This window comes from Microcaecilia unicolor, chromosome 14 (assembly GCF_901765095.1).
Source record: "Microcaecilia unicolor chromosome 14, aMicUni1.1, whole genome shotgun sequence".
In the NCBI taxonomy this organism is placed as follows: Eukaryota; Metazoa; Chordata; class Amphibia; order Gymnophiona; family Siphonopidae; genus Microcaecilia; species Microcaecilia unicolor.
Window position 1 is genome coordinate 21585413 of NC_044044.1, and position 71409 is coordinate 21656821.

Consider the following 71409-nt stretch of genomic DNA (forward strand, 5'->3'; position numbering starts at 1 on the left):
TCGGTGATCACCCCACCCCTGAAGGGTGGCCCCGCATTTGAGTACCGGCACCTTTTTTGGTAGAAAGAGCACACTGTCTATACCTCCTTCCTGCTGAATAAACTTATTTCGGGCGGTTGCCGGCCTCCGCATATGATGAGTTTCACGCATGTGTAAAAGCTGAGCATGCACAGGGTGGAGGGGGAGAGAGGGTGGTCTGCGGGGACGCGGCTGGCAGTCACCTAAAATGCACGTTTGTTCAACGGGGAGGAGGCCTTTGGCTAGCGGGGCTTGGGGATCCTCGCCAGCCTTATTAAGGGAGAAGACATTTTGGGTGGTCCTGAGCCGGAAGTGAAAGTGGGCCCTGGCCCACTCGGACCCAGGCATCGCTACGCCACTGGTACAAGGGTCAGACAGAGTCAGCGATGATCAGGTCAGGGTCAGACATAGGCCAATTTCCTTTGAGCATCGATCGCTGTTCCACGTTTGATAAGTCCAGTGGTGTTTACACATGTATGTAGAATGCTAATAAAAGTCTATTATAAAAAGTAGACCGATACACATATATAAAAACAAAGAAATAATTTATTCAAACCAAGATCAAAGCAGTACCTGACGTGGCCGCGTTTCGCCCTCAGGCTGCGTCAGGGGTAAAACTAAAAATCAGGGGTGATCAACATACCCCTTCAAAAAAAGCTGTGCTTGTCAACAGACACTGCTCTGGATCTGTTGCACTTTGATCCAGAGCAGTGTCTGTTGACAAGCACAGCTTTTTTTGAAGGGGTATGTTGATCACCCCTGATTTTTAGTTTTACCCCTGACGCAGCCTGAGGGCGAAACGCGGCCACGTCAGGTACTGCTTTGATCTTGGTTTGTGGAATGCTAATGGCAACTTCTGAGCATCAGCCCCTCATCACGCTATTGCACACGGAGATGGAACACAGCAAGGATAACTGGAGTGACCTCAGGAAGTAGGATTTTAAATGTATTACCATTAACCAAAAAGAGAGAGAGAGAGAGAGAGAAAGCGACTGCTACTTCAGCTAGGGAGAAGGACCAAAGTGCAGGGAGCAGAGGTCAGCCAGCTGCTGCAAAGTTTTCAGCACCAAAGAGCGACAGAGGGACTATCTTACATCGTACTGCGTGGGGGTACGTCTCTGTCTGATTTGGGGTATCTGTCTCCCTCTTGCTAGTGGATATCTGCTTTCTGTGGGTCCTGGGTGCTTCTCTTTGGCTTCTTTGAGTCCATGTGTGTCTGTGTGTCCTCTCGTCTCTGCGCTATCCCTATGCCTCTTGCCTGCTGTGGCTGTTTGTCTGTCTAGCTCTGATTTCAAGAATCAGTGTTACAGGATACAGGAAGTGATTAGTGTGTGAATATTTTGCCTTCAATCCACATTTTCTTTGAGCCTTGGTTTGTGATCTGAATGTGTGTGATCAGTTGAAATATTTCCCCTTCCCTCCTCTGTGCAGGTCCCCTCACCCCGTGTCCCTCCACCCGAATAAATGAAGTCCTCTATGAAGAAGTACATTGAAGCTATCTCTGTCTTGCAATATGTGTTGACCTTCCTGTTCATGGGTGAGTAACCTACCGGGACACGATGGGTAAACATGGAAGTAGGGCCGCTTAGGTGGTATTATTACCAGTTACCATGACTTTTATAGAACACTAGTAAAACAGGCCCGTTTCTGACACAAATGAAACGGGTGCTAGCAAGGTTGTCCTCGGAGTGTGTATGTTTTATAGAGTGTGTGTGAGACTGACTGTGTGAGAGAGAGAAGGTGAATGTGCGAGTGTGTGACAGAGAGAGAGTGAGACTGGGTGCGAGTGTGTCTGTGAGAAAGAGATTGTGTTTGTGAGAATGAGAGTGTGTGCCATGGGCCCCCCTCCCTCCCTCCCTCCCTCCCTCCGAGTTCCAGGGTCATTACATAAGTAATGCCACACTGGGAAAAGACCAAGGGCCCATCGAGCCCAGCATCCTGTCCGCGACAGCGGCCAATCCAGGCCAAGGGCACCTGGCAAGCTTCCCAAACGTACAAACATTCTATAAATGTTATTCCTGGAATTGTGGATTTTTCCCAAGTCCATTTAGTAGCAGTTTATGGACTTGTCCTTTAGGAAACCGTCTAACCCCTTTTTAAACTCTGCTAAGCTAACCGCCTTCACCACGTTCTCCGGCAACGAATTCCAGAGTTCAATTATGCGTTGGGTGAAGAAAACTTTTCTCCGATTTTTTTTACATTTCTCTTGAACTTTCGCTTAGGGCAGGGGTACTCCTAGGGGAGCTAATGAAGATGGCAAATAATAAAGTTTTTGTATTAGGGGAAGCCCATTCTCGGGCTGTTGAAGAACTTCTTCTAAGAATTTATGAAATAAGTCCCTCAAGGAGCTATATCAACTTTAAAATAATCAAATTATTTTAGTTCTCACATATATTACCTGATTAATATTAACCTATCACACCGACCCATTCACACCATTCATACTCTACTGCCATTAACCCTGATGCTGGTTGGAAGTTCGCTTGGGAAGAGCAGCCAAGTCGAAGTCAAAACCCCTGATGACGCATCTAGCGAAACGCAGGTTTGTGTAGGGTTTGACGGCGGTTTCAAGGAGCAGATGTTTCTGTGATTTCGGTGAAGAACTGAACTGAACTGGGAGTAAAGCGGATTGGCGCGCGCAGTATTAAGAACACTGTAGTCGGCGAGATGTTTTACAAGATTTGAATATCCACAATAAGGATTTTGGAGATAAATGGACCTTGAAATGAGATGGATGTGTTTTGGTGTCATCATTAAGAATTGACTAATACAGCGATATATGCGAGAACTAAAATAATTTGAGTATTTTAAAGTTGACAATTTTCAATAAAGAACTATACTAATTTTCTCTACACAGTGAAATGGTTATTTGATTTTGATAAAATAAGCTATCGCTAGATAGAAATAGAGATACTCAAACAGTATTTGTAACAAATATGCATGAGAGAGATTTGCAAGTCTGTCACCTCCATTATATGGGAATCTCTCTCATGCTAATTCATTAGGGATATCCTGAACTCAACTAGCCTGTACACCTGTTTGAATGCCACTGGCCTAGGGGCGTAGCCAGACTTCCCGGTGGGAGGGGGCCAAAGCCCGAGATGGGGAGGGGCACATTTTGTTCTGCTGCCGCCGCCTCCCTCCCCCCCATCGCCCTGCCGCTCCGCACCCACTGCAGGCTCCTTTTAGTGAAATTGAGCATACTCGGTTTCACTAAAAGGAGCGTGCTGGACGTGAGGGGAAGTCAGAGCAGGGCAGGCAATTCGGCGGTGCCAGAGACTGGCATTGGACAATGCTTCAGCTGGTAGGGATTGGGGACCCCCGCCAGCAAAACCAGGGACCCAGAGGAAATTTTGGGGGGGGGGGGCCCAGGCCCCCATGGCCCCATATAACTACTCCACTGGGGTATCCTGTGGATAGATGCAGAGGGACCTTAGTGGCAGAAAGCACAGACCCAGTAGGACCTATGATAGCACAGTAGGCAGCTAATGATGGGTCCATTGGGTAACCCATGTGGTCCTAAACTGATACGTAACTGTATATAATATATAAATGGTATGTTCTCCCCCCACAGGTATCTTCTTCCTGGCTCTGCTTCTCTATTTGATGTTTACCTCGTTCTGGATTGTCACCGTCCTTTACTCCCTGTGGTATTTCTTTGACTATGGAACGTCAGAACGAGGTAGAAAATCCATGACTTTATCACTTGTATAGGAAAGTAGGTGTACACCTTATATCCAGCCCTCGTCTTATAGGGGACTGGATGCATCTGCTCTACCGTGTGTACTTTTAACAGAGGGGAAAGCTCTTACAGGACAGAGGATGTAGGGTGGATTCTATAGTGATGCGCCTATATAAAATGGGAGGTATATGATGAATTTTATAGGTGATAATAAGTAAACAGGAAATTCATATATGAAAGCTAATCAAGAAATGTATTAAGTTATGTCCAATAAAAAAGGTATCATCTTATTTTCTTTTCCATGTTTTATTTTGTTTGATTTCTATAGATTCTACATGGAATGTTGCTATTCCACTAGCAACATTCCATGTAGAAGTCGGACCTTGTAGATCAGCAATGTGGCCGCGCAGGCTTCTGCTTCTGTGAGTCTGACGTCCTGCACGTACGTGCAGGACGTCAGACTCACAGAAACAGAAGCCTGTGCAGCCTTCTACATGGAATGTTGCTAGTGGAATAGCAACATTCCATGTAGAATCTCCAATAGTAGCAACATTCCATGTAGAATCTCCAATGGTATCTATTTTACTGTCATAGTAATGCTTGAATGTTTTCACTTATATACACTGTCAGCTAGCACATTTGCTTATTTCCGATCTGACGAAGAAGGGCAACCTTCGAAAGCTAATCAAGAAATGTATTAAGTTATGTCCAATAAAAAAGGTATCATCTTATTTTCTTTTCCATGTTTTATTTTGTTTGATTTCTATTGATAACCTTAAGAGTGGACTAACACGGCTACCACACTCCTCTACTATATGAAACATGAAACCTGCTTCACTCACTCTCTCCCTCGTTATAGGTGGTCGGCGGTCAGCATGGGTCCGGAGATGGACAGTGTGGAAGCACTACAAAGATTATTTTCCCCTCAAGGTAAAGCAAGGGTTAATTATATTTTACGTGTTTCCTTATGGTTTATCCATCTGCTTTGTCTCTGTGTTCAGCTTGTGTGTGTCCGTGTACACGCTCAGCACTCGTACCTCTTCCCTCCCGACAATGAAACCCTCCTCCCTCTCCCCCCTATCCACCCAATGCAGACCTCTTTCTTTCATTCTGATAGCAATACATCTTCTCCCCAGAGCTGCCAAGTTCCCTAGTTCCAAGAGGCAGAGGTCGAGCCAATCCTGGTTTTCCGACAAACCTATCACGAAGCATTGTGGGACCTCTAGTGCTGATTTCAAATAGAATCAGGGACTATAAATCCCACATCACTCTGATGTATAAATTCAAAACCAGGATTAGGGGGAAAAAACTGGAACTGGGTAACTTCACAGCTCTTCCTCCCGCTTTCCCCTGACCCCGACTCCCCTAACTTCTCTTCCTCCTCCCCCTTCACAGATGATAAAGACAGCTGAACTCAGACCAGACAGGAATTACATCTTTGGCTGCCACCCCCATGGCATCATGTGCTTCGGCCCCTCCTGCAACTTCTGCACAGATGCAAATAACTTTCTAGAGATCTTTCCCGGCATCCAGCCCACCCTGGCCATCCTGAGTGGGCTCTTCCGCTTTCCCGTGTACCGCGACTATCTGATGAGCTTAGGTAAGTGGGACGGAGCTGAAGGCCAGTGACACGATTTCTCCAGGGAGAATCTGGCTCAGCCCAGCCTTTTGAGTTTACATCTCAATGCATTGTGGTACATGTAGTCCAACTGGGGGGGGGGGGAGGCGTGGTAGGGAGCAATCTTCATTGGATGCCAAGTTAACCAGTTCCAGGCTGGAGATTTTGGGACAGCCCTAGTTTTGAACATACATCCCAAAGCAGTGCGGGATTTGTAGTGCTTGATCCCAGTGCCGCAGCAAGGGCGGCTGCCACTCGGAGCAGTTCGCCGCTGTGCACCCCCCCCCAGGTGCAGCACAACACCCCCTCCCTCGGCGCATTGACACCCCCCTCCTCGGTGCACTTTCTTACCTCGTGGCGTAGGAAGGGAAGGGTGGGAGGGCCGATCCGCCCCGAGTGCATGCCGCTGGGAGCTGCGTCGGCTCCGCTGGTTCCCTGCTCTCTCTGCCCCGGAACAGGAAGTAACCTGTTCTGGGGCAGAGGGAGCAGGGAACCAGCGGAGCCAACACTCCCCCAGCGGCGTGCACCCATGGCGGACCGCCCCTCCCGCCCCTCCTTCCTACGCCACTGCTTGATCCTGCTCATTGAAATGCAAGTCCCATAATGCAACATGATGGGGTGGTCAGAAATCCAGGACTGCCCAAAATCTCCAGCCTGTAATCAGGTAACTTGGCATCTCTGACTATGGGTCTTAGAATATACCGGGAGGGGTGAGGGGGAAAAAGACCTGAATTCGTCCAGGAACTGGGTCAGTGCCAGCCTTCCATTCTTTGTAAGATAGGTAGATCCAGTCCAGATTTTGCCCAATTGCAAGCTGGGACTTATAGTTTGGCTTTAAGACAAGCACAGGTACTCTTTCTCTGCATGCACCGGGGCAAAACCAGGCATGGCTCAAACTGACCTGAAAAACACTAAGATGCTGTCAGTCCCTCTAAAGGTTACAAGATACTGTGGGCCAGAAACACTAAGCTTTCCGAGCCAGCAACGTGGGTTTTAAACTGGTTCTAGCCAGTTTAACGTGCAAGTAGTAAACCAGGACATGCATAAAAGGGCATTGTCCTGTCACGGTAAGTCTGGCCGCGGCGGCTCTTCCCGACTCCGTGGCCAATGGTTGCGGGCAGCGGGGGAGGAGGGGAGAAGGCTCCATTTGTTCCATATTTGAATCATAGTCGGAGTCGGAGCGAAAGAGAATCTTGCAGGGTGATCACCGGCTGTACCGGCGGCTGCAGCTTGCGCTCCAGCCCGCGGCTCTGACAAGTGCTCGTCAGGGACGTCCTTTTTTGGACGCCTTTAGCATGCGCAGAGCAGCCAGCATAACGCTTGGCTGCTCTGCGCATGCTCAGCTGGCCGACTGGCTTGGAAGGAAATCCCATGCACATGAGCTAGCAGCGACCAGCTCATTTGCAAGTGATTTCCTTGATACATGCCCATTTCTTACCGAATTGGTAAGGGAAGGGCTTTAAGGATTGTTTTAGTGCATCTGGCCCCAAGTGTCACCACATTGCTTCCGGAAGCATCAGCCAAAGCCTGGTGCAATACTGCCACCTGCTGTCTATTCAGTACCATAGCAGTAATGGGGCAGAAGGCAGTTTGCTGGTAGCAGAGTAGCACAGTGGAAGCTTGCTGGGTCTAAAACCCCCAAGTCCATGGTTCAAAGCCCATCCTCTGCTAAGGTTTATTTTTACATAAACAGCATCATTCCCTTTGGTTAAGGTAATCACTGTGTGAAACATGACTTAGAGAAACTAAGGACCGGGGTAGCTTTTATTTTGATATTGTGATTTAAAATATATATATTTATAATTGGATATAGGTGTATATTTCAACAGCTGTCAGAAATCTGTCTCTCTGGTTCTCAGAGTTTCCCTCCTGCCTCCGGGACAGTGCCTAGTTAGTAAGCTGAGCCCGGGTTACCTTCTCTTTCTGGAGAGTCTCTCTGGTTCTCCTGCTCCCAAGGATCTGTCCAGTATGGTGAACTGGATTACTTCCTCTCACTGGGAGGGGGTGAGTCTAGGTTTCTCAGGGTCTCTCTTTCTCTCTTCCCACAGGGAAGTGTCAGTAAGGTGAGCCTGGTTTACCTCCTCTTTCTGGAGGTCTCTCTGGTTCTCATGGGTTCTCCCTGGTTTTCAGGGTTTCTTTCCGTGTGCCTCTCTGGTTGTCAGGGTCTCTCTCCTGCCCCCAGGGCTGTGCCCAGTCAGTAAAGTGAGGCTGTATTACTTCCTTTCTGGGGTCCTCTCTGGTTCTCAGGGTCTCTTTCTGAGTGTCTCTCTAGTTCTCAGGATCTCTCTCCTACCCCCAGGGCTGTGCCTGGTCAGTAAAGTGAGCCTGGATTACCTCTTGTCTCTGGCGGTCTCTCTGGTTCTCAGGGCCTCTTTCTAGGTGTCTCTGTGGTTCTCAGGGTCTCTTTTAGGCTTTCTGAGTGTCTCTCTCCTGCCCCCCAGGGATGTGCCCAGTCAGTAAGATGAGCCTGGATTACCGCCTCTCTCTGGATGTCTCTCTGGTTCTCAGAGCCTCTTTCTGAGTGTCTCTCTAGTTCTCAGGGTCTCTCTCCTACCCCCAGGGCTGTGCCTGGTCAGTAAGGTGAGCCTGGATTACCTCTTGTCTCTGGCGGTCTCTCTGGTTCTCAGGGCCTCTTTCTGGGTGTCTCTCTGGTTCTCAGGGTCTCTCTCCTGCCCCCAGGGATCTGCCCGGTCAGTAAGGTGAGCCTGGATTACCTTCTGTCACAGATGGGAACAGGTAATGCCGTGATGATTGTTATTGGAGGGGCAGCAGAGTCCCTGTGGTGTGCCCCTGGAGAGCATGTGCTGACCCTGCGTGGACGGAAGGGCTTTGTGAGGCTTGCTCTGGAGCATGGGTGAGTGGCCAGATTCCTGTTTCACTTTCCAGCAACTGTGCTTACTGGTTGTGTCTGTCAAAAAACATCCTCAGACTTATCATCAAAATTCCCTCCAAGTCCACCTCTCCAGTTCCTATTACTGGGGAGCCTGCAGCAATACCGGGGTTTTGAGGTCTGCAGGGACCAGGGCTAGTGTAAGGTGGCCTCAGTGAATATTCACTATTGTGCTCCCTCCCCCCCCCCCATTAGCTTCAAAGCCCCTAGGCACCCCCTTGAGATTTCAATAAACTCAACCATCACGATCACCTCATACTGTAAAAATGCATAATTGGATATAATACATCTAAATAAACTTTATTTAGTACCTAATGAAGGCAATTTACAAATCCCATTTACCAGGGTAAATAGGCTGCTTGGAAATTCCACTCCCCTAGGCCCAGATGCTCAAAACCTAAGGCTGGTGCAGAACCTATCCAGGGGAGGGAGAAAAGAGAGATGAGAGAGAGACAGACACAAAGCCCATATACTGAAATTATTTCAAGAAATGTATTTTCCCTGATTCACTTAATTTTTAATGTGTACAAATTCACCTTTGAATGCATTTGGTTATCCATGTTTAATGTATCCAATCCATACTGCTTTCTTACTTTGTGTAGACATGAGAATTCATTTACATATTGTTAGTTATTTATATGTACATCATTTTTATACAAGCACACCATTTTTTGTCTTTACATATTTTTAAATATGGAAGGTTTTATTTTATTTTTTTATGAATTTAAATGTTTTATTTTCTTAAAAATTTAATCATCCATTTAAATTCATATTCATTCTTAAATGCATCTAATTTGTTATTATTATACATACTTTTTTTTATATAATAACATTTAAAATTATAAAATTAATTTTAAATATTTAAACGTATATATATGTTGTCTACTTTTATATTGTTTTTATAATTTATGTATTCAAAATTTGATTATAGACTCCTGATGCAGGCCTAACGGCCGAAACACGACGTTGTGTCGAGTCTTTATACCTCAATAAACATCTTTATTATTATATATCCTTTCAGTCTTTGGAATCCTTGGTTGCCCTCCCACTTTTATTTCATTTCTTGTTGTTGTCCCTGGGGCGACTAGAGTTCTCCGCCTTTTGGCGGATATTTTTTCTCAATCTCTCGTATATCTCATTCACTCCCTTTTCCCCCCTCCCCATATGTATGTGGTGTTTGTGTAGGGGTGTATGTGCATATCTTTGTGTGTGCAACGGTGAATGTATGTGTGAAGGGGTAAGCAAGTGATATGTGTCCTTGGTGAATGAGTGTGCATGTACAGTGGTGGAAATAAGTATTTGATCCCTTGCTGATTTTGTAAGTTTGCCCACTGACAAAGACATGAGCAGCCCATAATTGAAGGGTAGGTTATTGGTAACAGTGAGAGATAGCACATCACAAATTAAATCCGGAAAATCACATTGTGGAAAGTATATGAATTTATTTGCATTCTGCAGAGGGAAATAAGTATTTAATCCCTCTGGCAAACAAGACCTAATACTTGGTGGCAAAACCCTTGTTGGCAAGCACAGCGGTCAGACGTCTTCTGTAGTTGATGATGAGGTTTGCACACATGTCAGGAGGAATTTTGGTCCACTCCTCTTTGCAGATCATCTCTAAATCATTAAGAGTTCTGGGCTGTCGCTTGGCAACTCGCAGCTTCAGCTCCCTCCATAAGTTTTCAATGGGATTAAGGTCTGGTGACTGGCTAGGCCACTCCATGACCCTAATGTGCTTCTTCCTGAGCCACTCCTTTGTTGCCTTGGCTGTATGTTTTGGGTCATTGTCGTGCTGGAAGACCCAGCCACGACCCATTTTAAGGCCCTGGCGGAGGGAAGGAGGTTGTCACTCAGAATTGTACGGTACATGGCCCCATCCATTCTCCCATTGATGCGGTGAAGTAGTCCTGTGCCCTTAGCAGAGAAACACCCCCAAAACATAACATTTCCACCTCCATGCTTGACAGTGGGGACGGTGTTCTTTGGGTCATAGGCAGCATTTCTCTTCCTCCAAACACGGCGAGTTGAGTTCATGCCAAAGAGCTCAATTTTTGTCTCATCTGACCACAGCACCTTCTCCCAATCACTCTCAGCATCATCCAGGTGTTCACTGGCAAACTTCAGACGGGCCGTCACATGTGCCTTCCGGAGCAGGGGGACCTTGCGGGCACTGCAGGATTGCAATCCGTTATGTCGTAATGTGTTACCAATGGTTTTCGTGGTGACAGTGGTCCCAGCTGCCTTGAGATCATTGACAAGTTCCCCCCTTGTAGTTGTAGGCTGATTTCTAACCTTCCTCATGATCAAGGATACCCCACGAGGTGAGATTTTGCGTGGAGCCCCAGATCTTTGTCGATTGACAGTCATTTTGTACTTCTTCCATTTTCTTACTATGGCACCAACAGTTGTCTCCTTCTCGCCCAGCGTCTTACTGATGGTTTTGTAGCCCATTCCAGCCTTGTGCAGGTGTATGATCTTGTCCCTGACATCCTTAGACAGCTCCTTGCTCTTGGCCATTTTGTAGAGGTTAGAGTCTGACTGATTCACTGAGTCTGTGGACAGGTGTCTTTCATACAGGTGACCATTGCCGACAGCTGTCTGTCATGCAGGTAACGAGTTGATTTGGAGCATCTACCTGGTCTGTAGGGGCCAGATCTCTTACTGGTTGGTGGGGGATCAAATACTTATTTCCCTCTGCAGAATGCAAATAAATTCATATACTTTCCACAATGTGATTTTCCGGATTTAATTTGTGATGTGCTATCTCTCACTGTTACCAATAACCTACCCTTCAATTATGGGCTGCTCATGTCTTTGTCAGTGGGCAAACTTACAAAATCAGCAAGGGATCAAATACTTATTTCCACCACTGTATGCTTGTGTATTTGGTGAGTGTTTGTTTATCCTTTATCGTTTATTTATTTACTAGGCCGTCAGTTATTACAAAGGTAAATCAGAACGGTTTACAATATAAAATAACATTAAAATAGCATTAAAACAATAAGAAGACATACTCTGAAATCCATTTATGATAGAAAAGCACTGCAAAAAGTCAACACACATACAGATTTCACAAGCTATAGTCATAAAAACATTGATAAAAATCGAAAAACTAAAATTTTTTTCCCCTTTATTTCTATTTTAAGCGGTTTTTTTCAAATGTGTGTGTATGCTTGTGTTTTTGGTGAATGGCAGAGAGTGTTTGTGTATATGGTGAGTATATTTGGTGAGTAGAGCGAGTATATGTTTGTGTATTTAGTGAGTGTGGGTGTGTCCTGTGAGTTGTGCGAGTTGTGTGTGTGTGTATGTTTGTATATTTGGTGAGTGAAGGTGCTTGTGCATTGTATGTGCATGTTTGTGTATTTGGTGATGACTATATGTACCTGTGAGTTGTATGTATATGTTTGCATGTTTGAGTGGATGTATCTGGTGAGTTGTGTGTCTATAGTGAGTGTTGTGTACGTATGCTTGTGTATTTGGTGAGTGGGTGTGCTTGTGAATTGTGTGTGTATATATTTGGTGAGTGGGTGTCTCTGGTGAGTTGTGTCAGTAGTGAATGTTGTGTACATATGCTTGTGGGTGTGTCTGGTGTGCTGTGTGTGTATTTTTGTGTGTTTGGTGAATGTACGTGCTTGTAAATTGTGTGTGTTTGGTGAGTGGGTGTGTCTGGTGTGTTGTGTGTGTATTTTCATGTGTTTGGTAAGTGTGTGTGCTTATAAATTGTGTGTGTGTGTGTGATGAGTAGGTATGTCTGATGAGTTGTATTTGTATAGTGAACGTTGTGTGTGTATGTTTGGTGAGTTGGTGTTTCTGCTGAGTTGTGTCTATAGTAAGTGTTGTATATTTGTGTGTTTGGTGAGTATGTATGCTTGTAAATTACGTATTGTTTGAGTGGGTGTGTCTGCTGAGTTGTATTTGTATAGTGAATGTTGTGTGTGTATGTTTGGTGAGTTGGTGTTTCTGCTGAGTTGTGTCTATAGTAAGTGTTGTATATTTGTGTGTTTGGTGAGTATGTATGCTTGTAAATTACGTGTTGTTTGAGTGGGTGTGTCTGGTGAGTTGTATTTGTATAGTGAATGTGTGTGTGTATGTTTGGTGAGTTGGTGTTTCTGCTGAGTTGTGTCTATAGTAAGTGTTGTATATTTGTGTGTTTGGTGAGTATGTATGCTTGTAAATTACGTATTGTTTGAGTGGGTGTGTCTGGTGAGTTGTATTTGTATAGTGAATGTTGTGTGTGTATGTTTGGTGAGTTGGTGTTTCTGCTGAGTTGTGTCTATAGTAAGTGTTGTATATTTGTGTGTTTGGTGAGTATGTATGCTTGTAAATTACGTGTTGTTTGAGTGGGTGTGTCTGGTGAGTTGTATTTGTATAGTGAATGTTGTGTGTGTATGTTTGGTGAGTTGGTGTTTCTGCTGAGTTGTGTCTATAGTAAGTGTTGTATATTTGTGTGTTTGGTGAGTATGTATGCTTGTAAATTACGTGTTGTTTGAGTGGGTGTGTCTGGTGAGTTGTATTTGTATAGTGAATGTTGTGTGTGTATGTTTGGTGAGTTGGTGTTTCTGCTGAGTTGTGTCTATAGTAAGTGTTGTATATTTGTGTGTTTGGTGAGTATGTATGCTTGTAAATTACGTGTTGTTTGAGTGGGTGTGTCTGGTGAGTTGTATTTGTATAGTGAATGTTGTGTGTGTATGTTTGGTGAGTTGGTGTTTCTGCTGAGTTGTGTCTATAGTAAGTGTTGTATATTTGTGTGTTCGGTGAGTATGTATGCTTGTAAATTACGTGTTGTTTGAGTGGGTGTGTCTGGTGAGTTGTATTTGTATAGTGAATGTTGTGTGTGTATGTTTGGTGAGTTGGTGTTTCTGCTGAGTTGTGTCTATAGTAAGTGTTGTATATTTGTGTGTTCGGTGAGTATGTATGCTTGTAAATTACGTGTTGTTTGAGTGGGTGTGTCTGGTGAGTTGTATTTGTATAGTGAGTGTGTGTGTGTATATTTGGTGAGTTGGTGTTTCTAGTGTTTCTGCTGAATTGTGTCTATAGTTGTGCTTGTAAATTGTGTGTGTGGGTATGTCTTGTGAGTTGTGTCTATAGTGAGTGTTGTGTGTAAATATATGTGTGTGTTTGGTACGTTGTGTATGTCAGTATAGTGGATAATATATATGTAATGTGACTATTTATTACATGAGACAAATAGTGAGTGATTCAGCTATAGAGCTGAGCAAAGGCTGTCCACCAGGAGCAGAGTGGCGCAGCGGAAGCGTGCTGGGCCCATAACCCAGAGGTCGATGGATCGAAACCATCCTCTGCTAAAGTTTTATTTCCTCTCTTTCTGTAAGGTGAGCTTAATGGCCTGGTTTCCAAGCAGTGGAGTTGCTATCAGCCTTCTCCACTCTAATACACAACTGAGTGAAAAGAAAAGAATTTACAACCTCCAGAAAGACAGTTCCCAGGTTCTCCTTGTCTGTGGTTTCTGCCTGGTCACAGGATACACCATAGTTTGCTGCTGTTTCTCCTGAGATTGTAGCTGATTATTCTGTGGGAATTCTTTGTTTTTCTCTTCCACCTCTGGGAAATATCCACCCCTGACTATAGTTTTTCTTCTGTTTCTTTTTACTGTTTTCTACTGGCTGTATTTTTTGTCTTTCCTCTGTCTGTGGTTATTTTCTGCTTTGTTTCCGATTTAATATATGTTTGTTTGTTTTTTTAATTATCAGTCTCTGTTCTATGACTGTTAGCTTCTCTTTAATTCTCTCTTTCTTCTGCCTATGGTTTATCACCTGTTTACTGTATTTTTTCCTGGCTGTGGTTTAACACTTGCTTATTCCCACTATCTTTTCTCTGAATATGGTTTATCTCTTTTTTTTTAATTATTATTATTTTACTTTTTATCTGTTATTTTTTTCTTGACATTTTTGCTGTCTTTTTCTGTGGTTTATCCCCTGTTTATTCCCACTGTCTTTCCTCTGACTGTGGTTTATCTCCTGTTTATTCTCACTGTTTTATCTCTGGCTGTGGAGTATTATTTTCACTGTCTTTCCTCAGATTGTTGGTTATCTTTCTCACAGCAGCTAGACTCATATTCGGTAAAACAAAATATGAAAGTGCTAAACCCCTATGAGAAAAGCTACACTGGCTCCCTCTTAAAGAACACATCACATTCAAAATATGTACCCTAGTTCACAAAATCATTCACGGAGAAGCCCCTGCCTACATGTCAGACCTGATAGACTTACCACCCAGGAATGCTAAAAAATCATCCCGCACATTCCTTAATCTTCATTTCCCCAACTGCAAAGGTCTAAAATACAAACTAACCCATGCGTCAACCTTTTCCTACTTGAGCACACAATTCTGGAGTGTGCTGCCGTGCAACTTAAAAACAATCTATGAACTACTACTATTACTACTACTATTTAGCATTTCTATAGCGCTACAATGCATACGCAGCGCTGCACAAACATAGAAGAAAGACAGTCCCTGCTCAAAGAGCTTACAATCTAATAGACAAAAAATAAATAAAGTAAGCAAATCAAATCAATTAATGTGAACGGGAAGGAAGATTGTAAGCTCTTTGAGCAGGGAATGTCCTTCTATGTTTAAATTGTACAGCGCTGCGTAACCCTAGTAGCGCTTTAGAAATGTTAGTTAGTTAGTTAGTTAGTTAGTTAGTTAAGAGAGGAGTGTAGGTGGAGGCGAGTGGTTACAAGTGGTTACGAGTCAAAAGCAATGTTAAAGAGGTGGGCTTTCAGTCTAGATTTAAAGGTGGCCAAGGATGGGGCAAGACGTAGGGGCTCAGGAAGTTTATTCCAGGCGTAGGGTGCAGCGAGACAGAAGGCGCGAAGTCTGGAGTTGGCAGTAGTGGAGAAGGGAACAGATAAGAAGGATTTATCCATGGAGCGGAGTGCACGGGAAGGGGTGTAGGAAAGGACGAGTGTGGAGAGATACTGGGGAGCAGCAGAGTGAATACATTTATAGGTTAGTAGAAGAAGTTTGATGTGAAAACGGATAGGGAGCCAGTGAAGGGTCTTGAGGAGAGGGGTAGTATGAGTAAAGCGGCCCTGGTGGAAAACCAGACGGGCAGCAGAGCTTTGAACCGACTGGAGAGGGGAGAGGTGACTAAGTGGGAGGCCAGCAAGAACCAGATTGCAGTAGTCTAAACGAGAGGTGACAAACTACTGAAGACCCATCTCTTCAACAAGGCATACCACAAAGACCAACAAACGTGAACTCCTCCACATATATCCGGAATTGCCTTATAATATTTGCTTGTTACACTAATATCATTCTTTAGCAGTATCATGTTACCCAAGATCCTTCTGTAATACCAGGGGCGTAGCCAGACAACAGATTTTGGGTGGGCCTAGGCAAGAATTGGGTGGGCACCAAGTGTTCTTCCCCCCTCCAAAAAAAAAAAAAAATCTCAGCTGGTGGGAAAACATTTATTTCCATCTTGGCAGCAGGAATGCACTGAAAACTGAGCATGCGCAGGTGTCGGGGAAAATCTTCCGCTGGCGGAGCTTGGGATTCCCATCAGTTACCACTAAACATGTGCTACTGTTGGGTGGGCCTGAGCCATAAACGGGTGGGCCCTGGCCCACCTAAGCCCACCTGTGGCTACGCCACTGTGTAATACTAAATGTTTATTCTTACATATCTCTACCATTCATGATGTATTGTAAGCCACATTGAGCCTGCAAAGAGGTGGGAAAATGTGGGATACAAATGCAATAAATAAATAAATATTCTCACTCTCTTTTCTCTGACTGTGGTTTTTCTCACTGATGTTTATCTCCTGTTTATTCTCACTGTTTTATCTCTGACTGTGGAGTATTATTTTCACTGTCTTTCCTCAGATTGTTGATGATCTTTCTCACTGTTTTTTTTCTCTGATGTTGGCTTGTCTTTAGTCTCTTTTCTCTGACTGTGGTTTTTCTCACTGGTGTTTATCTCCTGTTTATTCTCACTGTCTTTGACTGTGGTTTGTCCCCTTTTTATTTTCAGTCTTCCCTCCGACTGTTGGTTAGCATCTGTTTATTCTCACAGGAATTTATTCTCACTGCTTTTTCTCTGATGCTAGTTTCTTTTTTTGTTTATTCTCACTCTCTTTTCTCTAACTGTGGTTTTTCTGACTGTTGTTTATCTCCTGTTTACTCTCTCTGTCTTGTGTTTTCCAGAGCAGACCTGGTACCGGTGTACACCTTTGGGGAGATTGACCTGTACCGGCAGGTGAAATTCAAGGATGGCAGCTGGATGAAGACACTGCAGCTTTACTTCAAGAAGATGGTGGGCTTTGCCCCCTGCTTGTTCCTCGGGCGTGGAATTTTCTCCAGTGAGTCCTGGGGGCTGACTCCCTTCAATAAACCAGTCACTACAGTTGGTGAGTGTAACTACATATGCATAAGTACACGAGTATTGCCACACTGGGACAAACCAAAGGTCCATCGAGCCCAGCATCCTGTTTCCAACAGTGGCCAATCCAGGTCACAAATACCTGGCAAGATCCCAAAAAGGTTCAATACATTTTATGCTGCTTAATCCAGAAATAAGCAGTGGATTTCCCCCAAGTTAATTTAATAATGGTCTATGGACTTTTCCTTTAGGAAGCCGTCCAAACCTTTTTAAAACCCCGCTAAGCTAACAGCCTTTACCACAGGCTTTGTATCTGGCAGCTCCGAGGGACCGTAGCCGCAAGTGCCCAGAATCTAATTCCAGGCCCAGAACCTAACACCAGCACTAGGAGCGATTAGCACTGGAACTGCACGCAGGTTAATGTGCGCAGCATGTACAAAATCCTCCAGCACGTGTGCTAATCTGTGCACTGAAGATTAGCACAAATTGTATTTAAGTGCATTGAAATGGATTCAGATCGGGGTGATTATGTATTCACTCCAATGCTCAGAAGACAGCGCAGAAACTAACGCTGGGCTTAAGGCTAAAACATACCGCCAGGTCAGTGATGGCATTCAGGTTTTGAGGGGAGGATGTCTTCTGCATTTTTCACCTTAAAGTGCCGGATTTTGGCTTCTTTTGAAAGAAGAAAGAAGCCCTACAGCCTTTAGCGCTGTTAGTGAGGAACCCCCCCCCCCCCCCCATGTCTGCGAGTCCGAGAAAAGCCTGGAGTGAAGGGGGGCTTTGGCGCCTGTTTTCCTGTACTTTGGTGTGAGCCTCTTAGGGTATTTCAAGTGCAAAAAAAAATTTTTTTTTTGGGGGGGGGGGGGAGTGCTTATATTTCATGGTATGGGGGATGGGTGCCGATGTTGCTCTTGCACTTCCTGTTTTGCCTGGCACATGCGCACAGGAGTTTCCCAGTAAATTCAGCTCTTGTGCACATGCGTCAGTCCTGTTCCTCCCCCTTGCTTTCGCTTCACTAGTTCACATAAAATTTGTATCCCATTTGCTCTGGAGGTTAGCTTTCAGGACTATGGGATGTGCACTCTTGCAGTGGCGTAGCCACAGGTGGGCCTGGGTGGGCTGGGGCCCACCCACCTAAGGCTCAGGCCCACTCAACAGTAGCACACGTTTAGCGGCAGCTGGTGGAGATCCCAAGCTCCGCCTACTGAAGACTTCCCCCCTGATGGTAACAGAAACGCTACTCTCCATGATACTGGCACCTGCACATTCTCAGTTTTTAGCGCTTGCTTGCTACAGAATGCCAAGGTGGAAAGAAGTGTTATCCCACCAGCTGAGATTTTTTTTTTTGGTGGTGGGGGAGGGGGGAGAACACTCGGTGCCCACCCACTTCTTGCCTAGGCCCACCCAAAATCTGTTGTCTGGCTATGCCCCTGCGTCTCTTGCCTCTAATGTCAGAGCATCAGACCTCTGGAGGGGAAGAAGATGAGAATTGGGGGGGGGGGGGGGGGGGGCGCTGCTCAGGATAGGGGAAGAAGGGAGAGACAGACCGACCCCCTGGAAGTTCATTATCTCCCCCTCTGTCTCTAATCCCAGTGGTCACTGACTGTACGTGTGATCTCTAAATGAGTCAACTCCCCCTCCCTCCTGTGCCTCAGTTTTAATCCACAGCTCTGTGGCAGATCTTCTTCTGTGTGTGACCTCCAGGATGAGTCACTTTATCTCCCTGTCCTGCTGGGGGTTGTACTAGGATTTTCTAATCTTCCCAATGTTCTTTGCAGTTGGGAAGCCAATCCAGGTCCCTTGTATCCCTGTGCCGTCCTGCGAGGAGGTGGATAAATATCACCAGCTGTACATTGAGGAGCTGCAGAATCTGTTCGACAGGCACAAAGTCAGTTGTGGACTTTCCGAATCACAGCAGCTCATTATCCTTTAGGGGATGTCCTGCCTGTCTCTGGTTGTATCCGGGTGTCTGTCTTGGAAACTGTGCGAATGGGGTGTAAGGCTGAACGCTTCCTGTGCAATAAATTTGTCACACACTGTCCTCCATGTATTGCTTCTTAAATATGTCAATAAAAGAGGGTGGAAGGGGGATCATAGCTTCACAGGACCTAATTTATTCTATCTCACAGGATGTATTTTGCCCCCTTTTACACATCTTTAGGGGAGGGGCATCTGCTGTCAAGTGGGGTCCACTGGTCACCATCTTTCTTCTGCTGAACTCTGTTGTATAAGAAATATTTAACTTGGTCATCATTAAAGATCAGTCGTGGAGTAAAATAAAAATTCAGCCCTTGTTTTTCTGTGTGGAAGTACCTACTCAATACATTGTTGGTTAGTCTGGGAGTGAATCAATAGAAATCAAACAAAATAAAACATGGAAAAGAAAATAAGATGATACCTTTTTTTATTGGACATAATACATTTCTTGATTAGCTTTCACAGGTTGCCCTTCTTCGTCAGATCAGAAATAAGCAAATGTGGTAGCTGACAGTATATATAAGTGAAACATCCAAGCATTTCATTGACAGTCTAGCAGGGTGGGGGGTGGGTAGGAGGTATGCATGGGGACATCAAAGCATTTCATTGATAGTCTAACAGGATGGGTGTGGGTAGGTGAGAGGAGAGTGATAAACAGAGAAATGCAACTTTATGGTTTATAATGGGCTAGAAAACCCAGATCCTTGTTAAGTCCTGTCTGTTGGGTGTCTGGGAGTGAAGGAAGGCAGAGAGAGAGAGAAACAGAGAGAAGGAGAAACAGAGAGAGAGAGAGAGAGAGAGAGAGAGAGAAGGAGTGAGAGAAAGAGAAACAGAGTGGATGAGAGAGAAAAATAAATTAGATTGTAAGCTCTGTTGAGCAGGGACTGTCTCATGTCCAGTGTACAGTGCTGCATACGTCTAGTAGCGTTATAGAAAGAGAGAGAAGAGAATGAGAGTGAGAAAAACAGAAAGAGAGAGAGAGAGAGAGAGAGAGAGAGAAAACAGAAAAATGGGGAGAGAGAGAAACAGCAGGTGAGAGAGAAAAACGAAGGGAGAGAAAGAGAGTGAGAAAAACAGAAAGAGAGAAAGAGATACACAGAGAGAAGGAGAAATGGGGCCAGAGAGAGAGAGAGAGAAGGAGAGAAAGAGAAGAAAAAAAGGAGTGAAACAGAAAGAGAAGGAAAGAGAAACAGAGTGGAAGAGAGACAGAAGGAGAGAAAGACAGAGAGAGAGAAACAGAGTGAAAGACAAAGAGAAAGAAAAAGAAACAGAGAGGGAGAAGCACGGTGAGAGAAGGAGAAAAATAGAGAAACAGAAAAAGAGATAGCGAGAGAACCAGAAAGAAGGAGAATGAAAGAAACAGAGCGGGCAAGAGAGAAAAACAGAGTGAGCAAAAAAAAAAAAAAATCAGAAAGAGAAACAGAAAGACAAAGAGGAAGAAAGGAAGAGAAAGAAAGAGAGAAAAAGTAAAAGGAGCGAAGGAGAGGAAGAAAAATAGGGAAGGAGAAACAGGGCAAGAGAGGGACAAAATAGACAAACAGAGAGGGAGAGAGAAATGGGGAATGTGTATGACAGAGGAATAGAATTAGTGTCTGCATTATTAAATATGGCCGCCTCCTGTTTGCAGATGCTAAGCCCCTCCCTGCCGCTGTGACCTTGCTTGACCTTCTTTCTGACCTCGTAATTACAATGCTTCTGTCCTTAGTGTCTATAAACTGTAAAGTTAGGGCCCAGTAGTCAAAGGATTTATGCTTCTAACTTGGGGGTCATTTTACTAAATCTTAGCATGAGCTAAGTAGCCCGTGGCCCCACAGGTATAAAATTGGATGCGATAAGCTTTAATGAAAGAGCCCCTGTGAGAGCTGTGCTGCTAAATTGTCCTCTCTGAGAAGCTACTAGGGTTGAGTGCCTACGTTTATATTCAAAATTGTCATTCAATTCCTAAATTTAGGAGCATAAAAGCAGTAGCAGCAGGGAAGGCGAAAACAAGTTATAAGATTAGACCTGATTTTTAACACTAGGCTCATAAATCTAGGTAAATGAATGGCAGGCCTCAATTTAGAAGCAGAACGTTTAAGGTCCTATATTAAGATGAATTTTCAACTAAAAACTTTGAGCCCTGTTTACTAAGTCACGTTATAGACGCGTTGGTGTCTTTAACGCGCGTTAACCATGTACGTGCATTAACTGTGTACACACCTACGATAGGACTAGGGGGCATGCGATGAAGCTACAATGTAGTAAATTTAAAACGAATCGGAGAAAATGTTTCTTCACTCAACGTGTAATTAAACTCTGGAATCCGTTGCCAGAGAAGGTGGTTAGCTTAGCGGAGTTTAAAAAAAGGTTTGGACAGCTTCCTAAATGAAAAGTCCATAGACCATTATTAAATGGACTTGTGGAAAACCCACTGTTTCTTGGATAAGCAGCATAAAATGTTTTGTACATTTTTGGGATCTTGCCAGGTATTTGTGACCTGGATTGGCCACTGTTGGAAACAGGATGCTGGGCTTGATGGAGCTTTGGTCTGTCCCAGTATGGCAATACTTTTGTACTTGGGATTCTGAATGGAATGTTACTACTCTTTGGGGTTCTACATGGAATCTTGTTACTCTTTAGGATTCCGGAATCTCGCTTTTGTTTGCAGTTCTACACGGAATGTTGCTACTCTTTGGGTTTCTGCCAGGTATTTGTGACCTGGATTGGCCACTGTTGGAAACAGGATGCTGGGCTCGATGGACCTTTGGTCTTTCCCAGTATGGCAATACTTATGTACTTATGTACTTATATCCCCACAGGCGCCTGCATACAGAAGCGGAGCCAGGTTGAAGGCGCGGGGGGGGGGGGGAGCGAGAGCGGTGTGACAGTGGACTGGTGCCGGCGCCCGTTTGAAATGCAACACGTTGAATAAAAAAAAAACCAGGCGCCTGCGCAAGTCCGTTTGGGGGAGTGGACGCTTTCCCTGGCGCCCCTAGCCAGGCCACCGCCTACACAGTTAGCGCACATGCTAATTGTAGGCGCGTTAAAAACGTTATCACGACTTAGTAAACAGGGTCCTTTGGCTCCTGAGTTTGGCTGAAAATAGAGCACGAAATTAGGAGCTCTCCTTTTTTTTTTTCGATATTAGGCCCTTAGGTGTTTATGTTGCAGCTAATTTGGGATTCTTTGAGGGTAACATAGTAACATAGTAGATGACGGCAGATAAAGACCTGCACGGTCCATCCAGTCTGCCCAAGACAAACTCATATGTGTATACCTTACCTTGAATTTGTACCTGTCCTTTTCAGGGCACAGACCATATAAGTCTGCCCAGCAGTATTTCCCGCCTCCCAACCACCAGTCCCGCCTCCCATCACCGGCTTTGGTACAGACCGTATAAGTCTGCCCTCCCCTATCCTCGCCTCCCAACCACCACCCCCTCTCCCATCAGCGGCTCTGGTACAGACCGTATAACTCTGCCCTCCCCTATCCTCGCCTCCCAACCACCACCCCCTCTCCCATCAGCGGCTCTGGTACAGACCGTATAAGTCTGCCCTCCCCTATCCTCGCCTCCCAACCACCACCCCCTCTCCCATCAGCGGCTCTGGTACAGACCGTATAACTCTGCCCTCCCCTATCCTCACCTCCCAACCACCACCCCCTCTCCCATCAGCGGCTCTGGTACAGACCGTATAACTCTGCCCTCCCCTATCCTCGCCTCCCAACCACCACCCCCTCTTCCCCCCAACTGGTTTGTGTAGCAGTGTTATTTTTATGGGGGGGGGGGGGGTATGTTATCTGGTTGAATCAAATATATATATATACAAATATATACATTTGTAGAGCTGATGAGGCATCAGCCAAAGGCACAAATCCTACGTAGAAAACCCAAGGCAGGATGAGGGAGGAGTGAGCCTGCTGGGGAAGTGCGGTTCTCCAGTGTTTGCCGGTATTTATCTGCCTAGGCTCTGCTTAGGGTGTCCAGCTAGCTCTTTTTGTTTATTTTGAATTTTACTATACTGCTTTTCTTTTTGTAAATCAAAGTGATGCACAAACAAATAAGGAAAACAGAAAGGAACGCCATTATTAACAGGACAAAAAAATAGGAGAATCAGAGGAGGACGAAAAGACAGGGATAAATGAGCACATCAGATACTCCCTCAAACAGAGCCTTCATACGCTAGAGTGAAGAGATGGGGTTTAAGCAGTGCATATTTCCTAGCAAAAAAAGGTGCCTGTACTCAAATGCTAGGCCATTCTTCAGGGGTGGGCTAATCACTGAGAGACCCATCCCACAATAGCCAAGCCCCCTGCAACCAGTCACAGAAGCTACGACAAGGCAGAATTGGTGTGTAGAGCCTCAGCTCTTTCATTAAAACTTGGGGTTGGGTCAATTTTAGCAGACAACGGAAAAGGTGCGGGTACTCAGTACCCCCAAGTAACCCCTCAAAAAAAGCCCTGGTTTTAAGCCAGTCTTATATTTGGGGTAAGATGAGTGAAGCTGTAATTGAACGGGGAGGGAATTCCATAATGACAGACCCAGAATAAAAGAAACCATCATTTCCTGTTGAATCCAGATGAGCAGTAGAGACCGATGGAATGGCCAACCAGAACCCACAAGAGGAATGAGGGGTTGGTGTATTCTGGATGACCTGTAATTGTTTAATAACATAATTAGGGAGACCCATGGAGATCATTTCATCCAGACATGATATGACAATAGCATAGAGAAGTAGAAGGTGACATGGAGCTTGATGGGGCCTGCAAATCATTTGAAATTGACACAATGCCCAGAAACAATTTCGAACTATAGATTTCACTTGGGGTTCGAAGGAAAGGTGCTAATGAATAACGACCCAAATATCAAAACAATTTTACTGAAGGTAGATTGAACCTAACAGGGAAGGGTGGCAGAGGGTTAGTAATCCAACTGGCAGAAGACTTTAAGGGACTCAGTACAAGACAATTGGAAGTTAACTCACGATGCAACATTGTCAAGACAGGATTGAAACTGAGAGAAATCGGGAGATACAGATTGGAAGGCAGTGACAAGGAGAACATTGTCTACGTGGTAATGCATGGAGATTCCCCGTGGTTGTACAAAGGCAATGAGGGGACCAAAGAAAATATTAGAGAGGAGGGGGAACTGCCAAATGGTTAAACCAGTCCTGCACCTATTTCTTCTGACTAATCAATGCCAATTTGAAAGGGGGGGGGGGGAGAGAAAGTTTAATTCTTGTCATTCTTGTCTACTTCTTACCATCTCACTACACCTGTGCCTTCTTCAGATATTTCTCCATCTCCCACCACCTTTACATGCTTGCATTTCTAGAGAGCAGGGTGAAGGGGAGCTGGAATTACTTCAGCCTATGAGAGCTGGAGGTCCAGAGGTGCTGGCTCCCAGCCAAAATTTGAAAGGGGTCCCAAAGCCTACTGGCAAGCAGAATCTTCTTCAGCTTCAGGAAGGGTTGGAGCCTGCTGTGGCGTTGGAGCCCAGGTCTAGAACCCACCCCACCTCTGCTCCTTCCTACCACTCCCTCTCCTCAGGGACCAGTTCCCACCCAGAGCAGCCTAGTCAAAGGCTGGGATGAGTGGGTGGGATAATGTTACTTGTTTGTGTAGTCAGGACAAGATTTGAATAGCTCTGGGCTTATATTTTTCCGTGCTGGGGTTGGGATAAGGAGTTGCAAAGCACCTTTTCTCCTATTTTGGGCAGGATTTGCATGCTATATTCAGGTGTGAGCTCCCATGGGTCACCCAGAGAGCAAGAGAGGGAGGCAACTGAAAGGACAGGAAAAGAGTGAAGGTGTGAGAGAGAGAGAGAGAGAAAGGTGAAGAGAGTGGGAGATAGAAAAGGAAGGGAGAGAGACAGACAGAGATGAAAAGACAGAGGAGAGGGAGATAGAGAAAGAGGCAGATGAATAGAGAGGGGAATAGGAAAGGAGAAGGAAAAAGAGAGTTGAAAGAACAGGAAGAGAGTGAGAATGAGAGGGAGTAGAAATACAGAGAGATGGGTGATCAGAGAGGGAGACAGAAACAGAAAAGGAATGGAGAGAGCGAGCGGTGAATAAGAAAAGGAAGAGACACGAAGGAAAGAAGAATGGGTGTGAATAGAGAGGGAGGCAGAAACAAAAAAGGAGAGAGAGTGTGTGTGTGTGTTTCTGTCTGCACCTGAACAAGAAGGAAATTTTGGAGGTTTTGGAAACACTCAGGGCAAGAGCTGGTGAAAGGGTAATGAGCTTCCTAGGTGAAACTTCAGTCTTACACCTTTCTTTCCCCCCCCCCACCCTCCCCATTGAACTTTCATACCTCTAGCCTGCAGGTCCCCTCCTCCAAGATTTTGAATTGCTTTGCCTGCAGAAGTATTTTGCTGTCGCTCTAGGTGGTCTTGCCTAATGGTTGGGCCAGCCCTGTATAGGAGGGCACCAGAAAGCTGCCACCCCTTCCCATATGTGCCAAATTATCTTACAATAGGAGTTGCCCAGCAGTGCCCGTCCCCCAGAAAATGCCACCCTAACAACCAGGAGAGTGTAGATGTGAGAAGGAAGCCGGACCCCTGCTGTCCCTGGTGGGGATGTTCGGTGGGAACTCCGTAACTTCCGATGAAGTCAACGCTTATGTGTGCGAGGGGTAGGAATTGAGTGATGAGGGCCAGCTGAAATTCCTAAATATAGAGGTGCTGAAGAGACGGAAGGATGGTTGGGGTTCAGCCCACACAGCTGGTCTTCCCAGTGCCTTTGAATGACTTACTCAACACACCCAGCTGTTAGCCACAAGGCCACGCCTGGGCTGCAATACCATCTAGCCCTCGAGAGTACCGCCTGACCACCTGCCATTCCCCTATCACTACAAAAAAAAAAAAAGTGAAACCAAATATTTCACCCTGAACATGGATTCCTTTCACTGCAACAGGTGTTGGGATTTCTCCAGCAAAACACACTTATTTCTGGCTCTGTATCTTAGAGAGAGTCTGTTCATGGTATGTGTTCGTGTGTGTCTGTGTAACGGTGTAATGTATGTATGTAGGTCTCTGCGTGTTCCTTCTATACATATTGTAGTGTATGTTTATTATTGATGTAGTTAGTTTGTTGCATTTGTAGCCCACATTTTCCCACCAATTTGCAGGCTCAATGTGGCTTACGTTATGCCGTAATGGCGATCGCCATTTCCGGATAGAGAAATACAAGTGATATTGCATTAAGGTGCATAAATGGTAAAGCATTGAAGTTCCTAAATGATAAAGTGAGTTATAGAATAAGTTAGACAGTCAACTACAGAAAGTTCATTTCCGGTATGTGAAATAAAGTGGTAGTGCGTATTGCGTAACTTTCATTAGTAGCACGTAGGTTATCAGTCTAGTGTGGAGATTTCGGTTTTGTCTAGTTCATGTAGAGTCTAGTTGTCCAGTATTTAGGATGGGTCATTATGGTATGCCTTTTTGAACAGGTTGGTTTTCAGTAGTTTTCGGAAGATTGCTAGGTCGTGCATTGTTTTTATGGCCTTCGGTAGTGCGTTCCACAGTTGCGCGCTTATGTAGGAGAAGCTGGATGCATATGTGGATTTATATTTAAGTCCTTTGCAGCTGGGGTAGTGGAGATTCAAGAATGTGCGTGCTGATCTTTTTGTGTTCCTAGTTGGCAGGTCTATGAGGTCTGACATATATACCGGGGCCTCACCGTGAATGATTTTATGGACCAGGGTGCAAACTTTGAACGCAATTCGTTCTTTTAGTGGGAGCCAGTGTAGTTTTTCTCTTAGGGGTTAGGCGCTTTCGTATTTAGTTTTTCCAAATATGAGTCTGGCTGCTGTGTTTTGGGCAGTTTGGAGTTTCTTAACGATTTGTTCTTTGCATCCAGCGAAGATGGCATTGCAATAGTCTAGGTGGCTTAGCACCACTGATTGCACTAGGCTGCGGAATATTTCCCTTGGGAAGAAAGGTTTTATTCTTTTGAGTTTCCACATTGAGTTATTACATTTATAACCCACTTAAGTAGAAATAGGACACACCAGAACAATAACTGACAACAACTCATCTCCATCTTATTGTTTGCATTGAAAATGATTTAGCCGGCCACTGACCAGTTACATCACTTGGTCAGGACTAGCCGCTAATATTAAGTGGCACTTAAGCAGTTTAGCACCACTGAAATTCACGGTTTGGGTCAAACACAAAGCTGACTATGTTGGGAGTGTTCCTAGCCACTTAAGTGGCCAGGGTTAGTGCACACAAGTCTGTCCTATTGTTATGCAGTAACCCATGGCTGCGTAAGTGATGAATATTGACTTAAGTGGCTACGTGTTCACTGGCTTAAAAATAACCGGATATTCAAAGCCGAATTCCGGATACCGCCCACCTTTGAATATCCAGGGATAACACTGTCGGTGGTGAGAAAAACGCTTACCCTCGACAGCTGAACATTGATCCCTGTGTTTCTAGGTTCTTCCGAAATTCTGATACAGAGAACAACGTGTGAAAACTACCAGGTAACTTGTTCCATAGAAGCAGACTTGCCATGGACAAGGTACTGACCAAATTATTAACATAACACACTTTTGCCGGGGAGGATTGCACCAACCGTCAACTTTCTGTTGAGCTCAGTGAACAGACCGGGTTATAGAGTCTTAATACGTGTTTGAAATTTGACTATTTCAAACATGTATTAAGACTCTATAACCAGGTCTGTTCACTGAGGTCAACAGAAAGTTGACAGTTGGTACAAGAGTAATATCATTCAATGTCTTAAACATCAATATTTAATATTGCACTCGAAAATATACAGGAAGTCAATGCCTTCATCGAGGCAGACACAGGATCAGTTCTTTGGAGCCCTGCAATCAATTGATGGGCGCATCTCTGTGGGAAAGTCTCCATCTGCAACTGTGGGAAAGCATCTTTGTGTGTATGTACCTATGTCTTTGTGTATGACTGATATGTGTGTGTGTGTGTGTGTGTGTGTGTGTGTGTGTGTACCTGAGTCTCTGCATGCATGTTTCCATGTGTATGTGTGCATTTGTGTCTTTGTATAAATGTTTCCTTACTTGTGTAAAATAAGAACATAAGGGTTGTCATACTGGGACAGGATAAAGATCCATCAAGCCCAGTATCCTGTCTCCAAAGTGGCCAACCCAGGTCACAAGTACCTGGCAAGATCCCAGAACAGTAAAACAGATTCTATTCTGCTTGTCCTAGAAATAAGCAGTGGATTTTCCCACGTCCATCTTAATAATAGCTTATACACTTTTCTTTTAGGAAATTATCCGAATCTTTTTAAAACCCTGCTAAGATACCTGCTTTTTAACCACATTCTCTTCTCTCAAAAGTAGTTTATCATGTTCTCTGGCAAAGAATTCCAGAATTTTAATTACACGCTGAGTGAAGAAATATTTTCACTGGTTTGTTTTAAATTTACTACTTAGTACCTTCATTGCATGCCCCATAGTCCTAGTATTTTTGGAAAGGGTTACCAAGTGAGTCATCGCCTACTCGTTCCACAGCACTCAGTATTTTATAAGCCTCTATCCTATCACCCCTCAGCCATCTCTTCTCCAAGCTGAAGAGCCCCAGCCGCTTAAGCCTTTCTTAATTCCACTCACATCTTTTTTGAGATGCAGTGACCATTCTACTCTGGGCAAGTGTATTGTGTACATGTGTTTCTGTGTGTGAACCTGTGAGTGTTTGTATGTGCTGTATGCAAGTAAAGTGTGTGCATGCTTTTGCAACACTGTGTACGTGTGGGCCTAAATGCGTGCAACGACAGTGTTCATATACGTGTGTGTGTGAGGATAATTCTGAAAAGCTTGCTGAAATGTGGCAGGATGCTGCATGCCAAGTGTGAATTCTACATGGCAATTATCCCCTGGATTCTATATATGGCACCTAAAATTGGACATGTGTTCAAGCTGAAGGTGCAACTTAATTGAGTAATTTATTTATTTAGATTTTGCTCACACCTTTTTCAGTAGCAGCTCAAGGTGAGTTACATTCAGGTACTCTGGATATTTCTCTGTCCCAGGAGGGCTCATAATCTAAGCTTGTACCTGAGGCAATGGAAGGTTAACTGACTTGCCCAAGCTCACAAGGAGCAGCAGTGGGATTTGAACCGGCCACCTCTGGATTGCAAGACCGGTGCGCTGACCACTAGGCCACTCCTCCACTCCGGAATCTTGCTGTTCTTTGGGGTTCTACATGGAATGTCGCTACTCTCTGAGATTCTGCATGGAATCTTGCCAATTTTTAAGATTCCATAATCTTTATTTATTTATTTAGATTTTGCTCACACCTTTTTCAGTAGCAGCTCAAGGTGAGTTACATTCAGGTACTCTGGCTATTTCTCTGTCCCAGGAGGGCTCACAATCTAAGTTTGTACCTGAGGCAATGGAGGGTTAAGTGACTTGCCCAAGATCACAAGGAGCAGCAGTGGGATTTGAACCGGCCACCTCTGGATTGTAAGAGCGGTGCTCCAACCACTAGGCCACTTATCACACAATTCTAGGCAATAGTCTGGCGCTAACAACCAATTACTACTGTTAATTGGCTCCAGTTAGGATTCACATATCCATCTTGGTAGGCGCTATTCTATGTGTGCTAATTTTATAGCAGGCAAGTGAAAGAGGGCAGGGGCATGGGTGGGTCAGGGCGCTCACTAAAGATGCAGGGGATTTGTGCCTAACCCTATGCCCCAGGACTTACACCAGGTTTCAGTTGGTGTAAATCCTCGTGCCCCAAAGTTTGGTGCAGAAATCGACTCTAGATTGTAAGCTCTATTGAGCAGGGACTGTCTCTCTGTGTCAGGTGTTCAGCGCTGCGTGTGTCTGGTAGCGCTATACAAATGCTAATAATAATAATAATAAGTGCTATTCTATACATGACAACACAAGTAAAAGCTGCATGCTGATTTTTTTCTGTAAAGGATGTGCCCTTTATAGAGTCATGCTTAGGCGAGGGAATTGGTACCAACTTTAGGTGACAGACTTACGCCTGCTAAAACCTGGTGTAAACGTCGGCGCCCAAGTTAAGTGTGCCGAGGCCGTATTCTATGATTATACATGCAACTTTTTTGGAACGCCCCTGATGTGTTTCCAAGTTTAATCAAGGTTTCCTACCCCCCACCCACCGGGAACATGCCTACGGCCACGTCCCCTTTTCGAGTTACGCACTAGTACAGTTCATAGCACGCAGCCAGATGCCCCGTGAAAATTTTAATAAGTGCCCCTTTAACATCGACACTTGGCAGCTGATTTATTGCTGGTTAAAGGCTTGCTACTTGATTAATTTGCACACGGGTCTCAGGCACCTGCATCGTATATAGAATCCAGGGGTAAGCGTGAACATGCACGTGCACAATTATAAAATGAGAGGAAGTGGGCACGACTGTTTGTGTGTGCGCCCCTGAAGATGGAAGAGAGCGGCAAGTTCGAGCACCGTATATAGAATCCAGGGGTAAGCGTGAAAATGCACGTGCACAATTATAAAATGAGAGGAAGTGAGCACCACTGTTTGTGTGTGCGCCCCTGAAGATGGCAGAGAGCGGCAAGTTCGGGCACTGTATATAGAATCCAGGGTTAAGCATGAAAATGCACGTGCACAATTATAAAATGAGATGAAGTGGGCACGACTGTTTGTGTGTGCGCCCCTGAAGATGGCAGAGAGCGGCAAGTTCGGGCACCGTATATAGAATCCAGGGTTAAGCGTGAAAATGCACGTGCACAATTATAAAATGAGATGAAGTGGGCACGACTGTTTGTGTGTGCGCCCCTGAAGATGGCAGAGAGCGGCAAGTTCGGGCACCGTATATAGAATCCAGGGTTAAGCGTGAAAATGCACGTGCACAATTATAAAATGAGATGAAGTGGGCACGACTGTTTGTGTGTGCGCCCCTGAAGATGGCAGAGAGCGGCAAGTTCGGGCACCGTATATAGAATCCAGGGTTAAGCATGAAAATGCACGTGCACAATTATAAAATGAGATGAAGTGGGCACGACTGTTTGTGTGTGCGCCCCTGAAGATGGCAGAGAGCGGCAAGTTCGGGCACCGTATATAGAATCCAGGGTTAAGCGTGAAAATGCACGTGCACAATTATAAAATGAGATGAAGTGGGCACGACTGTTTGTGTGTGCGCCCCTGAAGATGGCAGAGAGCGGCAAGTTCGGGCACCGTATATAGAATCCAGGGTTAAGCGTGAAAATGCACGTGCACAATTATAAATGAGATGAAGTGGGCACGACTGTTTGTGTGTGCGCCCCTGAAGATGGCAGAGAGCGGCAAGTTCGGGCACCGTATATAGAATCCAGGGTTAAGCGTGAAAATGCACGTGCACAATTATAAAATGAGATGAAGTGGGCATGACTGTTTGTGTGTGCGCCCCTGAAGATGGCAGAGAGCGGCAAGTTCGAGCACCGTATATAGAATCCAGGGGTAAGCGTGAAAATGCACGTGCACAATTATAAAATGAGAGGAAGTGAGCACCACTGTTTGTGTGTGCGCCCCTGATGAAGATGGCAGAGAGCGGCAAGTTCGGGCACCATATACAGAATCCAGGGTTAAGCGTGAAAATGCACGTGCACAATTATAAAATGAGAGGAAGTGGGCACGACTGTATGTGTGTGCGCCCCTGATGAAGATGGCAGAGAGCGGCAAGTTCGGGCACCGTATACAGAATCCAGGGTTAAGCGTGAAAATGCACGTGCACAATTATAAAATGAGATGAAGTGGGCACGACTGTTTGTGTGTGCGCCCCTGAAGATGGCAGAGAGCGGCAAGTTCGGGCACCGTATATAGAATCCAGGGTTAAGCGTGAAAATGCACGTGCACAATTATAAAATGAGATGAAGTGGGCATGACTGTTTGTGTGTGCGCCCCTGAAGATGGCAGAGAGCGGCAAGTTCGAGCACCGTATATAGAATCCAGGGGTAAGCGTGAAAATGCACGTGCACAATTATAAAATGAGAGGAAGTGGGCACCACTGTTTGTGTGTGCGCCCCTGAAGATGGCAGAGAGCGGCAAGTTCGGGCACCGTATATAGAATCCAGGGTTAAGCGTGAAAATGCACGTGCACAATTATAAAATGAGAGGAAGTGGGCACGACTGTTTGTGTGTGCGCCCCTGAAGATGGCAGAGAGTGGCAAGTTCGGCACCGTATACAGAATCCAGGGTTAAGCATGAAAATGCACATGCACAATTATAAAATGAGAGGAAGTGGGCACCACTTTGTGTGTGCGCCCCTGATGAAGATGGCAGAGAGTGGCAAGTTCGGGCACCGTATACAGAATCCAGGGTTAAGCGTGAAAATGCACGTGCACAATTATAAAATGAGAGGAAGTGGGCACGACTGTTTGTGTGTGCGCCCCTGATGAAGATGGCAGAGAGCGGCAAGTTCGGGCACCGTATACAGAATCCAGGGTTAAGCGTGAAAATGCACGTGCACAATTATAAAATGAGAGGAAGTGGGCACGACTGTTTGTGTGTGTGCCCCTGATGAAGATGGCAGAGAGCGGCTCGAAGCTTCTCTGAAGGTGGCAAATTAGCCCAGGCTCATGTCAGGAGGAATGGGCTGCCCGGTGTGGGCTGTGCTTGGAAAGGAGGAGCCAGGGCTGCTGGCGCTGGTTTATATTGAGCTGCCGGAGCAGCAATGAGGCAGATCAGTAGCAGCGGCAAGAAGCGGAGCAGGATCTCGTCCGTCCCCGAATAGTGCCAAGCCGAGGTAAGCTGGAGCCAGCCGGGAGCAGCTGCTCACTGCCATCCTCCTCAAAGCTTAGCCCCGGCGCACCTTCCGTCTCTTTTTCATTATCTCTGCTGCTCCTGAGCTTTTTTTTTTTTTTTTCTCTTTGTTTCATTTCATTGCCAGCAGGGCTCAGATCGCCCTCACTTTCTCCTGCTTGTGAAGGACGCTGACGGTTCTGTTGAGCAGCAGAAATGAGGTTTTATGATTGCACCAGGGGCAGCTGGAATTCCTAGGGTGGGGGGTGGTGGGGGTGGTCTGTCTCTCTGCATTAAGATGTCTCTCTCTTTTTTTTTTTCACGGCTGTCTCTTCTCGCAGAGGGGAGGAGAAAGGGGACTTGGAGACATATCTGGCAGTCACCAAGGTCTCCCAAAGTCTGAGGGGGGGGGGCGACCAGCGCCAAAGACAGAGAAACCTCCTCTCTCCCCTCTCCTTTCCCCTCCCTCCCAGCCTATTTTCCTTGTCGCTCTCCCTCCTCTCCTCTGCATCCCTCCTTCCTTATTCTCTTCATCTTCCTCTCTCTGGGCCATTTTTCCTTTTCCCCCTCTCTCTCTCCTTCAATTTCCTTCCCTTAATGTTTCCCTCTTCCCTTCTTCGCCCTGTATCTAAGGCTTTGTATTAAAAGGCAGCAAGTGTCTCTCTCAATCATTAAAATGGGTTCAGGAAAGGAACCAGCAGGTCTGTCCCCTAAATAGGAGTGGAACAATGGACTAAGAAGCGGGGGGGGGGGGGGGGGACCCAGAATTCGAATCTCACCTCCACTCCGTGTGACCTTGGGGCCAGTCACTTAACCTTCCATTGCCTAAAGGTACAAATTTAGACTGTGTAAGCCCCCCTGGGATCAGGAAAATACCCACTGTATCTGAGCGGAACTCACTTAGAGCCACCAAATGAAAAGAGGTGAGGCCAGAGCTAAAAATAATCTGGATTCTGAACGTTACTTTAGTGGCAAGAAAGGAAAATCTTGCCCCTGACTCCTCCTATCCAGCCCCCCCCCCCCCACCCTCCCTTCTGCTCTCTGGAGGGCATCAGCCAGGGATGGGGGGAAGGTATCTGGCATATTTGTAGCATCAGGAGACTGAGTGTGAACACGACCAAGGAAATCCAGCCATCCCTGGGGAGCAGAGCCGGGATCCATCACCTGCAGCCTCCTCCAGGGATCTCTCTCATCAGCCTCAGGTATGGAGGGAGAGAGGAGGCCTGTGTGCCTAGGCAGATGGGTGGGGGGTGGGGGAGAAAGCGGCTTTGACAGCTGAAGTGACAGGGGCTGACTGATGGAAATCTGTGCCCAAGTACAGGCTGCTTCCTTTTATCTCCCCTCCTCTCTCTCTCTCTCTCTCTCTGCCATCTTTCTGCTTTTCATCTATTTCCCTATCTCCCTTCTCCTTGCTTTTTTTTTTTTTTCTGTCTCTCCCCCCTTCCCATCTCTCTCTCTCTTTTCTTCTGGTGCACATGCAGCCCTCCTCCCAGGGTTTGCTATATTTAGAGCTCAGGCTGTTTTTCTGTCTCATCTCTCTCCTGACTTACAATCTGGGGCCTCCTTTGTGTGCTTTGCTTTTCCGCAGCAGCTTGAGATAAAAAAGCCTCACTGGAGCCTGTGAATCCAGCCATGCCCTTGCCCACGCTGGCACTTCGCCAGGACAGATCGGGTATGGGGGGGGGGGGGGAGAACAGGCATCAGTTAGGGGCTGTGCAGTCTTAATTTTCCATCCTCACTTCTGCAGCCTTTTGCTTTTGTTTCTGAGGCTTGGAAGGGGGGGGGTGGGGAGGTGAAGTGACACTGCACAGATCCCCCTTCTGAGTTATGCCCCCCCCCCCACTCCTTTGCCAGATCCAGACGCTGCCTGGAGAGGTGATTTCAGGGGGTCTGCTCTGAGTTACTTCCGGAAGTCCACAATTCAAGCTTCTGTGCTTGCCAGGCATTTGAACAAAGGGTGCTTTGGCCACCCAGGCGATGGGTTTTTCCTTGCCTGTGTCTAGGCTGGCATCTGAGTCATTACCGCCTGGCTCCAGCATAGCACTGGCCGCACAAGGCCTGCTTTGTCCTGCTGGTCTTTAACATGGGCAATTCACAGTCAGTGAGGGATGGTGTCCATCTCCAGCAGCCTGCACAGAGCTCCACCACACACTCCCCTCATCCTGAGCTATCCACATCACTTTTCTGCTGGAAAGGTTGCAGGTGGGAGGGGAGCAGTGAGATGGGAGGGGGAATAAAGCCCAACCCTGGTTATTCCCCCTGCAGGTGGTCTTCAGGGGCTAGACTTCAGCTGTACAGATTTATAAGATGCTAAAATGTCTGGCTGAAAGGCTAATCCCATCTTTCAAAAAATATTGTGGAAAATCTCGCTGTATTTTTCAATTTTCATTAAAAAAATGTTTAAAAAAACATTTTAAAACCGCAATCTCAGGGATAAGGGAGCTGAAATAAACTTCTTGAATCCTACAGAAACAACAGCTTACCGTTATATCATCGCCGCTCTCAAATAACCCTTCCAGCGAAACAAGGATGTGCGTTCGTTTGAAACAACATGGAATATCCCATGTTGTTTCGTGATATTGGCAAAAAAAAATGAGCAGATAAAAGATTGATTTTTTTATCTAATGTTTGGAAATAGTGTGCTTTATTGACAGCATTGCTCCTGTGATGGCAGAATTTAAATAAAAAAAAAAAAAAAAACATTTCCAGACATAATATGGGAAACGACAGAAGAGAAAAATGTCCTGACTGCACAACCCTGGTATTTTCATTTATCATCCCCATAAAAAGTAACTTTAAATCTCTTCTTCTCGCACTCACTTAAAAAACAAAAAAGCAGAGAAATTGCTTCGGCCATGGTCATTAACAATATGTATCCAATGAGGTTGGGGGACACATTAAGCCTCCCCCCTCCCCTTATTATACAAGTTCTCAGCGAAAACGACCGTCCTTCGCTCATGCCTCCATCCCAATATTTGATCCTGCCAAAAAAATAATAAAAAACCTTCAAGAAATAGGTCACTTCGCCTCCCTTTGCCCAGCTGCTCCCCAGGCCCCTCCAGGAGAAACTTCACAGCAAAAGGGATCCTCAGTTAATTACTTTACCTATTTTCACTTTTTAGAATAGCGGTTCTCTAACTTTTCTGAGGGGGACCACCGGCCAGTGAGGTTTTCAGGATATCCTTAATGAATATGAATGTGACAGGTTTATTTACTTATTCAACAAATCTATCCCACGACGACTCTAGGCAGGTTACCACCGAGATACACAATAAAAGAAATACAATGAAATAATTTCCTAAGCGTATTACAAACACAGTAACCTCACTGGATTAACAGGGGATGTGAGACCATTCACCCTCCTGTTAACGTTTTGCATAAATAAGAAACAACTTTATAAGAAAATTAACATTTATTGGAAAACAACAAGGCCGCAGCCTTCTCTTTTAATGGTGATATACAATATACTACCTGAGCTGTGAAATTCAAAACAACAAAAACAGATGCCCTTCTATACCAAGCAAGGTGTCCAGCTCACTCTAACCAAAAGTAAGATATTCCCTTGCCCTGCCATATCAGCTAGGACAAGTTAAACCAGGCCTAGACCTCCAGGCCTGGACTTGCTAGCACAGGCCCAAGTTGGCCCAACACTGACCACCCGATGAAAGTTAAGACCTCCTTTGAAGGTGTCCTATCTCCGGTACCCCCCAAAGCTGCAACAAAGCACGACTCTCGGTACTACAGGGTGGGTGTCACAAGCAAATGAAATGCCTCTGAGGAGCAGGAAGAATCCTGCCTTTAAATAACCCCCACCTTAACCCTCCCTGCAGCATGCACAGGAAAATTCCATTGGGGATTAATTCCCACTGCTGAAATTTCAAAGGATGCTGGCCAATCATGGTCTTTTCTTTCCTCCCCCCCCCCCCCCCCCCCACCCTCCAATTCAAAACTCACTCCACCCCCTAGCCTGGGCAAGCAAGGCCTCTCCTGAAGCCCACTATGGTCACCCAGGCTAGCTTTGAGTGAAGCTCACCCTCCTGTTAAATTTTGGGTTCCGGACAAGCCGGTCCCCCCTTTGTCAACATATCTCAAGTTTCACATCAAAATCTTAAGAAAGGACCTACTGAGAGAAAAGCGTTTTCGATTGTTTTCTGAAAGTAATTGTTGATTGGTTCTGTTGTAAATTCTGTAGCAAGGTGGTGCATAATTTTGAGCCTGTAGGCCATAAAAATGGAATCTCTCTCTCCAATCTGACATGTTTGAAAAAGGGCACGTTTATGCACGGATCTTAGGTTTCAGGTTAGTCTATAGATTCTCAGGGCGGCAGCAGTGACATAGCTAGGTAGGGCCACGGGGGGCCTGCCCCCCCCCAAATTTGATCTGGACCCCTCATTGGCTGGTGGGGGTTCCCAGCCCCTGTCGGCTGAATACTTCATCCTGCGCTGGTCTGCCTGCCGTGCTCTCTCTTCCCCTTACATTGGGCACGTGCCTTTTGGTGAAACTGAGCAGGCTCAGTTTCACTAAAAGGAGCATGCCGGACGTGAAGGGAAGCGAGAGCAGGGCAGGCAATGCGGAGGCACCAGAGACCAGTGCTGGAGAAAGTCTTCAGCTGGCGGGGGGGGGGGGGGGGGGGGTTGACCCCGTCAGCCAAGGTATTTGTGGCAGCGGTGCTTCAGCTGGCGGGGGTTGGGGACCCCCGCCAGCCAAGATGTTACAGCGGCAGCAGTGGGTGGCGGGGCTGTAGAGGGGGGGTGGCAGGGCGGTGACTAAACTGTGCCCCCCCCCACCTTGGGCTCTGGCCCCCTCCCACCTCGAGGTCTGGCTACGCCCCTGGGTGGCAGTAAGGCACAAAGGAAACACATTATGGGGGGGGGGGTCTTTTACAAAGGAACACTAGCATTTTCAGTGCACGCTAAACGCTAGAAACGCCCGTAAAAATAAACGGGTGTCTTGAGCATTTAGCATGTGCTTATTTTTAGTGTGGTTAGAAACGCTAGTGCGCCTTTGTAAAAGAGCTCCATAACGCTTTAAAAACCAACCCATAACACTAGAAGCCAGTCTAATTGCATTAAAAGTAAAGTGATCGTATATAACGGAGGTGAAGGCATGCAATCTGTCTCATGCATATTTATTAGGAATATCCTCCAGGACAGGTTTGAGAACCACTGTTCTAGAATATTCTAATTAAAATATTTATCAGTAGGCAAGGGGGGAGGGGAAGACGTTAGGAGAGGTGGGGATTCAGAGTCTGAAATCAGATTTATGGGTTTTTTTTTCAAAACCAAGAGGACTTCGTGGGTGAGGGGTGTCAGCTGCACGTTCAATTTGAATTTGAGTCCTGTTATATTAAAAAAAAAGTTATTTACATCACACAAAGAGGAACATTGTGCTGTAAGAATGGAAAAACACCAAGAGAGACCAAATAAGTAAACTATGGCTATTTCTGCCTCTTAAGTGTGAAAATTAAGTGTTCCCTGCTGGAAGGAAAGTAGAAGCCTTCAATGTTCCTGCAAAGCGCCAAAGGAATGGGAGGGGCAGCTCGAAATATCTTTCGAGAATTTAGTTTAGTGGACTGGGATATTATAGTTTCATGTCTTGTTTCCAATGGGGTCTTGGAGGGACAGAGTGACCCCTCAGGGTCCAACACACAGGGCCAGTGAAAGAGCCGGGGATTAGAACTGAGGCATAGGGGGAGAAAGTGACCCCTCAGGGTCCAACATTCAGGGCCAGTGACAGAGCTGGGGATTGGAACTGAGACATAGGGGGAGAAAGTGACACCTCAGGCCCAACATGCAGGACCAGTGACAGAGCCGGGGATTAGAACTGAGGCATAAGGGGAGAAAGTAGCTCCTCAGGGTCCAACATGCAGGGCCAGTGACAGAACCGGGGATTAGAACTGAGGCATAAGGGGAGAAAGTAGCTCCTTAGGGTCCAACGTGCAGGGCCAGTGACAGAACCGGGGATTAGAACTGAGGCATAAGGGGAGAAAGTAGCTCCTCAGGGTCCAACATGCAGGGCCAGTGACAGAACCGGGGATTAGAACTGAGGCATAAGGGGAGAAAGTAGCTCCTCAGGGTCCAACATGCAGGGCCAGTGACAGAACTGGGGATTAGAACTGAGGCATAAGGGGAGAAAGTAGCTCCTTAGGGTCCAACGTGCATGGCCAGTGACAGAACCGGGGATTAGAACTGAGGCATAAGGGGAGAAAGTAGCTCCTCAGGGTCCAACATGCAGGGTCAGTGACAGAGCTGGGGATTAGAACTGAGACATAGGAGAAAGTGACACCTCAGGGTCCAACATGCAGGACCAGTGACAGAGCCGGGGATTAGAACTGAGGCATAGGGGGAGAAAGTGACCCCTCAGGGTCCAACATTCAGGGCCAGTGACAGAGCCGGGGATTGGAACTGAGACATAGGGGGAGAAAGTGACACCTCAGGCCCAACATGCAAGACCAGTGACAGAGCCGGGGATTAGAACTGAGGCATAAGGGAAGAAAGTAGCTCCTCGGGGTCCAACATGCAGGATCAGTGACAGAGCTGAGGATTAGAACTGAGGTCACTGGTGAGGGGAGCCATGAATACATGTTTGCCAGGCTTCTCAGCCCAGAGCTCCGTTTTCCCTCTGAGACTGCAGGTTCTCTGTCACTCTTTGCCTCAGCGGATTATTTTGGTCCTTGTCTCATTAGAGTTTCTCTCTCTCTACTTTTCCTTGTTAATAACACCTTTCAGCCTGACTCCTCTCATCCTGGAGAAACATTTCGCTGTCCCCCGCACTCACATCTGCTCTGCATCCCTCTCCTGTCCTGGTCCCAGCTCTGCGTTGGAGGTGAGTCACAGACACGAGACCCTCGAAATCTGCCTCCCTTTCTTTCTTCTCTCAGATTTAGATTTCCAAAATAATGCATAGTAATTTACACAGTGGACAACAAGGAAGAGTCAGTGGGGTCACCTGTGGAAAGGGGGGGGAGGGGTCGGTCCATGTGCAGTCTCAGCGTGCGACCTCATTTGCATCAATATTTCCATGGCCATGTTACTTCATTTATGTAAATATATGCATAAGCACAGTGCACCATTTGCATAATTATTTGTGTAAGTATGGGACCTCCTTTGATTACTGATTTGTATAACTAAGTGGCCTGTTCTGGCCACTGTTGGAGACTCTGTGCTGAGCTCGATGGACATCTGGTCATGCAAACAAAATATATTTATATACAAATTGTGCTGTCATTTTGGCAACTGTGACACAAAGGCCTCTCACTCTATGTGGAGGGGCATAATCGAACGTATATGGGCGGCCATCTTTATGGCCGGCGCCGCAAAGAGCGGTCCCGAACCGTATTATCGAAAAAGATGGGTGGCCATCTTTCGTTTCGATCATACGGTTGGGGCCGGCCAAATGCCTTGGATTTGGCCGGGTTTGAGATGGCCGGCATCGGTTTTTGCCGATAATGGAAGCCGATGCCGGCCATCTCAAACCCGGCCAAATCCAAGGCATTTGGCCATGGGAGGGGCCAGCATTTGTAGTGTACTGGCCCCCCTGACATGCCAGGACACCAACCAGGCAACCTAGGGGGCACTGCAATGGACTTTCTAAATTGCTCCCAAGTCCATAGCTCCCTTCCCTTGGTTGCTAAGCCCCCCCAAAACCCACTCCCCACAAATGTACACCACTGACATAGCTGTAAGGGGTGAAGGGGGGCACCTAGATATGGGTACAGTGGGTTTTGGAGGGCTCCCATTTACCACCATAAGTGGAACAGGTGTGGGGGGATGGGCCTGGGTCTGCCTGCCTGAAGTGCACTGCAGTACCCCCTAAAACTGCTCCAGGGACCTGCATACTGCTGTCAGGGAGCTGGGTATGACATTTCAGGCTGGCATACAGGCTGGCAAAAAATGTTAAAAATTTTTTTTAGGGTGGGAGGGGGTTGGTGACCACTGGGGGAACACGGGGAGGTGATCCCCGATTCCCTCCGGTGGTCATCTGGTGAGTTGGGACACCTTTTTGAGACTTGGTCTCAAAAATAAATGGACCAAGTAAAGTCGGCCAAATGCTCGTCAGGGTCGGCCTTTTTTTTCCCATTATCAGCCGAGGGCAGCCATGTGTTAAGCACGGCCCCGTCCCGCCTTCACTACGCCTCCAACACACCCTCTTACACTTTGGCCACCCCTGTGACGGACTGCAGTTGAAGCCGGCCAAAATCGGCTTTCGATTATGCCGATTTCGCCGGCCTTGAGAGATGGGTGGCCATCTCCCGATTTGTGTCGGAAGATGGCCGGGCTTCTCTTTCGAAAATAAGCAGGATAGTAACATAGTAGATGACGGCAGATAAAGACCTGCATGGTCCATCCGGTCTGCCCAACAAGATAAACTCATTACATATGGTATGAAGTGATACTTCACATGTATACCTGATCTTGACGAAAATGATAAAGGGGATGAGACAACTTCCGTATGAGGAAAGGCTAAAGCAGCTAGGGCTCTTCAGTTTGGAGAAAAGGCAGCTATGATAGAGGTCTATAAAATAATGAGTGGAGTTGAATGGGTAGAAGTGAAGTGTCTACGCTTTCCAAAAATACTAGGACTAGGGGGCATGCGATGAAGCTACAATGTAGCAAATTTAAAACGAATTGGAGAAAACTTTTCTTCACTCAACGTGTAATTAAACTCTGGAATTCATTACCAAAGAATGTGGTAAAGGCGGTTAGCTTAGCGGAGTTTAAAAAAGGTTTGGACGGCTCCCTAAAGGAAAAGTCCATAGACCATTATTAAATGGACTTGGGGAAAATCCACTATTTCTGGGATAGGTTAGGCCAGGGGTTTTCAACCCAGTCCTCAGGATATACCCAACCAGTGAGGTTTGCAGGATACCCACAATGAATATACATGAGATAGATCTGCATACAACACAGGCAGTACATACACGTTTATCTCCTGCATATTCCTTGGCGTATCCTGAAAACCTGGCTGGTAATTACCAATGAGTTACTGTGAACCGACGACGAGTAAAGCAAGCCATAGGTATCTCCAACCTACGTGAAACGAGTTGCTACTGAACGTTCTTATTGCGGTGTTAGAAGATATTTCTAATGGATATTGTTAGTCCAGGATGGTATGAGAACGTTTAATGAATATTTTGAGATAGCATCGGGATAAAATTAGTTATCTGACTCACTTCTCCAATGAATTGAATTGGCTACATTGCCATAAATGCAGATGTAGTACAGAGGTATGTGATACAGAACATGAGGCATAGATTGCAATAGATACTGCCATGATTCGCCTGTGATTTATTGACGTTACTGCTTGCTGTGTACTTGTGTTTACTTAGTTGTTTGCAGTGGCGTAGCCAAGGGTGGGCCCAGGCCCATCCACTTTGGGTTCAGGCCCACCCAATAACAGCACATCTCTAATGTGGCTGGCAGGGATTCCCAAGCCCCACCAGCCAAAAACTCCCAACTGTCCCTCCTATATACCTTTTAAATAGCAGATCTTTGCCTGCTACAAGCAGCGACTGATACATACTGTTCGCACCGGCCCTGCAGCCTTCCCTCTGATGTATTCCTGCTTATGCAGAAACAGGAAGTTGCATTAGAGGAAAGGCTGTGGGGACAACATGAGCAGTGTGTATTAGTTGCTGCTCGTTACCAGTGAAAATCTGCTATTTAAAAGGTATGCAGGGGAGGGGGATGCTTGAGAGACCATATGGCATGCAGGCAAGAGAGGGGGAGACCAAATTACTTGTGGGACAAGGCGGAGTTCTTCTGCCCACCCATCTTGGGCCCAGGCCCACCCAAAATTGGGTGTCTGGCTACGCCCCTGGTTGTTTGTTGAATGTGTTTTTAGCTGCGCATGTTGATTGGTTACCCGTCTTGGATAAAGGCTGGCTATAAATAATAAAAACATTAACGTAAACTTGTAGAGTAGGTGTGTTATAGGAACTGACCGATATCTTTGGCAACACTTTTTCTTATATCTTCTTAGGAACCTTCAAATCTAAATTTACAATCATATCAAGGTCCTAAAACCAATTAAGTACATCATATTTTACCCCTACAGCATCGTAACACTTCTCATACTTCTTACTGTTCGCCTCAGCGGTGCTCATAGCCAACTTTCATTCAATGTTGGGACTATGTAAATGCACCAAATTCTTCATGGGCGATTTATATCGCATTCATTTTTTACCTTAATTTAGTAATATAATTTAAACGTCCTTCATGAAGTATTTATCTTAGCAATTAATCGGACTGGGGGGATCCGAAGTGTCCGACATGCATGTTTCGCCAGCTAGGCTGTGTCAAGGACTGCCCCTATGAATTAAACAGAAAACATCTCGGGTCTTCCAGTGTGAGTCATATCTACATTCCCCATACCAATTTGACCTCCCTTATAGGAACTGAGGCGTAGATGATTATACTGTATATAAGGGTGTAGTACAGAGGCTTAGATTGTAATACGTGGTGAGGTATGTGATATAGAAAATGAGGCACGAGGTGTATAAGTCAGAGATATGTACAGTAACATTGAGGCAGGTTCAATAAAGGAACAGGTATAGAAGGAGTCATTTTCAGACAGCTCACATAGGTGCAAAATTTGGCTAGGTGACCTTTCAAGATCCAAACTTAATCCAACACCTAGCTAACTTCTACCACCCAAGTCTTATCCCCATCTTAAGAAAAGCCCAAAATATTTAGCATCTGGCCTCCTAGGTCTCCATGACCTTGCTAGACAGTACCCAGTTACTACCACCCTGCTGAAACTGATACAGTTGGTACCCACCTGGTTCCCCATGGACTAATTGCTAGGTAGGCTTCTTCTGTTCTTTGCCTTTGTGTTTTTTTCACTGTCACCTTATCTTGCCTCTGTCCTTGAGGGTGTGGAGGGTAATACTGTAACCTTCTAAGCCTGATCTCACCACTGTCATAGGATATGGCATCAAAAAGTGATCCAGAGACCCATCCAGTGCTCCCAACTGGTCTCAGGGTTTCTCCTCACCTCTTCACCACTCTGCTTACCCCAGGTTTTCTTCACTTAGTCCACCCCTAGAGAGTTGCACAGGGTTAGAAATTTCACCCATTCCCACTGGAATCTAACCCTTACTCAACCATACCTGTTAAGATCCATTCCATCCCCACCCATCCCCTCAATTAATCTCCTCCATAATCTCCCTCATTCTTGCGGGCACTTCTTCAATTTCCCACCCAGACATCAAGTGCGTTTTCTCTGCGTTCACCTAAGACTATAAATTCAGTTAATCTCTCACTATTCGTTTACTTAATTTTACTAGTCATCAATATAGTTAATCCTTTCCAGTTTCATTTGTGTTCCTCAAAGTGACTTCCACAGTTTTTGTGGGCAGTGTTCACTATTCAACCAATGAGTGCTCCAAGTCTGGTGTTCTGGCTGCCTCTCTGGGTATTCCAAGCCTCATTCTGGTGCTCCAATGTCCTCTCTCAAAGCATTCAAAGCCTCACTCCGCGGTAATCCCACAGCAACATCTTCCACAACTGTGGGAATCTCACAATTCCAGAAGTCATACCCGCAAGATTCCCATGCAGCTCTCTAGTTACCCCTTCTGTCTTCAGCATATAATACACAGGGATATAGAATAGAGTAACAGAGGGATATAATGTACGTTAGTTTACATTTTGGGAAACAGGGGAGGGATTCCTTCCTGCTAGAAGTGTCAGAGCTGAGCCAGGGGCCTGAGTGAGGGATATGTGAAACGAGTAGACGATCTTGGGACAGGCATCGTAATTTCTTCGGAGTGGAAAGAGTGAGAACCCTGGGGCATACTTGGTGTAACTAATCTGTCAATAAATATTTAAGCAGAATAAATATTTATAACACAGATTTGTGTGCCTTGCAGTGAGTTTTCCATCCTCTGTCCCTCTGAGTCTTATTAATGTTCGCTGCCAGAGCAAAGCTCCAAAGCTTGGTTCCCCTAAAGATTAACTTAATAGCATCTGTGTACAACATTGTGGCCAATGAAAGAGAACCATTGGAAACTCGAGGTGAACCACCAGAAACTTTTCTTTTTAATGTCGGTGCAGAGGGATTATTGTTGTCTCTGTGATCATGAGTTTTATTCTGTCACTCAGCTCCTGGGGAACTGCAGAGAGCCTGAGAGGCTCCCCTTGTGTCTGCCTCGGCTCCTGGAAGAACTACAGTGTGAGCTGGAGATCTACAGCTGTACTGGATCTGCTCTTCAGAAAACTGCAGTGAGGGTTGGGGGACTGTGGTTGAATCTCGTTCAGCTCTTTGGGAAGCTGCAGTGAGGGCTGGAGGATCAGGATTGTATCTGGCTTAGCTCCTGGGAGAGATGCAGTGAAGACTGGAGGACTGTGAGGTGCAGTGAAGGCTTGGGGGACTGTGAGGTGCAGTGAAGGCTTGGGGGACTGTGGTTATATCTGGCTCAGCTCCCAGGAAAGCTGCAGTGAAGATTGTGGGATTTCAGCTGAATCTGGTTCAGCTCCTGTGATAGCTGCAGCACGGGGCTGGGGAATTTTTCAGCTCCAGAGAAAGCTGCAGTGGGGTATGGAGAACTGTGGTTATGTCTGGCTCAGTGTCTGGAAAAGCTGCAATGAAGGCTGAGGGATTGTGGTTGGATGTGCTTCAGGTCCTCAGAAAGCTACAGTGAGGGTTTGTCTCTATGGCTGTATGGTAGGGGAACATCTGGAGAACATGTAATGGGTCAGGCTGCAAGGACAGAAGGGGGTCTATCAAGTTCTTCCTTCTGATTACCTCACAGCTCTCGCTACACGTGAGCCAGAGACAGTGAAAAAACCCTGTGTATCCGTCGCCAGTTAGGTGACTCTGAAAAAAAATACCATCAAGACTCAGATCAGTATAAGGCCATATCACCTTACCCACAAGTATCTCTTTCCCTCTAAACACTTCTCCAAATTACTGTTAAATTAATTGTGTGCTACAGCCATTACGGCTGCTGACGGAATGTTCTGGAATCTCACCCTGATCAGTAAAAAGTTCCTTCCTAGGAAGGTGGTGAAACCTCCTACCTGATAATCTCATAGGAGACCCTCTCGTTTTGGTTGTTATAACTGGGTCACCCTTCCAAGACCCAGCCAGGGCCAACCCTGCTTAGCTTTCTTCCAAGTACCACGACTATCCGGTCTTACTCCTCAATGGACGTCTCTCTGATCTGGCCTCACAGGAGAGAGGCCTCTGCTTCTCCAAGTCCTCTCTTGTTCCTTTTCACAAATGCTCCCCTCACAACCAGTGTGGTTAATAAAAAGTCTTTATTTTTGCCAACACAGTCTTATTCTTTCCTTTTGGTTCAAACACCACCAAAAAGCATTTACTCTGTGTCTTTTAGTCAAACACTTTTCAGGCCCTAGAGCAGTCCAAACAGCCTCGTCTCATTCCCCTCCTTTTTCCTGGGTCAGGGGTACTCTCACAGTGTCACAGTTCAACAGAGCAATTAAGGAAACAAAACAACGTTTCTTCCTAGTTTTAGAGGCAAGTGTACCTGTCCCATTTGAACTAGAGTCTCTCCCCACTGCCTCAGTTTCTCTCCTTCAGTCTTCCACCACCGGGTTAATGGAGCTGCCAGGAAACCTCTCACTGTATCCTTCTCCTTCTGGGCCAGAGCAGCAATTTCCATGCTCTCCTCCCCCTGTCCCTCAGTCACCTCCATTTTATCCTCATCACCAGCCTCCTCCTCCCCAAGCCTTCCCAGCTGGCCCTCATTACCCTCATCAGAAATCATCTCCCAATCATCCACACCCTCCCCTTAAGATGGATGTTTGTGATATGCCTTCTTGAAAAGATCTGTTTTCAGTAGCCTTCGGAAGATGGTTAGGTCTTGCATTGTTTTTATGGCCTTCGGTAGTGCGTTCCATAGCTGGGTGCAGATGTATGAGAAACTGGTCGCGTATGTGGATTTATATTTTAGCCCTTTACAGTTAGGATAGTGGAGATTGAGGAATGTGCGTGATGATCTTTTTGCGTTCCTAATAGGCAAGTCTATATAAGGTCTGACATGTAGGTCGGGGGCTTCGCCGTAGATGATTTTGTGGACCAGGGTGCAAACTTTGAATGTAATTCGTTCTTTTAATGCTCCTGAACCAAATTTGCTGTGCATAGTTTAAATAGTATATTGGTAGTCACTATTCCACTTGGACTGGCCAGGCAGGACTAAGCAGTTTATATATGAAAATACAAATAAGAAATTGAAAAAGGAACTCCAATCAAGAAAAATGTCAGGAAGTATTTTTTTCACGGAGAGGGTGGTGGATGCTTGGAATGCCCTCCCGCGGCAGGTGGTGGAGATGAAAACGGTAACGGAATTCAAACATGCGAGGAATAAACATAAAGGAATCCTGTGCAGAAGGAAGGGATCCTCGGGAGCTTAGCCGAGATTGGATAACAGAGCCGGTAGTGGGAGGCGGGGCTGGTGGTTGGGAGGCGGGGATAGTGCTGGGCAGACTTATACGGTCTGTGCCAGAGCCGATGGTGGGAGGCGGGGCTGGTGGTTGGGAGGCGGGGATAGTGCTGGGCAGACTTGTACGGTCTGTGCCCTGAAAAAGACAGGTACCAATCAAGGTAAGGTATACACAAAAAAGTGGCACATTTCTTGGGCAGACTGGATGGACCGTGCAGGTCTTTTTCTGCCGTCATCTACTATGTTACTATGTTACACCCTCCCCTAATTTCTGCATAGCTCGTCTGGGAAGAGAGGGTTCTTGGGATTGGTAGTTCCTTCCTCGCTTCCCACCTTCAGTTGGCTTCAGCCACCAGAGGGCGAGCTTTCTGTATACTAGGAACTTGGTATTGGAACTTTCTCGGTCGGCATTCCCCTGTTCTCTGCAACCCTCGCTCCCGTGGTTCCCTTGTTTTCCTATCACCTGCCCTCTCAGATTGTGAAGCAATGCATGTTTACTTTTCAGGATGAAACTGGAGGTCGCCTTCACCCTGGACTCTGGTCCCAATGCAGACGCCGAGCTGGAGTTTATGGTGGCCTCTGAGAAGGAGTTTGAGGAGATCATGGCGATGTCTGAGGGCATTTATGGGGGCATGGATTATCTTCCGAGTCGCTATCATTCCTGGATCAAAGAGCCTGATCGCACTGTCGTCCTGGTCAAGAAGGATGGAGAAGTGGTGAGGAGAGAAGGAAGAGTGGCTGCAAAGTTCCTGGGGGGTGGAGGGGTGCTTGCTGTCCATGGAGGGGTGCTTGCTGTCCATGGTTCGATTGTGAAATTGAACTGAAATGTCTGTCCCCCCCTGCTCAACCTCCTGTGACTGAGTGGTGTCTCTATGCAGTGGGCAGAACCTATGTGCTGCCCCTCACAGACCAGGAAATGTCCCTTTAAAGCAGGGGCGTAGCCAGACCTTGCAGTGGGAGGGGGCCAGAAGCCAAGGTGGGTGGGCACATTTTGGTCTGCTGCCCCATCGCCACCTCGCCGCCCCACCGCCCTGCTGCTTCCCTCCCACTGCCACAGCAAATACCTTGGCTGGCGGGGTTCCCCAACCCCCGCCAGCTGAAGCGTTGTCCAGCGCCGGTCTCTGGCGCTGCCGCGTTGCATGCCTTGCTCTGTCTTCACCTCACATCCTGCATGCTCCTTTTAGTGAAACTGAGCATGCTCAGTTTCACTAAAAGAAGCATGCCAGACGTGAGGGGAAGACAGAGCAGGGCAAGCAACACAGCCGTGCCAGAGACGGGCGCTGGACAACGCTTCAGTTGGCAGGGGTTGGGGACCCCACCAGCAAAACCAGTGGCCCACAGGAAATTTGGGGGGGGCCCAGGCTCCCGTGGCACCACGTAGCTACTCCACTGCTTTAAAGCACTCACAAGTATGTCTTCTGGACTTCCCTCTGTATTATCTTTGGAGAAGGTGAGATGTGGGGTATATTTCAGGAGGATGACAGGGTTGCATTTCTTTGACCTGCTTATGTCTAAAAAAGTTCTAACTGTTGTTAACTCAGTGTCATCCATGGCTCTAATCCCTCGAACCCTTCCTCTCTCACTTCCTTTCTTTAAATCAGTTCTCATGCTGGATTTTATCTGTGTAGGTTTACAGGTGCCTCCAGGGGCAGCGATGCAGGAGTCCTCGGGACAGGAGGATTGTGGGAGAGCACCCGGCCCCACCAGTGCTCAGGTCACCTGCATGAAGCCAGAGCAGTGCCCTCCAGCAACTGAGAAATCACTGAGAGGCTCTTAAACTGCCCTGCAGACTCGACCTACTGGATATGCAGTGCTGGTCACTTATAGAACATACCCACATATACAGCACTGGTCACTTATAGAGCACATCCAGATATACAGAGCTGGTCACGTTTAGAAACACACCCACATATACAGTGCCGGTCACTTATAGAACATATCCACATATACAGCACTGGTCACTTATAGAACATACCCACATAGATAGCGCTGGCCACTTATAGAGCACATCCAGATATACAGTGCTGATCACTTTTAGAACAAACCCACATATACAGTGATGGTCACTTATAGAACATACCCACATATTCAGTGCTGGTCACTTATAGAGCACATCCAGATATACAGTGCTGGTCACTTTTAGAACACACCCACATAAACAGTGCCAGTCACTTATAGAACATATCCACATATACAGCACTGGTCACTTATAGAACATACTCACATAGACAGCACTGGCCACTTATAGAGCAAATCCAGATATACAGTGCTGTTCACTTTTAGAACACACCTATATATATAGTGCTGGTCACTTATAGAACATACCCACCTATACAGTACTGGTCACTTATAGAGCACATCCAGATATACAGAGCTGGTCATTTTTAGAACACACCCACATATACAACACTGGTCACTTTTAGAACACACCTACATATATAATGCTTGTCACTTATAGAACATACCCACATAGACAGCACTGGCCCTTATAGAGCATATCCAGATATACAGTGCTGGTCACTTTTAGAAAAACCTACACATACAGTGCTGGCCACTTTTAGAACATACCCACATATACAGCACTGGTCACTTATATAGCACAGGAAGATAGATAGATTGAAGGAATTCACTCAAAGTGGTGTACAATAAGAATAAATCAAACATGAGCAATAGACAATTACAGATCAGAGAAAAACCACACGGAGTGTGGAGGTGCACTTGATCCCCACAGGACAAAAAAGCGAAAACAAAAAAAGGGGTGGGGAAAATAGGCTCTATTCAAACAATGGGGCAGACGTATAAATTAATTAAAACAATGATTTTTATTGTGAATAGGTGACTCACAAAGTGTAAGTAGAGGCTGACCAAAGAAGAGTCACCACTGGAGATATGAATCCAACAGTCTTTATTGTTATACTTAAAATAAAGACCCGACAAGGGCCGTGTTTCGACGCAGGCAAGCGTCTACTTCAGGGGTCATACAGTAAAATCTATAAATTAAAACATGGTGATGAAGCAAACATAAAGCAAATTATAAATAAACATATATAGCATCATACAAGAAAAATTATATGAATTAAATTGAAAATGATAATTAATAGAAATGAAGACATACAAATTATGTAAAATAATGTATAATTTGCTTGATGTTTTGCTTCATCACCATTTTTTATTTATAGATTTCACTGTTTGACCCCTGAAGTAGACGCTTGCGTGCGTTGAAACACGGCCCGTGTCGGGTCTTTCTTTCTTTTGAGTATAACAATAAAGACTGTTGGATTCATATCTCCAGTGGTGACTCGTCTTTGGTCAGCCTCTGCTTTTTCGTTGTAGAGGACTTTCCTGTTTTGTACTTTGGATGAAGTGACACAGTGCCAGTTATATATATATAAGACTCAGTTATACAGTACTGGTCACTTATATAACAGACAGATGTATACTGCTGATCAGTTATATAACACATAAAGATATACAGACCTCGTTACCCATCTAATTCAGGCACACTAACTGCTTACTTATATAACATTCTCAAATGTACGGTGCTGATCACTTATATAACACGGACACATCTACAGCAGTGATTTTCACCTTGCCCAACTACTGAAAAAGATATATAGCATTGGTCACTTATATAACACATTCATATGTACAGCATTGATCATTAGTATAAGAAACCCATATGGATATCACTGACCACATATATAAAATACCCATATATATAGTGTTGATCACTTATATTACATACCCTGGTATACAGCGCTGATATCATATAAGAAACTCATACTGCCCACCTATTTAACACAGGCAGATATAGATCACTGGTCACCCATAGAGCAGAAGCACATATATAATGTTGGCTACTTATATAACACTCTCAGAAATACAGTTCTGGTCATGTATACACTGTACAGTGGTAATTACTTATGTGATACAGATATATAGCACTGGGCACCTACATAATATAGGCAGATATACAGTGCAGGGCAGACCTGATAGGCCATATGGTCTTTGTGTGCCATCATTTTCTATGTTTCTCTGATGATATAAACAGCACTGGATCATGCAAATAACACACCCAGATGTACGTACCGTATATAATACACACAGATATAACATACTCTGTTATTATATGCACACTGCTGATCACTTATATAACGCAAGCTCAAGCAATTAGGACACAGGGACATATAGAAGGCTGGACGCTTATATAACATGTAGTAACACAGTGCTGGCAACTCATACAGCAGTGATCATATATGTAACATATGTAGCAAGACAGCACTTGTTACTTATATAAAGCATACAGAGATACAGTGCTGGTCACTTATATAACCCAAAATGACAGTATTCCTTACTTATTTAATATAGGAACTTATATTGAACTAGCCACTTATGTACCGTGTTTCCCCGAATATAAGACACTGTCTTATATTAATTTTTCCTCCCCAAGACCCGCTAGGTCTTATTTTCAGGGGAGGTCTTATTTTTTTTCTGGGAAACATCGGGGTCGCCACCCCCACCCAAGGTCGCCCCCCCAACCGAGGTCGCCGGGCCCCCCCTCCACCCGCCCTCCGTCGCTCCCAACCTGAAACGCCTCCTTTCACCTTCCTTCGCAAGTTGGGAGCAAGCAGCAGCAGGGCAGACCTCTCCTTCCTTCTGTGCCTCGCCTTCGCCTGACGTTACGTTACGTCAGGCGAGGGCGGAACACGGAAGGGAGGAGTGGCCTGCCCTGCGGCTGCTTGCTCCGAACTTGCGAAGGAAGGTGAAAGGAGGCGTTTCAGGTACTGGTAGTTCCGGGAGCGATGGAGGGCGGGTGGAGGGGGGGGGGGCGGCGACCTCGGGGGCGGCGGCCTTTGTCCGGCTCTCGGCGGCACTGCTTCAGGTAGGTCTTACTTTCGGGGGAGGCCTTATTTTCGGAGTAGGTCTTATTTTCAGGGAAACACGGTAATAGACTGTGCTGGTAACCTGTCACAAAAATAAACATACAGCACATCATACAGCACATATATAACACACCAATGTATACAGTGAGATATATAGAGTAATAAAACGCACAGCTATTCAGTGCAGCTCACTTTTATAACGCGGGTAGATATACATACACTTCTGGTCATATAATACTGGTCAATATATCTTACTGGTCACATATATAACACATATATTGTGCAGAGATACAAGTTTACCATATATTTAACACACAACACTGACACAATGCTGGATACTTATGTAACATGCAGTGACACTGTGCTCTGCCATGTAAGCTATACACTGTCTTTCCCCTGTTTCCCTCATCCCTGATGCAGCAACAAGTTTGTAATGTTTAGAAAACAGATGTAGATTTTAGGGGCATATATATGTTATTTTCAGAAAGCTCTGGCTCTCACGGGCTGGGGCTGTGTGTCTTTGGCCGGCTCTCTAAGAAAGCTGAATGCTGGGATCTCTAGTAGAGACCGCCATTGCCAGGGGACAGTCCCGTTGGACCCCGGTACTCTCTACCCCCTACTTTGGTGTGGCTTTTCTCAGATCCTCAGCTCATTTCTTCTCTGATTGCATGGCCCAGTCTCCTTCCACTTGGTAAAGAGAATATTCAGAGAAAGAGAGAGAGAGGGGGGAGGGTGAATCAGAGGGGCAACAACTAAAGAAAGAGTGAGGGGGACAGGGAAGGGGTAATAACCAGAGATGTAGGAACTACTGAGGGGAGAGAGAGGGGCAGGAAAAGAAAAGCAGAGGCAATAACCAGAAATACAAGAACTGCTGAGGGGAGAAAGAGGCAGGAGGGGGAAAGCAGGGGTGCTGGGGGGAGAGAGCGGGATGGGGGGGGAGCAGATGCAACAACTAGAGATATAGAAACTATTGAGAGTGAGAGGCAGGAGCGGGTACCATAAGTACATAAGTAATGCCCTACTGGGAAAAGACCAAAGGTCCATCGAGCCCAGCATCCTGTCCCCGACAGCGGCCAATCCAGGTCAAGGGCACCTGGCAAACTACCCAAACGTGCAAACATTTTATACATGTTATTCCCGAAATTGTGGATTTTTCCCAAGTCCATTTAGTAGCGGTCTATGGACTTGTCCTTTAGGAAACTGTCCAACCCCTTTTTAAACTCTGCCAAGCTAACCGCCTTCACTACGTTCTCCGGCAACGAATTCCAGAGTTTAATTATGCGTTGGGTGAAGAAAATGTTTCTCCTATTTGTTTTAAATTTACTACATTGTAGTTTCATCACATGCCCCCTAGTCCTAGTATTTTTGGAAAGCGTCAACAGACGCTTCACATCCACCTGTTCCACTCCACACATTATTTTATATACCTCTATCATGTCTCCCCTCAGCCGTTTCTTCTCCAAGCTGAAAAGCCCTAGCCTCCTTAGTCTTTCCTCATAGGGAAGTCGTCCCATCCCCGCTATCATTTTTGTCGCCCTTCGCTGCACCTTTTCCAGTTCTACTATATCTTTCTTGAGATGCGGTGACCAGAATTGAACACAATACTCAAGGTGCGGTCGCACCATAGAGCGATACGGCATTATAACATCCTCACACCTGTTTTCCATACCTTTCCTAATAATACCCAACAATCTATTTGCTTTCCTAGCCACAGCAGCACACTGAGCAGAAGGTTTCAGTGTATTATCAACGACGACACCCAGATCCCTTTCTTGGTCCGTAACTCTTAACGTGGAACCTTGCATGACGTATCTATAATTCAGGTTCTTTTTTCCACATGCATCACCTTGCACTTGTTCACAGAAATATAGAAATTGCTCAAGGGAGAGAGAGGGGGCAGGAGGGGAAAAAACAGGGGTAATAACCAGAGACACAAATTGTCAAGGGAGCGAGGAAGGAGCAGAAGGGAAAAGCAGGGGTAACAAGCAGAGATACAGGAACTGCTGAGTAGAGAGAGAAGGATTGGAGGGGGGGAAACGGAGGCAAGAACCAGAGATACAGGAAATGTTAAGTAGAGAGAGAGAGGCAGCTAGAGAAATACAGATGTAATAACCAGGGAAGGAGAATATCTTTTCCTTGGCTGTCTCTGGATTTGGAATTGTTTTCTTGTGTGAAAGGTGTTCTCAATAATTCCTGAGCCCCCCTCATGCCGGACGTTACGCTGGTTTTTGGGGCGGTTTTCCAAATTGCAGCTTGAGTGAGTGGATCGTGTGTCTGAGGGGCTTCGTAGCCCCATTAACCAGTGGTTCAGTTTCAGGTTTCGTGGGCCCTCTACCTGTGTCTGTGGCGCTGTTCAACAGCGGCTGACCTTTGCCCTCTCCCCCCTACGCAGATAGGGCTGCAGTCTGTGTGTATCGTGGACGGCGGGGAGACAGCGCTGATGGAGGGGCTGCGGGTCGCGCCCTGGGAACGGGGGAAGGGCGTGGCCAGAGTGCTGCAGCAGTTCTGTGCGGAGTTGGTGAGGCAACGACATCCTGGGGTCAAGGTCGCGCGACTGACCAGAGACGACAAGCTGGGGCCCAAGGACTTCCTGAAGTACCGGGTCATCACCAAGCAGGTAAGTGAGCTCAGCCACAGAATGGGACTTAAAAATGGGTCCCCTTCTGTGCTGTAGAACAGTGCTTCTCAAACCTCTTCCTGGAGGGACACCCTAGCCGGTCAGGTGTTCAAGATCACCGCAGTATAGATGAGAGAGCGTTACGTTCAATTGGGCCTCCAGTATCTTCAAATTTAGGTCATGCATATGCATTGCGGTAATTCTGAACACCCATCTGGCTAGGTGTCCCTCCAGGAAGAGGCGCTGCTGTAGAGAACACTTAAAGCTGGCACCCGTGCCCTGTTAAACTTTCGTCTACCCCGGTGTCTAGAACACACTGAGGGAACGGCCGTCCTGTCTGAGACAGCAGGAAGTCCTTAATCTAGTACTGAGCTGAGGGAGCAGCTGGTCCCACTGAGACAATAGCTACCAGCTGTGTCCAGTTCCGGAGACCATTCCTCCCTAGATTGGAGGTGGTCCACAGATAGGCACCCCAAGGACACGTAGCAGCCTATTCTGCAATGGTATCTGAACGCCCAGCTTCTATTATAGAATGGTAGCATCAGGGGCGTAGCCAGACCTCGGCGGGAGGGGGGCCAGAGGCCGAGGTGGGGGGGCACTGTTTAGCCACCTCCTCTTGCCGCCGACCCCCCCCCCCCCCCCCGTCACTGCCGCCCACCTGCCCCCTGCCCCGCCGCCGCATCAGGTACCTTGTTTGCTGGCGGGGGTCCCCAATTCCTGGCAGCCGAAGAATCTTCTACAGCGCCGGTCAACTCCGGCGCCTTTGTTGTGGGATCATCTGTTTTTGATGCCTTACGCCCTGCACGGGGCTACATGCACGGTGCAGGATGTAAGGCGTCATGCCTTTTTATCGCCCCTAAGCTCCCATTGTTTCCTTCCAAAGTTGCAATGCCTATGTTCCATTATTACATCCCTTAACGACACCTCAATTGTTTCGCTTAACCCTGCATAATATAATCCATAACTATCTGTAACAAATTGTATTTCCAACATTCAACTCATATTGTAAGCCACACTGAACCCGCAAAAAGGTGGGAAAATGTGGGATACAAATGCAATAAATAAATAAATAAATAAATAAACAAACAGATGATCCCACAACGAAGGCGCCGGAGTTGACCGGCACTGAAGAAGACTCTTCGGCTGGCGGGGATTGGGGACCCCCGCCAGCAAACAAGGTACCTGATGATGATGCGGCAGCGGCGGGGCAGGGGGTCAAATGTAGAGGGGGCCAGGGCGTAATCTGGGGGGGGGGGCCCATGCCCCCATGGCCCCACGTAGCTACGCCCCTGGGTAGCATAACCTGGAATCAGCGCACCTAAGACTTACGAGCTCACAGTTGCACCAGCCAGAGACCTAGTGTAACTGCGGACGTATAACAGCTGCAAGGACACGTGTAACATGCAGTATTCTGCACTGTTCCCTCTAAGCTCTATGGGAGTCTGCCAACCACGGTCCTGCCAATGGGGGCGCTGTTTCACTATCACATTTTCAATAGCGAGGGACAGGCAAGCTCTACAGGACTCCAGGGAACCTGCCTGTCCTTAACAATTGAAAACAAAATATTGAAGCCCTGCTCCCCCGTGATAGCAATGCAGTTTTGAGGACTTGTGCTCAGCTTAGAGCAGTGGCATAGCCACGGAGGCCTTGGGGGTCTGCCCCCCCCAAAAAAAAAATTGGATTTGGGCCCCCCAAGGTCTGCTGGTTTGGCTGTTAGGGGTCCCCAATCCCTGCCATCAGAAGCCTTCCTACAGTGCTGTTCACCACCACACTGCCTGCCCTGCTTCCTCACACCACCCCACGTTCACGCTCGGTTTTAATGAAATTGAGCACGAGCGAGGCTTCGCGCATGCTCAATTTAATTAAAACTGAGCATGTGCGCCCCAAAGCGGCATGGCAGCAAACAGCACTGGAGGAAGGCGTCTGCTGACTGGCCTTGGGGACCCCCCTCCAGCCTAGGTACGTGGGGTTGCAGCAGGAGACGGAGAGCAATGGGGAAGCAGGGCAAAATGTGCCCCTCTGTTTTGGGCTCATGCCCCCCCCCCCCAAATTGAGATCTGGCTATGCACCTGGCTTAGAGGGAACAGTGACATTCTGTAAGTTATATGTGTAACTGGGAGCCCCACCCATGATTTGTCCCCTTGCGTTTATGCATCACCATTGTGGAATACCACTTGGGTGCTCCATTGGCACTTTTGTGGGTAAATGTACGTGCGTATGCGTACATTTATACGCAAGAAGGGACATGCAAATGTATCCACCTAGACCACAGAATTGCCCACATAAGGGGAAATTCTATAATGGCACTAAATGGAAAAGATTACCACTAATTGCGATTCTATAAAGGGCATGCGTTCTTTCTACAATCTCGCCTAGAATTCATTCCCATGCCGTAACTTAGGGGGCCAGACTTACACCTTGCTGAAACCTGGTGTAAATCCCGGCACCGAGACCCATTATTCTATAACACTGCGTGCAACCTTTTGGAACACCCCTGACCCACCTATGCCCCTCCCAGGGCCACATCCCCTTTTGGAATTTAGGTGCCCAGCGTTATAGAATAGTTGCATCCAGATGCATGCGCAAATCCTAATTAGTACCAATTAACATCAATAATTGTTTGTTAGCATCCAATTATTGATGGTTAACAGCTCGTTAGCCAGTTAAGTTGGGCGCCATGTATAGAATCTGGGAGAATAGTGTGTTTGCACCAAAAGGCAAGTGAGATTAGATTTAAGAGTCTAAATTTACATACCCTGGAGAAGAGGAGGGAGGGGAGTTGTGGGGGGGGGGAGGGGGAATATGACAGAGACAGTCAAGTCACAGTCATAAAAACAGGAAGAGCAGCCCTACGTAAAAAGTGCCTGTGAGAGAGAGAGTAGGGGTGGACCAAAAGAACTTCCATCAGCCAAAGTGTAGATGAACAACATTTTATTGACAAAGCATCCACACTTTGTCGATAAAATTTCATTTATCTACAACTTGGCTGCTGGAAGTTTTTTTGGTTCACCTCTACTCTCTCTTCCAGAGACAATCAAGTACCTCAAAGGTAGAAATCGATCACAAGCAGCAAAATGAGGAGAGAATGTTCTGGAATAGAGGTTATGGTAGGAGGCTCTGGGATGGTGGGCTGGTGGGGGACAGAGTAGACTTAGTAGCAACTTCAGAAACTATTTGTTCTTGGAAAGGGTGGTAGAGGGGATAACAATAGTCAAAGAATTCACGAAAAACTGGGGATAAGGAAAGAGGAGCTCTAGAGGGGAGAAGAATTGGAGGCCGGGGATTAACTGGAGTCTGTGGTGGTCTTCTGGGAGTGAGGTATGGAAGACTCACTGCATGGGCCTCAAGAATTTTGTCTTTTATCATCTTCTAGGCTGTGCTAGGATCTAGAATGACATGTTGTAGATTGACCATTTACATGAGATGGTGGAAAACCAGTGAACACAAGAATTGACTGGAATGAGAAATGATATTCTGGAATTGATCAAGGTTGAAGCTTCCATAGCTGGAAACTGAGAAGACAGGGTGGGCTACTTAGTCTTTACTGCAGTAAACTAGCTGTGTTAGGGAGCAGCTCCCTGGCTGAGATAGCGGAAGTTTCTTAATCTAGTATCGAGCACAGCAAGCGGCTCCCCTGCCTGAGATAGAAGAAGGTTCTTCGTCTAGTACCAAGTGGAGGGAGCAGCTCTTTTCATGAGTTAGCAGAAGATTCGTAATCTAGTACTAAGTGAAGGGAGCAGCTCTATGGCTGAAATAGCAGAAAGTTCTTTATCTATCTTTGAGTGGAGGAAGCAGCTCCATGGCTGAGACAGAAGAAGTTTCTTCATCTAGTATCAAGCGGAGGGAGCAGCTTCCTGCCTAAGATAGCAGAAGGTTTTGTAATTTAGTATCAAGCAGAGGGAGCAGCTCTGTGACTGAGATAGTAGAAGGTTCTTAATCCAGTATCGAGCAGAGGGAGCTGCTGTTTGACTAGAGATAGCAGAAGGTTTTCAATGTAGTATCGAACAGAGGGAGGGGCTCCCTGCCTGAGATAGGAGGAACTTTGTCTTTGAATTTGGACTTTTATCCCTCATCTTTTCCAAATCTGGGCTCAACATGAGTTATTTCCCCATCCAAACTGGCTTACAGTCTAAGTATTGGTATTGGAGGGGGAACTAACTTGGTCAAGGTCACTAGGAGCATCGGTGGGGAAATGCAGGATTTGAACCCTGGCTTCCTGCTACTGAGGGAATCTTACTTTTGAGTTTGCCCCATCTTCTGGGTGAGGCTGGTATTCCATTTCTGAAACCATGTGAGAGGAGTCCCTTCTGTTATGTCATTTCTCTACCCTCACCAGTATCACAGCCTCATGGTGTCAGTTGGACTCCTCCCAGCCTCCTGGTTCTGAGCCCTGAGAGCTGTCTCCAGCAGGAGTTCCACAGTCCTGTACACCATCCTGGAAAGTAAAACTCTGCTCTCCTCTTACAGGCTCTGATTTGACTTGGGCACCAGATGGATGAATGCAATCAGCAGTTCCCTCAAAGTGGGAGCTGGAGGGGGAGGGGGGGACAGCAATCCCTTCAGGAGAGGGGGATCCCCTGTAGCAGTTGCATCCTGGCCACAGACTTTGTCCCTAGTCTGGGAATTTTAGCTCTGCTCTGCAGAGGGATCCCCATTAAACACTGACACACTCTCTCTCTCTCTATCTGTCTCTCACTTCCCCTCTCTCTCTCTCTCTCTCCCTCTCTCTCACCCTCCTGTTCTCTATCTTTCTCTCCCTTCTGAATTTTTTCCCTCTGTTTTTGTCTTTGCCTATCTAAATTTGTCTGTCTCTCCACTGTCACTCTTTGTGTATGAATCTCTCCGTCTTCTCCCTGTGTGTATGTTATGATTGTGAACGTCATTCTCCTCTCTTTCTCCCCACCCATCTTTTTCTCTTTATTCATATTTTCCCTGTTCTTTCATTCTTTCTTTTTCCTTAATCTCTGTTTTATTATTACCCTTTTCTTTTGCTGTTTCTTCTTCTTCTTCCTCTCTCTCTATATGTTCTTGTTTTTCCTTTCTTTTTCTTTTTTCACCTCCTGTTTTATTATTGCTCTCTCTTCCCTTGTCCTCTCTCTGACTCCTCTTCTTTCTTTCTTTCTTTCTTTCTTTCTTTCTTTCTTTCTTTCTTTATCACTGTCTCCCCTCTTCCTTTCTCTGCCCTTGTCTTTCCTCTTTTCTTTTCTTTTCTTTTTTTAATCTTTTTTTCTCTCTTTCTCTCCATCTCTGTGGTATCATTGCTCTCTCTCCCCTCTTCTGTCTCTTTCTCTTTTCCCCTTTTTCTTTGTGTTATTATGGCTCTCTCTCCCCTCCTCATCTCACTCTTTTCTTTCTCTTTCTTTCTCCTCATCACTGTTATTATTGCACTCGCTCCCCTTTTCATCTTTCTCTGTCTTCTCTTTCTTTCTTTCTCCCCATTTTTGCATTTTTTATCACTCTCTTTCCCTCTCTGTCTCCTCTTCTGTCACTTTCTCTCTCTGTTCTTGTTTTTCCTTTCTCTCGTTCCCATCTTTGTGTTATTATTGCTCTCCCTTCTTCCTCTTTTTGCCTCTGTCTCTGTGTCTCACTATCTCTCCCCCCAGGCTATCCTACTTATGAAGTTCAACGCCCGAGACTTTTCCTTGCGGCTTCGTGACATAGTTGCGGCACTACGGGGGTCAAACCGCCTGCCACCTGCCCTGCTACTGGAGAAGAGCGAGGTGCCGGCTGTGGTGCTGGACCCAGTCTTCATCAGGAAGGTGCTGCCTGGCCAGACCATCATCCAGGACTGGCAGCCCTTCCAGCCACTGGCCAGCAACCTAGCTCTGCTGCTGAAGAAGGAGCTACGCTGGATGGTGGACAGCAGGGCGGACCCCCTGGTAGCCACGGTCTGCAGCCCACCCTTTCCCATTCCCAAGGGGCAGGACTGGGTCTACCTGAATGTTGATGTCTTCGGCCAGGACTTCAGCCGCATCCAGAGCCAGCTGCTGGCACATCTGCAGAACCGCATCCAGACGCTGGAGGGGAATGTCATGTGTGAGCTGTTCCTGGTGCCTGAGCTCTGGGAGGCGATGGCCCAGTTTTGTACCTGTGTTCTGAAGGTTGAGCCTGGCTAAAGACTATACAGAACAGTACCTACTGGAATATGATATTTAGAGGCGATAGTTGCCACCCACAGTTTTGCTTCTTCCATCATCCTCCAGGTGTGAATCTAAAGAACAGTCCCCCATTTTTGCTATAGACCCTTTCACCCAACCTCTACACCACATCAAAACTTTTCAGGATTTGTCTGATTGAAGTCCCCCTCCCCCAATTAGTTCAGTGCCTGTGGTGTGTGAGGGGCCCTGTACCCTCACTATTATACCCCAGGAAGGAAGGGGAAGTTGGAGGGAGCAGAGAGGTCCTGTTATCTTTGTACCCTGAATCCTGCAGAGCATGAGGGAGAAAAGAGCGTAGAGCAGAAAAGGTGTTATCACCCTTGTACCCCTGATCCTGTGGAGAATGAGAGGAGAAGGGGGAGAGGCAGAGAGAGACCCTGTCACCTCATACCCCTGATTCTTCAGACAGAGAGAGGTCAAGGGAAGGGCATAATCACTCCACGCCTTCCTCCTGCTGGCATAACACAGAAGTGAACTATTTTATCATCGTAAGTCACTGGTAAACACACTGAGCATCCCCAGTGGCTGCAAACACTGGAACTCCCCCACCTCCCACCCCAATTCTTGCAGAGAGGTGAATCTCCTGCCTTCTTTCCTCCTCCTGTGCATAAGGGGTGGGGCAGGGGGGGGCTGCGGCTGTAGCACTATGTAAATAGAGGGTAGCTTTGGATGGATAGGAGTTCTCCTTTTTAGAGAAAACTTGCACTGAATGAACCTGGTAATCAAAGCTTATGCAAAAAAAAAAAAACAAAAAAAGAAAGAAAACAAAGAAAGAAAGAAAGAAAAAATCAAAAAAAAAATCAAAAAAAAAACCTATATGAAGTGACTGATCTGCTCTGGCAAAGAGATACTGTCCCCCAAGAGCTGATTTTTGGCACTTTTGCACCAGCATAAGGTCATTTTACACTACCATTCTCTGCTCTTTCCTCCTTCTCCCTTACCATTCTTCCCCTCTCTCATTTTATTCCTCCTCCCACCCATCTCTCCCTCTTTTTTTTATAAGCCCCTCTCTCCCTCCCTCCTTTTTCTCCCTCTCTGCAGCCGTCTTTATCCCTCTTCTCCGTCTCTCTCCCTCCGCCCTTCCTCTCTTTCCCTCTACTCCTCTTCCCTCCCCCCCCACCCTACATCTTGATATCTGTTAGCCCAAAGAAACCTGAAACATTTTAGGTATTAAACTGACTAATAGCACTTTGTTCCTAGCTGGCTGGAAGAAATTCCCAAGCCAGGTCATAATTGTGAGTAAGAACTGCAGTGATACCAGCACCCAACGCCCCAGTCTCCAATCATCAAGCTTCATGTCTTACTCCATCACCTGCAATAAAACTTCTCAACAGTGTCTCCTGTCTGTGAATAAGAGAGGGCTGGAGAGTCATGAACTCCACCTCCATCTCCAAGACAGCCTCACAGACCTGACTGCTGACGTGAGGTGTCAGTGTTAGAACACAAGGTTCAACTGTGGGGTAGGAATGAGGTGCATTGGCTGGCTGTGTGTGCATGAGGTGGGATGGCTAGTCTTAGTGCTGGCTTGCTGTGGGCACTGTAGGCTAGAATGAGGTGCCTTGGCAGAGTTGTGCATGTGTGTTGGGGAGGTGGCAGTCTCAATACTGGGTTTTTTTCCTGGGTACAGGCAAGACAAGAATGCGTTTCCTTGGCAGAGCTGCATACGCCTGCAGGAGACGGGGTTTCCCAACTCAGTCCTCAGGACCCACTTAGACAATCAGGTTATCCAAAATGAAATTCGTGAGATCGATTGCCATACAACGGAGGTAGTGCATGCGAATATCTGAAAACCTGACTGGCTGGATGTGTTTTGAGGACTGGGTTAAGCACCACTGCTGTAGTGTGACGACTGTCATCAATTTATTCATTGGATTTAGCTCGCACCTGAGTTGAATTCAGGTACAAGTATCTTCTGTCCCTGGAGGGCTGAGACGCTAAAGTCAACAATGCAGAACCCGGACCGCCGGAACAGCGCAGAAAACTAGCTGCAAAATGCTCAAAGTAATGGTATTCAAATTGTATGCGTGCTGTACGAGTGAAAGCAAGGGGGGAACATGCTTGGCACGTGCACAGAAGAGTTTCACCGGTAAGCTCAGCTCTTGTGCAAATGAGCCAGGCAAAGCACACGGACGGCACCGCTCTTTAAATATAAGCTTTTCAAAAAACATTATTTTTTTTTAACTTGGAAGAGGCTTATATTTAAGCACAGAAAACATGTGCCAATGTCTGCTTTCAACATTTCGGGTTTTGCTCAGGCTCGTGCACATTTCTTTCTCTCAGTACTGGCGCTTACAGGCTTGCAGGGGCTTCCTTCTGCTCCCGAAAGAAATCAAAACTAGCAGATTTGAAAGAGAAATCATAAGAGATCTTCTGTTCAAACCCCCTAATGCCAGTTCCGAGCTGGCGGTAGGTTTCCAGCATTAGGAACGGGTTTGTTTGGGCGCTGTTCTCTGAACACTGGGAAGGCATAGCAAACAACCTCATTAACATGAGTTTGACTGCATTTACATATAATTTGTGGCCATCTGGCTTGCATGTTTCCAGTGCTAATACCCTCTGAGCAGATTAATATGCGTGCTATTCCGGTGCTAACTGGTCTTAATGCCGGCGGTAGGTTTTGAGAATCAACCTCTAACTTTCTACCTGAAGTAGTAGTATTCTGGGTGGGCCTGAGCTCAAAATGTGTGGACATACAATCCCCCCCCCCCCCTCCATGCGCATGCTTTCTGCCCTTGCCACACACCACTGACTCCAAAGAATAACATAAATACCTGAGCTGGCGGGGATCCCCAAACCCTGCCAGCTGAAGATGTCCCCCAGCGGCCAGAACAAGTGATTTTCCTACCTGCTACAACTGACGGCACTTTCCATTCATTGCCATTGTACTGGCCTCTCTCCTCCCTGCATATGCTCAGTTTTCAGGCATGCGCCAAAAAACAAGCATGCGCACGAGGCGGGGGGGGGGGGGGGGGGGTTGGTGCTGCGGCAACGGGTGAAAAGCGCCACCCAGCCGAAGAAGATAGGAAAATCGTTTGTTCTGGCTGCCGAAGGACATCTTCAACTTGCGGGGCTTGGAGATTCCCGTCAACCAGAATTTTTGGTGTGCCTGAGCCGAAACTGGTGTGGAGACAGGCCCACCCGGGTCCAACTGTGGCTATGCCCCTCTCCTGAGGAAATGGAGGGTGAAATGACTTGCTGAAGCTCAGAACAGCAACCAAGGAATTTGAACTGGATTTCACCTTGGCAGTCCTAGCACTCTATCCACTTGGCTGCTCCTCTATTCCTCAGTAAGGGAACAGCAAGGGGTTCTGCGAGGTGGGATCGATTCATTCAGCTGAGGAACTGAGGACCCCTATAGATGACCAGAACAGAACCCAAAAGCTTGGCCCTGCCCCGCAATATCCACCTCAAGAGCACAGGGTGGGTGTAGGCTGCCACCTGATGGGCACCATAGCACAGTGACAGTAAAGGCCGCAGCTCACTCCTCCAGACTGTCAAACAGGAAATGAAGAGGATGGACCAGGAAGCAAGAAGACTCCCCCTGCCCTCCCCTACTGCTATCTTTTTTTCGTCCTTATTGGTTTTCCTTTTCTTCACCATTTCCCGTAGGCATAGGTATCTCATCCTATGTTAACCTAAGAGACTGATCCAGTTCTGGGTTTAGCCCATTGCATGCAGGGAGTTGTAGTTTTGCTTTTGTCCACCATTGATCTCCCTGCATAAGTTGACACTAAGGGAGCCTTCTGTGCTAGGGCTTTTAACTCACGGTAAAAATCAGCTGGCGATTAAACGCTGAGATGCCCATGATATTCCCATGGGCGTCTCTGAGTTTACTGCCAAATGATTTTACTGTGAGCTAAAAACACTAGTGCAGCTTTGCAAAAGGCCCCCTAAGTTCCCTGCATAGACTAGGTGAAAACCAGGACTAGAATAATTGACCTGGAGTGAGGTGGCAAAGTAACCTACGGCACGGATCTGCAATGTCAGTCCTTGAGGGCTGCAACCCAGTTGGGTTTTCAGGATTTCCACAATGAATATGCATGAGATCTGTTTGCATACAATGGAGGCAGTGAACGCAAGTAGATCTCGTGCACATTCATTGTGGAAATCCTGAAAACCCAACTGGGTTGAGGCCTTTGAGAACCGACATTGCACACCTCTGACCTACAGGCTGTGGTTTCAGCTGAATTCAAGCCAGGAAGAGCTTTCTTCAGCTTTTTCTACTCATGGGAAGCAGGGCCGCAGAGAGACTGGGCCGGGCCTGGGGCAAGGCTGCCGGGCCCTGGGACCCCGCCCCCCCCCCCCCCCCCCCCCAGGTCGCTGCTCACCCCTCCGTCCGCCACCGGGCCGGGCCCCCTGCATTGAAATCACAGCGCCTCTCACCTCCGTGTGCAAGCGCTGCAGGCAGCAGCAGCAGATCGCCTCCCTTCAGGCCTCCTTCGGCCTCCTTCCTTCCCTGTGTCCCGCCCTATGAGGGAGGGAAGGAGGCCCAAAGGGAGGCAATCTGCTGCTGCCTGCAGCGCTTTCACACGGAGGTGAGAGGCACTGTGATTTCAATGCAGGGGGCCCGGCTCGGTGGCAGACGGTCGATGACGGAGGGTGGGTGCGACTGTGGTGCAGGGGAATTTTGTCCCCCCTGCCCCCCTCTCGGCGGCCCTGATGGGAAGGCCCAGAGAAGGAAGAGGTTTGAAAAAGATCCCGATAGGGATCAGATCAGAGTTCCCAACCCCGGATTCATCTGACAGAGTTTATTCAGTCCCGGGTTTACTCCACTGTCTGCAGGGATTAACAGCGATGCCAAATTACCCAGTTCCAGGAGGGAGATTATATGCCCATCTTGGATTTCTGACTATCCCATCCAGATGTATTACGGGACCTGTAGCACTGATCTCAATGGATAGAGTCAGGGGGTTATAAATCCTACACTGCTTTGCAGTGGCATAGCAAGGAGGGGCGGGAGGGGCGGTCCGCCCCGGGTGCAGCACGATGACACCCCCCTCGGCGCATCAACACCCCCCCCGACCAGTGCCTACCCTCCTCAGCTCCCTCCTCCAACCAGCTCCCGCACCCTACCTTTAAAGAAATTTCGGAAGCCGTGGAGAGGCGAGGCGCAGCGCCTCGCGCCTGCATGTAAAAGAAGCATGGATCGTCATCGGGCCTTCCCTCACGCTGTCTGTCCCGCCCTCCGCTGACGCAACTTCCTATTTCCACAAGGGCGGGACAGACAGCGTGAGGGAAGGCCCGATGACGATCCACACTTTTTTTACATGCAGGCGCAAGGTGCTGCGCCTCGTCTCTCCACAGCTTCCGAAATTTCTTTAAAGGTAGGGTGCGGGAGCTGGTTGGAGGGAGCTGAGGAGGGTAGGCACTGGGTCGGGGGGGAGGGGGTTGATGCCCCGAGGGGGGGGGGGGTCATCATGCTGCACCTGGGGGGGGGGGTGCAACAACGAACCGCCTCGGGTGGCAGCCCTCGCTACGCCACTGCTGCTTTGGGATGTAAATTGAAAATCAGGACTGTTCAGGAAGTCTCAAGCCTGGAACTAGGCAACTCGGCAGCTCTGAACTAATAGTCGTGATTTCCTGACATTCCCTTAAAAAAAAAAAAAATCAAGACTACAAGGGGCTGGATCAGTGTTTCTCAACCCAGTCCTCAGGGGCACAGCCAGCCAATCAGATTTTCAGGATATCCACAATGAATATGCATGAGAGAGATTTTCATACCAAGGAGGCAGTGCATGGAAATCTATCACATGCATATTCATTGCGGATATCCTGAAAACCCGACTGGCTGGGTGTGTGCCCTGAGGACTGACTTACGAAGCAGAGCTGCTTTGAGAAGACTTCCAGAGCAGAACAGGACTTTACGGGTAAGTTATTTGCTGGAAAAATGCTTTTAAACTTGAGGAAAGGTAGACTCAGGGGTGTGCTGGTAAATTTTTAACAACGGGCTCTCTCTCCGGGCATAGCCGGCCCTGAAATTTGGGGGGGAGGGGGGAATACATGCCCTCTCTCCCCTCCCTTGTGCGGGCATGCTAGGCATACCTTTGCCGAGCCCCACCAGCCAATAAATGGACTGCCACCGTTCTCTGCTGCTTGTTTCTGGCTCTGAGCAGCATGATGGAACCTTCTTGCGCTTGCATGAAAAGTCCCAGCCTGATGCTCAGAGTCAGAAACAAGGAGCAGGGAGCAACAGCAGTCTATTTACTTGGCTAGTGGGGCCAGCATCACTGCCAGCAAAGTAAAAGAGAATTCAGGAGGGGCCCAAGCCCACATTTTGGGAGTCAGTTGTTAAAGTAGCCATGGGGAGGCCTACTTTAACAACCGGCTCCCAAAATTCTTAAAAATTTACAAACGGCTCTCGCGAGCCCGCTCCAGCACACCACTGGGTAGACTTATTGTTAAGTTATTCTGCCTATTTAGCAAGGGAGTTGAAATGATTAGCATTTAAAGTCGCTATTACAGTTTCATAGGCTAGCAGTTAAGGGACTGTTCTAGAATTTACCATTGCATCATTGTAGAACGGAGCTGGTAATCACAGGAAACCTCAGTTTTATTTATTTATTTGTTGCATTTGTATCCCCATTTTCCCACCTATTTGCAGGCTCAATGTGGCTTACATAATGCCGTTATGGCGATTGCTATTTATTTCTTTACTTTCCTCCTTTCTTCTTTATTTCTTGCCCTACATCCATAAGTAAAAGCTGGGTCCTCCTCCGTGGAATTGACTGGAGGAGGTATAACGTGGATCCAGCTTAGAGTTTAATTCCTCTGATTTATAGGCCCTTGAACAAAAAGAAGGCTAGAAAGTTAATTAGGGTATCGCTGTCAGCCAGAAATAATTAAAAAAAAAACCCTAAATATTAGCATAGCCTAGAATATAACTAACAATTGTAGGAAACTTCAGTCTACAAATTCCTACTCCGTTAACAACAAGAAATTATCAATAGTAAGATGCAGGAAGCAGTCCAGCAGCAATATGGAGGCTGTCCAGTCTTTTGCACCGAGTGTCACGTGTTTGATATCTCCCTGCTGTTGAGAGGTCACATGTGTGTACTTGATGCAAAGAGCTCCTAGCACTCAGAGAATGGGTCTGATCCCTGGAGGCTAGAGTAGCAGACTTTGAGGAGCTGAGGAAAAGACAGAGGTATATAGAGGAGGCCTACAGGGACATAGAAGAGAAGTCCCACGTCCAGTCTGGCAACATCTGTGCTGCCATAGAAGAGAAAGGCCATCTGAAGGGAGAGCATCACCTTGGAAAGGCAGGAAGTGATCCTGTAGCCAGGACCTGCCCCCTAGAGGATGCAATATCCTCTGGCACCAATTATTTGTCTCCAGGAGGGAAGGATTAGGATGGCCATATTAGTTGAAGATTCAATCATTAGGCATGTAGATAGCTGGGTGGCTGGTGAATGTGAGGATCCCTTGGATACTTGCCTGCCTGGTGTGAAGGTGACGGACCTCACGCGTCACCTAGATAATTTTAGACAGTGCTGGGGAGGAACCAGCTGTCTGGGTACAGGTGGATACAACACACATAGGAAAATGTGGGAGGGAGGTTCTGGAAGCCAAAATTAGGGATGCTATCAGCTTTGATCATGGGGGTAAAGTGCAGAACGATTGTGCCTGGGCATGTGCCTAAGGCACAATCCTACTTCAGTTGTTTGACAGGTCCGGGCTTTCATAAAAAAACCTAAACCTGTCCAACGGGAAGTTCCCCCTGTCCCCCGCTTGCAAGGGGCTGGAGATCTGGTGGACCTCCAGCCCCCTAACCTCCCTGGGACAAGTTTCTCTAGTGGCCCAGTGGCCTTTCCCCCCACAGCTCCCTGATTCCCCCTGACACAAGGGCACAAGAGGGCTGGAGGTCCAGAGGACCTCTAGCCCTACTAACCCCCGACAACACTAAATAAAATGTCCTGATGGTCCAACTGGGCAAACCTATATCCACCCCCTCACCCACCCTGGTGGCCTAGTGCCCTCCCCAATCCCCTGTACCTTTAGAAGGGAGGAAGGAGAAGCACTCCTCTTTCCAGCGCTGCCTTTCAAAATGGTGGCACCCTGTCCTGTCCAGTGCATCCTGAAATGCGCTGGGCGGGGCTTCCTTACCATATTAGGGAGAAACTCCCTTCCTGTTCCACGCACAGGACCCAACTAAGAGGCAGGAAGAGCTCCAAAGTCTCAATACACGGATAAGACAATGGTGCAGGGAGGAGGGATTTAGGGTTATTAGGAACTGGGCAACATTCTGGGGAAGGGGGAGCCCATTCCAAAAGGTGAACCGGGATGGAACCAGGCTACTGGCACTAACATTTTAAAAGGAGACAGAGCAGCTTTTAATTTAGAACAGAGGAAAAAGCCCACAGTCATAAGCGTATAGTTCGGAGTGAGGTATCCTTGAAGGATACTATTATAACAGGACATGTAGAGAATCCCAAAAGGAGTTTTCAACAAAGGTGAAAGAAAGCCAGGAGTGTTTAAGGGTAGAACTACTTTGATGTGTCTGAATACAAATGCTAGAAGCCAAAGAAAGGAGAGTTAGAGCATATAGCACTAAATGAAGAGGTAGATATAATAGGTATCGCAGAGACCTGGTGGAAGGAGGACAATCAATGGGACACTGTATTACCAGCGCATAAATTGCATATCAAATTAGAGGGGGGGAGGGGGAGTTGCGCTGTATGTTAAAGAGGGAATTGAGTCAAAATAATTCTGCATGAAAAGCAGCGTGGAATCCTTATGGACAGAAATTCCATGTATGAAGGGAAAGAATACATATGTAGGGCTTAGGGCTGTACTACCGTCCACCAGGCCAGAACGATCAGACAGACGAAGAAATGTTTGCACAAATTAGAAAGCTAGCAAATTTGGTAATAGTATAATAATGGGTGATTTTAATTATCCAATATTGACTGGTTAATGCCACATCAGGGAATGCTAGGGAGGTAAAAATTCCTAGGCATCATAAACGACCTGCTTCTTGGAGCAACTGGTCCAGGAACTAACATTAGGAGGAGCTATTTTAAGATCTAGACCTTAATGGAATGCAGGACTTAGCACAAGAGGTATTGGTGCTGGTTCCACTGGGAAACAGTGATCATAACATGATCAAATTTGACTTAATAACTGAAGTGAAGTCACAAAGGAAACCTACTGTAACTGAATATAATTTTTGAGAGGGTAACTATGATAAAACGTGAAAAATGGTTTTAAAAGCTGAATGGCTCAGTTGCATGGGTAAGGGCTTTAAATTGGGCATGGACGTTGTTTAAAATACCATTTTGGAAGCCCAGACCAGATGCATTCCATGCAAGAATGGACTGACTATTGGAATAATAGGGCAGTGCCCAAGGACCCACAGCAATATGGGTCCACTCTCCCGTAGTCTCCATTTAGTTTAATCATATTTGATAGGTGGTAAGGAGCTTTTGCCTCATTGCCTGGGGGGCCCAGACCACTGTCAGTCCACCCCGGATTCCGTATATTAATAAAGGTAGAAAGAAGAGCAAAAGATAGAATGGTTAAAGGGATAAGTGACAAAGCATATTTCAGAATATGGAAAAAAGATCCGAATGAAGAAAACAAGAAGCACACAAGCACTGGCAAGTTAGATGCAAAGCAATGCTAAAGAAAGCCAAAAGAGAATACAAAGATAAACTTGCCTTAAGAGGCAAAAACTCATAGCAATAACTTTTTCAGGTATATTAGAAGCAGAAATCCTGTGAGGAAATCAGTGAGACCATTAGATCATCAAGGGGCACTCAGTGAGAACAAGGCCGTAGCAGAAAGGCTGAATGAATTCTTTGCTTCAGTCTTTACTGAAGAAGATGTAAGGAGATGGTTTTCAAGGATGAAGATGCAGAGGAACTGAAATAAATCTTGGTGAACCTAAAAGTCGTACTGAACCAAATCAACAAATTAAAGAGTAGAAAATCACCTGGACTGGATGGTATATATACCCCAGAGATCTAAAAGAACTCAAATAAGAATTGGCAAATCTGCTGTGACTGATCTGCAACCTGTTGTTAAAATTGTCTGTAGTACCTGAAGATTGGAGGGTGGCCAATGTAACGCCTATTTTTAAATCAAATCAGTGGAAACTATTTTAAAGAATAAAATCACTAAACGCATAGACAAACGTGGTTTAATGGGACAGAGTCAACATGGATTCAGTCAAGGGAAGTTTTGCCTCACCGATTTGCTTCGTTTCTTTGAATACTTGGAATAAACATGTGGATAAAGGTGAGCTGGTTGATGTATTTAGGTTTTAAGAAAATGTCCCTTATGAGAGACTCTTGAGAAAATCAGGACATAACCAGGACTGCTGTTGGTGGACTGGAGCTGGGAAGTCTGGGCGAATGTCATTGCATTGCACACCTGTGCTTGCCAGGTAGGGTCTGACTAACTGCTGCTTCCTTCTCTGGACAACAGGTGGTGCTGTAACCCTTATTTTCTTGTTATGTTTGTGTGAAATGTTTTATTCATTTTTGCATATTTTTTCTTTTTCTCTCTTTGTGAGAAGTCTCTGAATGTTGCAATAACAGCATAACCAACAAATGAAAAAAAAAAAAAGGACTTCACTGGAACTGAGAAGCAGGTTGTTACCATTTCCTACTTTTTAGTTATTTATTTTAATCTCTTATGTTCTATCTGCAAGCCCAAAAGCTATCAAAGCACTGTACATTAAGGCAGTAGAAGTAGTGGTGTTACAGACACTTTGGATTAAATAAAAGTGATTATAAGAACTAGCGGAGTTTACAGGTTTGGTTCTGTGCTATTGTTTATGAATCACTCCTCCCAAAATCCTTCCCCCTCTTGGAGGTGCTTCTTTATAACATCAGGAATCCTCTGCTCCTGGGGGGAAAGAGCAGGGCCGAGACCCTTCAATCTGCAATTCTCAGTCCCGTCTTCCCAGACCTAAGATACCTTTTGTGACTGGCCTCTAAGCGTCGGAAGCATAGCAAAGACGGGACTGGGGCATGCTTAACACATGGGCATCCTTGGCCAATAGTGAAAAAAAGAAGGGCGTCTCTGACCAACACTTGGCCGACTTTACTTGGTCCAGTTTTTCTTGCGACCACCTTCAAAAAGATGCCCGAACTGACCAGATAACCACCGGAGGAAATCGGGGATGACCTCCCCTT

At 46.6% G+C, this 71409-nt stretch overlaps 2 protein-coding genes and 1 non-coding gene across 3 annotated transcripts; all 3 read left to right on the top strand.

Annotated features, from left to right (window-relative positions):
• The first annotated feature begins 1039 nt into the window (after window positions 1-1039).
• LOC115458217 (diacylglycerol O-acyltransferase 2-like) lies at window positions 1040-18598 on the top strand. Its single transcript, XM_030188078.1, has 8 exons — window positions 1040-1128; window positions 1450-1555; window positions 3593-3700; window positions 4560-4630; window positions 5096-5300; window positions 7998-8172; window positions 16380-16582; window positions 18336-18598. Exons 2-8 carry the CDS (start codon window positions 1483-1485, stop codon window positions 18488-18490), a joined length of 990 nt encoding a protein of 329 aa, XP_030043938.1. The 5' UTR covers window positions 1040-1128; window positions 1450-1482; the 3' UTR covers window positions 18491-18598.
• TRNAM-CAU lies at window positions 13443-13514 on the top strand. Its single transcript has one exon. It is a non-coding gene; the product is annotated as a tRNA-Met (tRNA).
• A 13569-nt stretch (window positions 18599-32167) lies between the features above and the next one.
• NAT16 (N-acetyltransferase 16 (putative)) lies at window positions 32168-60269 on the top strand. The gene is given in 5 exon segments (XM_030187942.1): window positions 32168-32213; window positions 47119-47329; window positions 53889-54113; window positions 59717-60220; window positions 60222-60269. Coding segments are annotated over 4 exon segments (987 nt in total). The 5' UTR covers window positions 32168-32213; window position 47119.
• The last annotated feature ends 11140 nt before the right edge of the window (window positions 60270-71409 follow it).

Excerpts from the sequence above, each read along its gene's own strand:
- LOC115458217 (XM_030188078.1), top strand. The coding sequence starts at position 1,483 with ATGAAGTCCTCTATGAAGAAGTACATTGAAGCTATCTCTGTCTTGCAA. Across the intron at positions 1,556-3,592 it reads GTTGACCTTCCTGTTCATGG|GTATCTTCTTCCTGGCTCTG; the intron begins GTGAGTAACCTA and ends CTCCCCCCACAG. Across the intron at positions 16,583-18,335 it reads TAAACCAGTCACTACAGTTG|TTGGGAAGCCAATCCAGGTC; the intron begins GTGAGTGTAACT and ends TGTTCTTTGCAG.